Below are 54,656 nucleotides of genomic sequence, written 5' to 3' on the forward strand. Positions count from 1 at the left end.
ACCAAAGCTCGACAATTCCAATGCCCATTCCACAATCCTCCCGGTTGCATCTGGGTTGTGCAAGATCTGTTGCAACTGGAGGCGGGTGACGACGGTGATCTCATGTGCTTGGAAATAATGACGCAACTTCCTCGAGGCCATAAGGAGGCCGAAGAGAAATTTCTGCACACCGGAGTACCTTGATCTAGCCCCCTGCAGGAGGGAGCTAACAAAGTAAACTGGGTGCTGCATCATCTTCTTCTGCACCACTTCATTTGCTTGCGCCGTTTTTGTCCCACCGACGTCAGACTCTGTCGGGGGTCCTGCCTTGCCAGTACTAGACCCTGCCAGGGGGGACTATGGCTCACCATCCGCTAGCTCTGCCGTTGCTACCACTTCCGCATCGACTTCTCTCTGTGCCACTAGTGCAGCACTGACCACTTGATTCGTCGCCGCTAGATATAGTAGTAACGGTTCTTGTAGTTTGGGTGCAACTAGTATTGGCGTAGAGGAGAGGTATCTTTTCAAATCCTGCAGCGCTGCTTCGGCCTCTGGGGTCCATTTCATTGGGCCCGTTGTCGGTGTCAAAACCGGCGAATCTCGGGTAGGGGGTCCCGAACTGTGCGTCTAGGATCGATGGTAACAGGAGACAGGGGACACGATGTTTACCCAGGTTCGGGCCCTCTCTATGGAGGTAATACCCTACTTCCTGCTTGATTGATCTTGATGAATATGTGTATTACAAGAGTTGATCTACCACAAGATCATAATGGCTAAACCCTAAAAGTCTAGCCTGTATGACTATGGTAATGAGTATCTCTCCTCCCCCGGACTAACTCCTCGGTTTATATAGACACCGGGAGGATCTAGGGTTACACAAGGTTGGTTACAAATAAAGGAATCTACATATTTGATCGCCAAGCTTGCCTTCCACGCCAAGGAGAGTCCCATCCGAACATAGGTGTAGTCTTCGGTCTTCGTATCTTCACAGCCCATTAGTCCGGCCCATGGCTAACAAGCCGGACACCCGAGGACCCCTTAGTCCAGGACTCCCTCACCCGCCTTTTTCAGGATTTTGAAAAAGGGGAGGGCGCGCTCAGCAGATTTGGAGATGAACCTACTCAGGGCAGCAACACAGCCAGCAAGCCGACGCACATCCTTGACTCGCCTTGGCGCCTCAATCTGCTCAATTGCTTTGATCTTGTCGGGGTTTGCCTCGATTCCATGTTGTGACACAAAGAACCCGAGAAGCTTGTCGGACGGGACACCGAAGACACACTTCTCAGGGTTCAGCTTGAGGTTGATCTTGCGCAAATTTGCAAATGTTTCTTCTAAGTCTTGTATGAGTGTTGATCTGTCCTTGGTTTTGACCACTATGTCATCCATATAAGCTTCCATATTTTTATGTAGCTGGGGCTCAAAACCAATTTGGACTGCTCTCGCAAATGTTGAACCAACGCTCTTCAACCCGAAAGGCATTCGTATAAAACAATACGTACCACATGGGGTGATGAATGCAGTCTTCTCTTGTCATGAAGATCTGGTGGTATCCTGAGTAGGCGTCAAGGAATGACAGCAAATCACACCCGGTAGTGGAGTCCACAATCTGGTCAATGCGCGGCAAAGGGAAAGGATCCTTTGGACAAGCTTTATTGATGTCTGTGTAATCAATACACAGCCTCCATTTCCCATTTGCCTTGCGCACTACTACCGGATTGGCCTACCACGTTGGGTGAAGCACTCCTCTGACTAAGCCTGTCGCTTCCAACTTCCTAATCTCCTCTGTGATGAAGTCTTGTCGTTCCAAAGCTTGCTTCCTTACCTTCTGCTTGATGGGCCACGCATGAGGACAGACAGCAAGATGGTGCTCAATCACCTCCCTGGGAACGCCGGGGATGTCGGATGCTTGCCATGCAAACACATCGACATTCGCCCGCAAGAAGGTGACGAGCGCGCCTTCCTATTTGTTGTCGAGGGTGGAGCTTATGGTGAAAGCTCCTCCCGTACCATCCTCCTCGACGGACACCTTCTTGGTCTCTGGTGGTGCAGCTCTGGATATCTTGCTCTTGCCGGTGGAGCTCTCTGGCACGTCCTCGACGGTAGCACAGCACTCCGGAGAGGTGCGCTTGCCGGAGTGGGTGCGAGAGGTCTTGCCGGTCTTCTTCCCTCCCGGGGCTTCAGCGGCAGGAGCAAGTGCCTTGGCAGCAGTTGTTGCAACTGCCTCTCGGTAGAGTTGGTCGGCGCAGATCAGCGCATCTTTCTTGCCGGAGGGGACGGTGATGATGCTCATCGGCCCAGGCATCTTCAACGTCTTGTAGGCATAGTGTGATGCCGCCATAAACTTGGCTAGTGCTGGGCGGCCGAGGATCCCATTGTAGGGCAAGGGGATCTCGGCAACATAAAAAACAATCCTCTCTGTTTTATAGTTCAGCTCGCCTCCAAATGTAACGGGCAGTGTTATTTTACCTTTCGGCTGACTCCTTCTCGGATTGACCCCTTGAAACGTGCCCGTCTCTTCGAGGTCTTCATCAGGAATCTGCAGCCTTTTGATCACAACAGGCGAGATCAAGTTCAGACCGGCTCCGCCATCAACTAGCACTTTTGTCACCTTGAGGTTGCGTATTGTTGGTGAAACCAATAATGGCAAACACTCGACCACAGTTGTGCGGTCAGGGTGATTCTCAGTGTCAAAAATGATAGGCGTGCTGGACCACTTCAGTGCTTCTGGGCATCGAACGATGGTTCCGCCGTAGTGATCTCACGCGCCCACTGCTTGAGTTGGCGGTGAGAGGTGTGCAGCGAGGCGCCACCGTCGACGCACATGGCCTCCATAGCTTTCTGGAAGTCATGCTCGCCGGACTCGTCGTCCTCATCATGATCGTCGTCTTCCTGCTTCTTGTCGCGGCCCCGAGCAGGCCTTTCTTTTTTATTATCTTTGCCGCGGCGACCAGCTTGGCCGCAGCGCTTCTTGCCGGATCCCTCAACACCATCCTGGCCCTTCTCCTTGTCCCGCCTCTCATATTCGGCTTTCTGCTTCTCTGCGAGCTGCTCAACCTGTCGGCAGTTCTGTAGGTCATGGCCCTTGGTGCGATGGATCTTGCAGTACTGCTTGTCGGAGCTTCCTGGCTTGTCGGCGGCCGCCAAGGCCCAGCAGGCGGTATACCCGGCAACTTCCTTGCCGGGGTCGTCAGCCTTGGCCTTCTTGGCAGCGCCGGCGTTGTCGGACCCCTCGACGTCAAGCACGGTCTTGCCCTTACGCTTCCTATTGCGGCGTCAGCCCTTCTTTGCCAGGGCGGCAGCATCTTCGTCTGTGGAGTCGGTTTCCGCACCAGCGTCTTCGCCGGAATATCAGAAGAGTTGCATCAAAATTACACTGATCACCATGATCTATCTAGGAAGTTTGAAATGCAAAACAAAATAGTAACTAAGATCTAATGGTCCAAGCATTATGCATAAGCTAAATTGACCAGAACTTCATAACTTCACTTTGTTGCATGTCTTGACGAAAGACATTAGACTCGTCACCCTTCATCACCATCCATAGACACCATCACCCTTGCCATAGATCACAATTCCTCCAGTACTGTTTCCAATTCCTAAGAAATGATTAGATAAGTTGTAAGGGAGATTAAATATATACAATTGAAATTTAATTGTGGATACAGTTAAAAAATTAGATGTTCTAATTGACTGGTTAGCTGCTATCTAACAGTATAACTACGTATTCATCTTTTGATCCTTCACATGCAATTTTCAGGGTAATATGAATCAGCAGGAACACACTCCAAATGATATACAGTACTGCACGTTGCTCTGTGTACAAAAGGAATAATCTACCAATAAACCACACTGATTTCAATTTCATTATAAGTTTGCAGCGGTTCAGATCACATCATGCTTTTCGAATTACTTGTAACATTCATATAATTCAAAGCACATGACATTATTCTAATTCACTGTAACAATCCTATGTCCAGAAACATGTGCTATGGTTAGACCAAGATTGCTATAATGAAACCAAGTTTGTCGTACATTCTCAAAAGCATCAAGGTCTCAAAAGCTGAGGACCCAAAGAGCAAAGCTAGTACAGGGAAAGCCAAAAGCTAGAAAGGAGGACGCCTGGCATATTGTCTAATCATATTGTCTAATGTTGAAGTATTTTTCTCTGTGCAAATGATTTGACTGTAATTAATTATAGCAACATCTCTGCCTGTACGAGTTCAAGCCAATTGCCCCTTAGAAACTCTTATACTAAGAATTAATAATCAAGTACACTGGAAGTACAGAAAATTATCTACAACTCTCGCATTGTCACTATAAATCAACTTTGAAAGTATCTCATCCAGAAACAGATAAACGTAATACTGCAACAAGTAAGTACTGCATGACTGCAGTACTGCTTTGATTAGAACATCTAGTTTTTTTATCAGAATTGAACAAACAAGATACTCTGCAGTCTGCAGATAAAAGAGAAGAAACAAAATACCTTCAGCAGCGACGGGAGGTCATCGTGATTGGAAAAGGTCATCAGGCGAAGGGGCTGCCATTGTGTGGCAAGGTTCACTGTTCCACCCTTCCTCGCCAAGCATAAAACTGGCTCAGTAGACCATCGGATTCTGGGGGCTTGATTCATGTGCCTAAGCTCAAAAGCTTTATATTCTTGCTCTTCAGACAGGCCCGACTTAGACCTGCATGATAGCATAGTGCATTTAAGGTAACAAGAAGCCCCTGCTCTACATATTTGAGAAAGAACACACGGGACATGATGTTAACATGACAGTGGCTGCATCAACCTTAGGCACATGAGCTAAATGTTCCAGAACTACAAAATACTAAGAAAAGCAAAAGCGAGATTGCAAAACTTACAATTACATCTACAAACCAAAATTGAAGGAAAAGTAACCAGGAATGTACGTACTCCATGAATGGAGGGCCTCTTCAATGTTAATTGGTTTGCTTGGCAGGGACATCTAGTTAAGCTATACAGTAGTATGAAATATACATCCCGATCCTGATTACACACGCTGACACAGTGTCTCTTCTCTGCACTATAGTGCCAACTGCTGCAATTAGCTAGCCTTGACCAAACATACATGCATCAACACAAGTCAGCTAGCTCACCTCACTGGCACCAAATGTCCATTCGCTAGTTAATCAAACTATTTTTCAACACATAGGCTTGACTTTATTTTCAAAACTAATATGCTTGGCTTTGTTTTTCAACATCCATATAAAAAATAGACCTAAACAGACATGCAGACAACCATGGCCATTGGCCTCGATGTACAACCTGAATCTCACCACCACAGTAGCCTGCCGTGGCACATCTCCTCCATCTCCCCAGTATTCAACTTGAAACACAAGAGCAAATCCTGCACCCAAACCACCAGAAAAAAGCCCACCATCCATTACAACAGCACACATACGCCACACAGATGACCTGCTCGACGAATTGTGCAAAGGAGGTGGCGACCAAACCAGGTACTGGCGGGCGAAGGCGCGAGTGAGCGTGGTCCACTCGGCAGCATCAGGTGACCACTTGGATGAGGAGGAGCTTCAAGAAAGGGCTGAAGGCCGATACATGGCGCAGGAGGTGGAGGGATAGAGAGCCGACGAAGAATACCGCTACGGTCCCGAGGAGAGGCGTCGAGCACCTATTGGTTGGGGTGACGAGGCCAAGCCGACCAGATCCGGCAGCGTCGTGGCTGAGGGCTGCCAGATCTGAGGGCCACGAAGACCTATACGGGAGTTGAAGGGAGCGGGTGACGTTACTGGACTAGGGAGGGCGACGAGGGTGGAAGTACGCAGCCGGATCGACAGCTGATGGCGGGGTTGGCGCATGGCGGCGAGGAAGCGAGAAGAGAAGATGCGGCGTGGGAGGTTTCATCAGAGGGAAAAGGGGCGAGGGATGGGAGGACGTGGGCACGTGGCCGATAGAAGATGGGCTGTAAAATTTGCAAGGGGCAAGAGTGAAATAATGGCGGGAGGTGAAATGGTTCTTGGTCCTGCCTGAAAAAAAATTATATAAAAAATATTAATACATACCACACGTATTCAGTAAAAAAAGAGTATATCAAAAGTAATTATTTTTAGGTTCCCATAAAATGTAATTGTGGCAACCAGACAACGCAACTCTAAACTTTTTTTTGCGTGAGAAACTGTCAATCCATTCATCTTCAATCAAGATAGTACAAAGAACAACAGAGGTAATAAAAATTACAACTAGGTCTGTGGACCACCTAGCGACGACTACAAACACTGGAGCGAGCCGAAGGCGCGTCGCCATCATTGGCCCTCCTAGCTGGAGCCGGGCAAATCTTGTTCTAGTCGACAGTCGGGAATTCGTCGTGACAAGGCCCATAGGACCAACACACCCGAGCAGCAACTATCACCGATGAAGAAAGTCGTAGATCAGAAGGATCAAATCTGTAAACACGCAAACAAATACGAACGAAGACCGGATCCAAACAGATCCACCAAAGACTATCATTGACTGAATCCCGCGAGATCTGACGGAGATACAGCTTCGCACGCCCGCCGATGATTCTAGACGCAACTCCAAACTTGACGGAGAACTACGAAGGACAAACCAGGCACACCACATGGCCCCGCCGTCGTAACTTTGACTTCAGGGTGAAAAACAAACTGAGGCAATCCCGCGAACACGTCAGAGAAGAGTCGACTACAGCAACAATTGTCGCGTCATTAACATCGCTACCTCCATCATCGTTGCCACATAAGCCTAGACGCCACAACCTTGTCATCCGCCGGTCCCGCTTGCCGATGCCGAACTCCCAAGATGAAGCCCCTGAGAAGAATACGACACCAAGGCATCGCCACAGTCACACAAGATCAAGGGTTTCACACGGATAGGTCGTGACGGCCGGATCCACATGGGAATGGTGCGATAACAAAACAGTTATACCTCCAGGAAGGTCAATGATGGTCACAGCCGCCGCCATCACTGGTCGCAACACAAAAGCCGAGACAGGGTCTTCATCCAAGCTCCCACACCACCTCAGCCGCACATCATCTCGCACAGGCTCCGGCAAGCCCACCAATCACCACCACCATCGAAGCTGCCACCGACAAAGAAGCCCTAAGATCCGCAACAGCCATCAGCACCTCGCAGAGACCACCGGCAGCTAACCTCCATCATGAATAGCCAGATCCACCAACGGCCGTCCAACGCATAGCCACCGAACGCAATGCGAGTCGTTGTGCCCTGTCGAGCGCAAGAAACAATAGAGCGCTGCCCGACGCCAAGAACCAACATAGTATCGAGCCGCAACCATGCATCAGATGCGCCGACCGTGCTCTCCGGAGACCAGAACTGCGACAGTCGTAGCCAGAGGTCTCCACACATCAGGCCACCTCATGGTCCGCCGCGCCACCACATTTGCAGTCTATGGCCGCCGCCATACCTTTTGGACAGCACGCCGGAGCACATCCGAGTGACAACCTACTCAACCTACACCAGATCTGGGCGCTAGGACTCAAATCCCAATTGCACTAGACCGTCCCATGGCCCACTGCTCCCGAGCTGTAGTCCCTCACTGTGCCATCGCATGACCCCTTATGCTCCTGCACCGCCACACGACACTCCATCGCAGCACCACAAGCCACAAAGAAACATCGCGTCAGCCGGTACCAGAAGCACATGCGTTGCATCACATTTGTACCCCATGCATGCACTACTGGAATTAGCTTATTTGCCGTCAGCCAAGTCTTTGCCGTCTGCTGGCTGACGGCAAAGAAGGTATTTGCCATCCGCTTACAGAAAACGGACGGCAAAGAACTGGCTGATGGGAAAGAACGGTCTTTGCCATCAGCCAATTATTTGCCGTCAGCTAGCGGACGGCATAGAATCTTTGCCGTCAGCTAGCAGACGGCAAAGAGAGTGGTGGTCCCCACTAACGAGCTGATTAAAAAAACATAACGGCCCCCCTCTTTGCCGTCAGCTAGCGGACGGCAAAGGTTTGGCGGACGGCAAAGAACTAACCTAACTAACGGCGAGACCCACCCCGCCCCTGATCCATCTCTCTGTTTCTCTCCCTCTCTCCTCCCCGAGCCACCACGCCGCCGCCCCCGCCGCCTGCCGCCGCCTGCCGTCGCCCCCGCCACCCCGGCCGCCGCCCCCGCCACCCCGGCCGTCGCCCCACCACCCCGGCGCCGCCGCCGCCCCCGCCACCCGCCACCGCGGCCCCATCGCCCCCGCCTCCCTGCCGGCTCGGGGCCGCCGCTCACCGCCCCTCCCCCATGATGAGCTCCACCACCCCGGCCGGAGCCCTGCGGCCCCCGTCGCCACCGCCATCCTGCCGCCCCGCCGCCCCGGCCCCCGTCGGCTCCGGTGAGTTATTTTTCTTTTTTATTCTTTTTTTGGCTGTTTAATTATTAGTGTTAGGTTTAGTGCTAGATATATATATGTGTTGGTGTTAGATTTAGTGCATGGGTTTTAGATAATTAGTCATATAATTAAAATAAGTAGAAAAAAGATGAAAAAAGAAGAAGAAGAATATGTAGAAGGGGAAGAAGAAGAAGAAGAAGAAGAGGAGGAGGGGAGAAGAAGAAGAAGAAGAAGAAGAAGAAGAAGAAGAAGAAGAAGAAGAAGAAGAAGAAGAAGAAGAAGAAGAAGAAGAAGAAGAAGAAGAAGAAGAAAATGTAGGAGAAGAAGAGGAGGGGAGAAGAAGAAGAAAGTGTAGGAGAAGAAGAGGAGGGGAGAAGAAGAAGAAGAAGAAGAAGAAGAAAGTGTAGGAGAAGAAGAGGAGGGGAGAAGAAGAAGAAAGTGTAGGAGAAGAAGAGGAGGGGAGAAGAAGAAGAAGAAGAAGAAGAAGAAGAAGAAGAAGAAGAAGAAGAAGAAGAAGAAGAAGAAGAAAGTGTAGGAGAAGAAGAGGAGGGGAGAAGAAGAAGAAGAAGAAGAAGAAGAAGAAGAAGAAGAAGAAGAAGAAGAAGAAGAAGAAGAAGAAGAAGAAAAGAATATGTAGAAGGCGCTCTTTGGCCTTCCAGAGGCCGACGGGGTCATATATTTGTGAATTATGAGTTAGGTCATATATTTTTCGTTTTTGTTATGCAAAACATCATACATATTTGTGTTTATCGGGTGGATTCAAATGTGCAGTTGTTTCGTCGCTGCGAGGGTGTGGTGTTTGACGACCTCCCCGTACATTCGACGAGCTCCGCCCCTGCGTTTGTTGGTGAGCACAAATGACATCTCCTCCTCCCCCCTTCATTTGCTCTGTTCTGGTCTTCATGCCGATGAAACTTGCTAGCTATAGGTGTCAATCATCAGTATGCGTAACCACTATGCGTCTCCCGTTCGAAAGGGTTACATCTATAAATATGCATGCATTTGCATATTTATAACCATGATTCTTTCGAATTGTCCAACGCTATCCATGGACAGCCCGAGTATGTGTAGATTGGGTTCGTTTTCCCATTATGCTTTGCTCCGGATCCGACGCATAAATTTCGTCAGTGCACCCACTTAGATGTTCCTGATGTCTATATTACGGCTCAACAGGCGAGCCAAGTATTCTATCTACCGTGGGCCTGCCAAACTAATCCAAATCTGAAAGGTTGGGATGTCGTTTATGAAGTGTCGCCACGTGCTAGACTATCTCCCCCAAAGGAAGAGGATTATGAACCTCACATTAACCCAGACACATATGAAGGAGAATTCTTCCAAGAGACACGTCTTTCCAAAAAACGTTTCAAGAACCGCTATACTTCACCCCAAAACATTGAAGTAGACAGCGACAGTGAATCCGGCATCACCCCAGAGGAGGAACAAGAAGAGCCGGAACAAGAAGAGATTACTGCTGCGGATGACCTGTCAATGCTTGACCGATTACGTCAAGGTGGCCTTCCACATGTTGATGCCGCTGAACCCTATGAGCACGTCATTGATGATAGTGATGATGATGATTATGCATTTATTGATGATAGTGATCGAGATTATTAGTAGCCCGCTCCTACACCTCCATGATCACGGTAAGTTTCTCTAGTTTTTTGCTTAACAAATGCATAAAGACCTAGACTTAGCTTTATTTCCTCCAAAATGACTTAATAAGCTTACTGACCTCCTAAACCATCCATTTTACCTAAGTTAGCTCTAAAACGATCTATACTTAGCATTGTTTCCTCCAAAATGACCTAAGTTAGCTCTAATATGCTTAGTTAACTAGGTTTGCTCAATAATGACATGTACTTAGCTTACTTATGTCAAAAATGGCATAATTAGCTTAGTTAGCTCATAAATGATCCATTTTACCCAAGTTATCTCTAAAATGATCCATTTTACCTTAGTTAGCTCATAAACGATCCATTTTACCTAAGTTAGCTCTAAAATGACCCATTTTGCCTTAATTAGCTCATAAATGATCCATTTTACCCAAGTTAGCTCTAAAATGACCCATTTTACCTAGTTTAGCTCCAAAATGACCCATCTTACCTAGGTTAGCTCTAAAATGATGCATTTTACCTAAGTTAGCTCATAAACGATCCATTTCACCTAGGTTAGCTCATAAACGATCCATTTCACCTAGGTTAGCTCATAAACGATCCATTTCAACTAAGTTAGCTCATAAATGATCCATTTCACCTTAGTTAGCTCATAAACGATCCATTTCACCTAAGTTAGCTCATAAACGATCCATTTCACCTAAGTTATCTCATAAACGATCCATTTCACCTAAGTTAGCTCATAAACGATCCATTTCAACTAAGTTAGCTCATAAATGATCCATTTCACCTAAGTTAGCTCATAAATGACATATACTTCTTCTTCTAGTCACCTTTTTCTAACTTTCTTATTTGCCATTTTGCAGATCTCATTCACTTCACGGAAGCTAGCTTGCTATGATGGAGTGCTTGTTTTTTATTTCATTCTCTTCTAGTATTATTAGCTTGCCATGATGGAACAATGTGTATGTGCAACTTGCTATGTATGAATGGATGGAACTATATATGTATGTACGATGAAATTTATGTGCTGGATATGTCATATGTTTGTTGTGAAATAACCCTGTGAAATATATCTATATATGTCATATATATTTGCTGTGAAAATTGTTGGATTTAAAAAAAATAGAAAAAAAGAGCCAATGCACGCTCTTTGTCGTCAGCCACCGACGGCAATGGGCTCTTTGCCGTCCGCCGCGGACGGCAAAGAGGCCACATGGCAGCCAACTGTGCTTCCTGGGAACTGACCCATTTGGTCAGTTTGCCTACAGTGGCGGACGGCAAATCCTTTGACGACTGCGGTGGACGGCAAAGCCTTGGTGGGCAGTGACGTCCAACTGACGTCATTAGGCCGACGACAAAGGCCTGATGCTATTTGCCATCAGCCGCGGACGGCAAATACTGCCGTTAGCCACCTAACGGACTAACAGCGAATTTATTGCTGTCAGCCGCTGATGGCAAAGGCCCCTTTGCCGTCCGCTTCAGAAAGCAGACGGCAAAGAAGGTCTTGACCGATCCTTTCTTTGCCGGTGCATTTTGCCGTCCGCCGTCCGTGCCTTTGCTGTCCGCCTTGGCTGACGGCAAATTAGCTGATTCCTGTAGTGATGGTAGTAGTACCAGCTGCCACTACCGGCCACCCGGGACCATCGTCCTGGCTTCTCACACACACGACGAACCTCCTAGCACTGCTCCCCTGCGCCTCCATGCCTCCAATTGGAATCTTCTTATACGGAGTTATATGGAATATAACATCTGTCATTCTACATTTATTGATGTTGTCCATTGAAACATATCATCGAGAGGGAAAGTTAACCGTCGGTTATTACTATACACTGTCGAGTATTTTCTCAAATAACCGAGAGGCACACATGTACCGTCGGCCATTTTCACTCATAGGTGAGAGTTTTCTTTTCACCTTTGGCTATTAAATTTCACCACCGGGCGTTACATCTAATCCCCGTGGGTGTGTCAAAAACCATCAGGCATTACATGTAATCCCTGAGGGGGCCCCAAAAACGGGCGGGTATTACAAATAACCGTCGGGCATTACATGTAATCCCCGTGGGTGTAGGGAAACCCGTCGGTCATTACATGTAATCCCCGTGGGTGTAGGAAAAACCATCGGGCTTTATAATGAACCGTCGGGCATTAAGTTGGATACCCGAGCGGTGGATTTTCACCGTCGGGCATTCTAGTATACCGTCGGGTATTAGTAGTAATACTTGTGAGTTGACACTAACCGTCGGCCATTGCAACTACCGTCGGCTATTACTGTAATAACCGACAGCCCGTCGGCTATTAGGTTTCACCGTCGGAAATATGGGGATTTCTAGTAGTGGGCGGCCGATCCTCTTCTGGCAACAACAAGGGTCGCCGCAGCGGCTCCTCCAGATCGCGTCCAGATGCGCCAAGATGCCAGATCTGTGGCAAGCCTGGCCACACCGCCAAGGACTGCTGGTACAGGTATGATGATGATGAGGACGAGGACAAGGTTGCGGCTGCTGCGGATGGCTCCTACGGCATTGACACCAACTGGTATGTCGATAGCGGCGCCACCAACCACATCACCAACGAACTTGAGAAGGTCACCATGAAGGAAAAGTACCGCAGCAAGGACCAGATACATACTACTAGCGGTGAAGGTATGCGTATAAGTCACATTGGCCACACAATTTTTAATACCCCTCGTCGTAAAATCCATCTTAGGAAAAAAATTGCATGTTCCTAGTGCCAACAAAAATCTTCTTTCCGTTCATAGAATTGCCATTGACAATCATGTGTTCCTTGAATTTCATCCCTTTTTCTTTTTGATCAAGGATTAGGCAACGAAGAGGGTACTCTATCGAGGTAGATGTGTTCGAGGGCTTTATCCGTTGATTCCATTCTCTATCCCTTTTTCTTTTTGATCAAGGATTCAAACTTTCGTCAACACGGTGGCACGATCGATTAGGACATGCTTCTTTTTCTTTAGTTGAAAAATTGCTTAGGAAAAATAAGCTCCTGCATGTTGGTGAGCGCAATATTGAAACTATTTGTGATTCTTGTCAGCGAGCTAAAAGTCATCAATTACCGTATCCCATATCTACTAGTGTCTCTACCAAACCGTTGCAATTAATCTTTTCTTATGTTTGGGGTCCTGCCCCTAGCTCCATTCGTAGACATACCTACTATGTCAGCTTTATTGATGACTACAGCAAATTTTCGTGGATTTATCTTCTTAAGAAAAGATCCGACGTTTTTCAAGTGTTTCAAAACTTTCAAGCACTTGTTGAACGCAAGTTTGACAGTAAAATTATTGATGTACAATCTGATTGGGGAGGGGAGTACAAAAAGTTGAACTCCTTCTTTCAAACACTTTGTATATCTCACCATGTGTCATGTCCTCATGCTCACCAGCAAAACGGTTCAGCAGAACGCAAGCATAGGCGCATAGTTGAGGTTGGCCTTGCACTCCTAGCACATGCCTCCATGCCACTCAAATTCTGGGATGAGGCGTCACTGTCGTTCGTATTGTAATTATGCTTCCGAGTCGTGCTATCAACAATGAAACTCCACTCGAACGCCTCCTTCACACCAAACCAGACTACACCACCATACATGTGTTTGGATGTGCTTGTTGGCCCAACCTCCGTCCCTACAATCATCGTAAGCTCATGTTTCATTCTAAGCAATGTGCTTTTCTTGGGTATAGTGCTCAACATAAAGGTGTTAAATGTCTTGACATCTCCACCGGACGTGTCTATATCTCTCGTGACGTTGTCTTTGATGAGACAAAGTTCCCCTTTGCTGATCGTCATCCCAACGCCGGTGCCTTACTTCAGAAAGAAATCCTTATCTTACCACCTCATCTCCTCGGTCATGATCATGAGGGCATTAATAATTGTGATGATCATATGTTGACTAACCCGCTTACCAGCGTGCACGAGCCTTCTGATGATGCAGGGAAAGATTATGGTGAAAACAGCAGTCAAAACGATGAAGAAAACAGCTCCCATGAGCCATATCTTATGTGCTGGACCCTGGGGAGCATATCCCCCTCGGGATCCAACCTGCAGCAGCGCAGGCAATTAGCACCGGGATCTGTGCCGCAACCAGCCACCAGCGCTGCGCCAGCCGAACCAGAGGAGACAGGCACGGTCGATCACGTGGGCGCAAACGACCCAGCGGCCCAGGTGCAGCCCCGGCCGACTAGGAGCAGTGCGTCTGGCCCGCGCCCGTCAGCAATTGACACGCGGCAGTCTGACACTGGCCTGGACTGCACGCGGCAGTCTGACACTTGGAGGTTTTGCAGTTTTCTTTGGACCCAATCTTATATCATGGTGTGCCAGAAAACGGGCTACTGTTTTCAGGTCAAGTACTGAAGCAGAATACAAGGCATTGGCAAATGCAACGGCAGAAGTCATGTGGGTGCAATCTATTCTGAAGGACCTAGGTGTGAAGAGCACAAAAGCTCCATGCTTATGGTGTGATAATCTAGGTGCTACATACTTGTCTGCAAACCCAATTTTTCATGCCAGAACGAAACATATTGAGATAGACTTCCACTTTGTCAGAGAAACGGTGGCCAGCAAACTCCTAGATTTTCGGTTCATCCATTCAGGACATCAAGTTGCAGAAGGTTTTACAAAAGCATTGCTTACAAAAGGTTTTGAAAATTTCAAGCATAATCTCAATCTCATGAAGTTGTGATTAAGGGAGGGTGTCAAACATACATGCGTGTATATATGGGCGTACGTGACAGGAAGATCCTGCAGGTCGTTTAGGAGATAGTCTAGGCATATCTTTTTTTTCGACCTATCTTATCCCTTATGCTGTTGTAACTAGATTGATCTCCTCCTCTTTTCTTCTCCCGCAAGTTGTACTCCCGATTCTCTCTCTAACTGTATGTATGCGCTATCAGGGATCTGCGCCCCTGCTATATAACACGCAACACGTCCCCTCGTACCGAGGTAAGACGTTTCCCGCATCGCACACGGTCCATGTAGGCGCTTGTGCATTTTGTATATGGCGTTTTTTTGTATGTGCATCAGGGTAAAGATTGGATTATTCAACGGACATTTGGTGCCATGATGTGACGATTCGTTGTAGTGCAGTGGATGGAAGAACTGTGTTGTTTTTGTGCAACATATGTTTTGCCTCGCGTTCTCTGTGAACCGACTTTTCTTGTTCTGGACGAAATTGCGAACAAATATGTTGATGCATTTGTAGATTTTTGCTGGCAGCCACTAATCTGATTTTCAGTTCACCGCAGTTGATTTCTCTTAATAGATTGTAATTCCTTTTGTAAGATTGGATTGCTTTGGTTTTTGTGAGTATTTACTTGTACTCCTCTCTGGACCGTCTTAGTGTTTGCGAACAATTTATTTCACAACAATGCTAGTGCCTTTTGTGTCTTTGGCTCTTTGCAACTCACAACTGTACTTTCATATAATGCTTAATAAAAGATAGTTTGATACATTATAGTGAAAAATACATGATCAGTGTCCAACAATAGAAACCTCCACTTAAAAAAAGACTTTACAATGAGAACACAATAACATAATGAAAGTAAAAAAGAGTGCAAGTCCTATGAAAACCTTAATTTACACATCCTTAATTGAATTGATCTATTTCTATTTGCGTTTGACGACTGCCATGTAAGTAAGCTCGACGGATCCCATGAACAATTTGCCACCTTTCCTCTCCACGACCTCTGTCGGCCTCACGCTCTTGGGTCCTCTCATCTCCTCGATTATATTTCCCTCGGCATCAATCCTCAGGGCGAGTAAGTGGCTATCGACGCCAAAGGGAAGCTCAGCCTTCTCACGGTGTAGCGCGACCCAATATCCTCCTTTCTTGTCGGGCCTCACATTATCGGGATAGCCCGGAAGGTCTGCGAATAGCTCCATCGTTCCGGCCTTTGAGCCCTTGATCCAGTACCTTAATAGCTTACATGGCCCGGTGGATGAGATGATGAGATGTGTTCGATCAGCGCTGATGGCAAAACCATTGGGGTAAGTGATGTCGGCCTGGAGCACGACGGCCTTTCCTGTCCGCGGGTCGTACCTAACAAGGCGGCCCGTCGAGTCTCCGGTTCTTGTGACCATCTCATGCTGAGACCTATTGTAGTTCCTGGAGCTGTCCGTGAAGTAGACCTCGCCAGTGACCTGGTCGATGTCCACCCCGTTGGTGAAACGGAGAGGCACGCCATCAACCTCCGTGACAAGCACAGTCGCCTCCCCGCCGCCCGGCGCGACCCGCATGAGCCCCTTGTAGGCGTCGGCCACGTAGAGGTACCCGGACTTGAGGTGGAACCGCAGACCGAGCGGCCGGCCGCAGTGGCCCTCGGTGGCCGTCTCCGGGCGAAGGAGAGACGCCGTGCACGCCTCGCTGCTGTAGTCGGGGCCGTAGGTGTACGTCGTCCAGCCGAGCGCGTCGCCGTTCCACTTCAGCACGCGGCCGTCGGACACGCCGCTGTACGGGCCGTTGCCTTTGGCGTCGAAGGCGACGCTCTCAGGGCCGCGCAGCAGTCCGTGTCGCAGCGGCAGGTGGCGCGTCCGCGTGGCGTCGATGCTGGGGACGGCGGCGGCGGCGGCGGCGGCGGTGATAGGCAAGAAGAGCACGAGCAGTACGGCTAGCGTGATCGTCGCCGCGGCGAGATCCCTCCTGCCGCTCGCCATCTTGACTTGCTTCGCTAGCTATCCCGTGTTTCGCTGGCTTTTTTCTGATCGATTGGTGTTGGTGTTGCCTCGATGGATTGATTGATGCCCTGGTTCGTTTGGTGCCTCTTTTCTTACTAGATGATTTCCCCGCGCGTTGCTGCGGGACCTTTTAGTCTCTGGCATGATAATGCATAAACCGAATAACTTTGCTCTCACAGTTCATACACGATCTTGAGATGAGAAATTGCAATGGACACTACCTGGAGTACAATTGTAAAGATTGCAAAATGTGAATGATAAGATCATTTTTTTATTAAATAGAGTGATATGACATAAGTAATCTCACATGACTTCCATAAATATTAATGTGTGAAGACACTATAAAGAACAAAGTTTTTGAAATAAAGACCCTATGAAAGGTTATGTACAAATTTCCTTTTTGACATACTTACTGTGCATTATGTACAAATTTCCATAGTTTCATTTTCTTTTGTCACAAAGCATTGTCCTGAAAAGATGCATGATCTAAAAGATCTTATATTTTCTTTATAGAGTATATAGATAAGCTCAAAGATCCATATTATTGCGTTGCAACAGAATTTGCTTGCAAGAGAGTTAAATTATGGATGGAAAATTATAATCTACAATAAGAGAGTGAAAAAAGCTGATTTTTGTGACTAAGGGTCCCAAACGTGTTGAATTTGTTTTGTTCAGACCTTGAACAATAGGCATATTCTAAAAAAATCATTTCATCAAATGAAAACTGAAGAAAAATAGCTTGGAGTCCAGCAATCAGCTGATACTCCACAAGTCCACATAAATAACATGATTTGAACTGACGTGAGTTGTGGTGCTTGATTTCCCATCTCAGGGCCGGGCACATAGTTGTACAAACTGTGCAGCCCGCACAGGGCCCATAGAGTTTGGGGGCCCCAAAAAAATTTATAGGCCTATGTATTTATTTTCCCTGGCATGGGCATTGGGCCGCTCGGCGCTGGCGCGTCAAGCCTCGACCGTCTCCCGTCCCAGGCCGCCTGCTCGATCGGTTATGCCTTCGATGCTTCCGATCGCAGGACGCAGGTTCTGACTCGATGGGATGGGAAAGGAAACCGAACGGCGAACCAGGAGGCAGGGATCGATCGCATCCAGAGGAAAGCGAACAGCACGGGATCTTGGTTTGCATCTAGATCCGGCGACGCCGCGACGGGAGACACGGCAACAGGTACAGGAATTACAGCCCTCATTGGTTCGCATCCATGATCCATCGATTATTCCTCTCGTAGTCTCCTGATCTCGGGTTCTCGGAGAGGAATTTTCGATCATATACTTGTTGCCTGTCTTTTGACGCCTCTTCTACATGTATTGACTATTGAGAAAGTATCTAGTGTTATCTGCTAGCTAGCTATTGTGATCCTATCATTCTAGTTACTGTGATTCGATGATATACCTATTGTGATTCTAGCTATCTACTACTCCCTCCATTCGGAATTACTTGTCTCGGAAATGGATGTATCTAGAACTAAAATACGTCTAGATACATCCATTTCCGCGACAAGTAATTCCGAACGGAGGGAGTAGCTAGCTATTGTGTTATCAATACGGTATATACCTTGTTATTGTGATTCGGGTTCTCGGGGAGCAAAATTGTTTCTTATACACTGTATATACGTTGGATGGCCCTCATTGTACTCCTAATTCTACTCCTATAAATTGTTTCTTATATACTGTATGTACTCCTAATTCTATTCCTATTTCCAAATTACTTTTGGCAGGGATCATTAGAGAGACAGGAAACATGACTAGTTGAGTTAGACGGTTCGTCTAATTGCCAAATATTGACACATAATCTCCAATTGATATCTGTTGCTGTATGAATAGGTATGCTTTTTTGTATAACCAATTGTTATGTAAGACATTATATCATAATTGCTCGTTAGTTCATTTTAGTGAGATAGGGCCCCACATTTTAGTTTCGCACAGGGTCCCCAATTTTGCCGGCCCGGCCCTGTCCCATCTATCCTGACCACTATCTTTATGATCCGTCATTGGTATACCAGGGGAAGGAAATCCCTACAATATAGTAAAGTAACACAATTATAACTGAGTAGCAATGAGCCATATCTATCTATGTGTGGGTGTAGCAGCAAAAGTGTTCACCTGAAACAAATATGGTGTCATTGGAAAGCTCGTTAATAATGCATCTTGAGATAGTACCGTCGTCGAAGCAATGTGTTAATCCCGATGGTGAATCTCTGGTGCTAGATCTTCTTCGTATAAATGTTGAAAATAGACCGTCTCGAAGACATAGACCGGATGAGATGGAGCCTATGATGGAAGCGTTCTCATCCAGTATAAAAAATTAGTCGCTCTCTTGAATAAACTTCATGGATACTATTTCTGAAACGGGAAAGCCAAAAAGCCATATAAACATTTACGTATGCCCCATCAGCAAGGTGGAGAAGCGCATAGTCAGCTAATTAAGAAGTATGCAATGATACAATCCCTGTAGACTTAAAAATCAATAAATGTAAATATCTCACACCTAGAAGATAACCACTAAGTCAGTTCAACATAGGCAAATTGCAGTGCAGTTGAGTACAAAACACAAAAAAACACAAGTTAGCAGGGATTAATTTATTTGGATTCATAACCAAGGAAGACATGCAGATCTACGACCTACCAAGGCTAGTGAACGAAGATGACTTCGTATTACTATTCCACACATTCAGCAAACAATCTGGCCAGAGAAAATTCCTATAAAAAGCTTTCCCTGAAGGTGAGCCTTATCTGAAGGTCACTCAATGTGGCATACATGCAGGTATCTCCTATCACCAATTATCAGTCTATTACATTTACACCTACAGAAGGCATAAAATCTTGAATAAACAGTGGCAGTTAATCAATACTACTACAAAACAGCTACATGTAAACAGCTAAGGCAGTCTGGAGTTCTGAACAAAATGCAGTTTTCCTTTCTTAGTCATTTTGCGTGTGTACAAATTCGTGCAAAAAGGAACTGAATGTGATGAACATACCAAAAATTATACCCACAATCGATGCACCATATTATACCCACAATCGATGCACCATCTGACCCCAAGCACCAACATCACAAAGTGCAGTTGACAAATTTAACTCTGGCCCTGTTTTCCCTATGCAATCAGATAAAAGGGAAGAAACACATGTCAACAAAAAAGAGCGTTTAACATGATAATAATAAGACCTTTAGACACGATTTTTGGGTTAAGGAGAGGAATTTGAGAAAAGATAGGATGCAATTTTATAGGAGGATTTTATTACAGAAAACATTAATAATGCACCAGTTACCAAATTTTGCCCTCACGGGCAATGGAGAAGAAAATACAAACCTTCCTTCTTGTTCTTGTAGAACTCTTCCTTTTACAGTATTGGCACGCAGATTCTTGCGTCCCTCACTGGCAGCAGCAGTACCTGGCCATCACACGCAGACGAGAGAAGGAAATATACAAATCAGTAAACAGATAGATAACAGAACACCAATTTTTGGGGACTCGGGAATCCATCTGGGAGCGGGATGGATAACAGCAGCAGCGGATTTCGGAGGGCGGGGCCAAGAACGGATTTGTGGCGTGGGCGTGCACCGTACGGTGGTGGAGCACCGCGCGGTGGTGCTCGGCTGGTGCTTGACGGCGTCGCGTCGCCCGGTCTGCTGCTAGAGACGTGGAAGAGTAAGAGATGCGAAGAGATTGACTGATGGGCTTCTGATGGGCCTCTCTTTATCAATTATTACACCGACTCGTCGTCTACCACAGAGGGCTCTCTGGTTACCAGCGACTCGCACGATTTTTTTTTTAAGAATTGCTGACGTGGTAAGCTGCACAATGATAAATAAAAGTAATTGCTGAGGTGGCAAAGCTGCTGAGGTGGATAGGCTGCATGTTAAGAGAAATAGGATAGTGGAGATGAACTATTTTTAGTTATTATAGATAGCGTAGCGATGGAGTGTCCGAGTGCCTGCATTAGTCGGCCTGCTTTCTCCGTGTCAACGACACAACTGACGACTTGAGCCCGAGTCCATATTCTTGTCGTCCAGCAATTCCGATTTCTTTTTTGACCAATTTGAATTGTATTCCCTTTTTCTTTTATACTCCATTCGAGTCCGTATTGAAATACATGTAGTCCGTATAAATCTTTTTAAAGATTTCAATACGGAATATAAGTCCTTTTCGGTTACTCATGTTAATTGGGATGCTAATGTCCCGGCTCATCAGTGACAAGTTTTCAACGTGGACAAGCATGTATCTCCCTCGCAAAAAAGAAAAAGAAAAAAAGCATGTCTCTGCAGGAGATTGGATAGGGCCCACCAGAGGAGGCGACCAATCAAATTGATAAATACTAGGACTAGGAAAAAATGTCAAGATATAGAAGGCAAGTTTTGCAAACCAAAGAGAAAGTTTTGTTCAGTCAATTTATTAGGCATGTTTGAGTCAGCTAGCTATACTAGTATCAAACACAATATTGACGAATGCAAGGGCACCCTCTCACTATGTCCACGTTGGCAGAGGCGCATTTTGTGGTGAAGCGAATGGCGAGAGAGGTACATTGTGTGTGTAGTGAACATTGTGTCTTTGTGTGTGTGTGTGTGTGTGTGTGTGTGTGTGTGTGTGTGTGTGTGTGAGAGAGAGAGAGAGAGCACGTGTTTTGTCCTTCCCAATTGGCTAGTCCCTCGTCTTCTCCTCACACACGTAACCTCGTCTCTTTCCGCACCCCAGCACAACCGATCTCAGCGTTGGCAGATCTGGTGAGCGTCGGGAGGAGAAGAACGAGTCTGCGAGGCGACGACTGTGGGGGAATCGACCAGATCCGCCGCGTGCCCGTCTGGAGGACGGGAACACGGTGACGGGGGCTGGTTCGGCGCGCACCTCCGCCACCGAGCCTTGCATCGCCAGCCACCATCCCCTCCTCTCACGCGCCGCCACTGTCAAGATAAATCGGTGCGCCCCTCCTCACCGCCAGGCCGCAGGTCAGGTTCTTCCGCAGAAACCCCCTCCGTGCGCTCCCTCTTTCTAGCCCGCGCCGCCTCTCCGACTCCTTCCTCCTTCCTCGCCACCGCTCCCTCTCTTCACCTGCAGCTCTGGCTTCTCACCATAGCCGCTGCCCCTTCCCCCCTCCCGTGTCGATCTTGGCCGTACCCATCGCCGGGAAGAGCGAGGGTTGTCGCTCCTGCAACTGCTCAACCCGGAGAAGCTTGCCGTCGTAATCGACAGACCGTCTTCCTCGCATCTTCCAGGCTATTCTTGTATAGCCGGAAATTGCTCTGGCCCAACGATCCCCTCCCCATGCTATTTTTTGAAATCTTATTGGCTGATGATGTTCGTATTAAGAGAGGAGACACACCGCTCAATCAATCAAAAGAAATATTCACCCTTTCCATAAATCAGTTTCAGATGCGTAGGTGGTGTTTAGGCCAAGGTTTTCATGTGATCCATTCACTCTGCTTTGACTTGAAGAACTAATTTTTGTATCAGGAGACGCGTGCTGATCCTTTAGTGAAGAACTGTGCTTTGGAATGCCAAGATATGGAAATGTCTGAAGAGTCAGGTTCAGATAAAGCTACCCAAGCCTGCTTATTTTTCATATATGGTAACTGGTCTTCCCAAGTTTTTACTCTATGTGTTCCAAAATTTTCTTTGAAGGTGCCACGAGTAAGTACAACGATGATGGCCAGATAGATGATTTTCTGCAATCAATTCAGAAAATACGGGATGAAATTGTATGTTATATGTCTTTTCTCTTATTTCAGAAAAAATTATGCTTGTTTCCTACAACTTTCTTCTAGTTGAGAATCTGATGTGAACTCTCCTATTCTCTCTTCATTTCAGCTTCGCAAGGAAAGCATACTTCAAGAACGAAGTGCTCAGTGTGATATGGACATCCAGACACTCTTGAGTGGTATTCTACCCATTTCACATTTTAAACATGGTTACATTTACAATCACGTTGTAGAACTGTTACAGTTTTGCCGTCAACACTGTCGGCAAGTATTCCTGGGAGCCATATGTTTTCAAAAGTTATGCGCTAAACTGTGGTGTATCACACTTTTCATTGTGGACAAATCGTCCACCACACTTTGTGATGTACAAATCGTCCGTTGAAACTGTGGCCAATTTTGGCAAGATGTTTTTTGGATTTTTTTAAATGTTTTGGCAAGAAGTTGCTTCTATATTAGTCCTGTATTTCTTGTACTCATCATGTTTTAAAAATTATGCAGAAGGAAAGATGACACCCAAAGTTGTATTAATAATAAGAAAATACAAGGAAACTTGCTCAGATACGACAGAAGTTACCAATTCATCTTGCTCTGGGGATGGTGGCCAATCTATCACTAAGAGGAAGAAATTGAAGAAGGCACTCCTCCGACAATGCAAGGTAAGAAACCTCAAGCTGAACCTATGTATTACAATTTTCAATGCCACTAGTACCCTTGACACTTGTCAATGCAGGAGCTTGATGAGATCTGTCGTGGGGCCCATTGGATACTCCCAAGATACACAGTATTACCTTCAGTATCAGATGGTATGTACAAATGTTTACTTTTATCTCTTAGATATTCTAGATAGGCAAGTATTAGGTCCTTGGACCATGTAGGCATAACAATTAGGAATATCATATGAATGGGTCATGTGCCACGTACTTCCTGATTCTCATTTATCGAATTTAATCCCTATAGGTACTGGTTTGTTTTGTGCATTGAGATGATAACATACATAGTGTGCTGCGCTAACCATGCTTGGACAAAAAGAGTTTTCAAGGTGTCAGATCAATAGTCAGGGCTTGCTGCTCTCTTGATGTCAAAGTAGCAATCCAAATAAGCCACTTGTTTATTTATCACATGTTATGCTCCATTGAAGTGTTAGGTTTGTTTTACATTCGATAAGTTGTTATCTTAGATCAGACTGATTAGGTCCCCAGTTAGCAATAACCAGAATGTATGTTTGATTGACTATCATCTGTGTGTGTGTTGACTTTTGAGCACTTCTTCACCGGTCCTTCTCCTATTTTTCAGGAATGTACCACGCCAGTGTACGTTTGAGATGCCTTGATTTTGAGATGAGCCTCACTGGTGGTCTTCGTGCTACCCCACACGAGGCGAAGTGCTCGGCTGCTGCCAATATGATACTAGAGCTTCACAAGAAAGCGGAAGAGCAAGAACAAGAGGGTATCCGATGCAAAATCACCTTGTTAAACTCCTGAATCTAGGAAACTGCGGGTGGATGGAACCAGTTGCTTGTCATTACAACTTTGAATGAGACTTCTTGAGAAACCTAATTGTGTTGGTACCTTGTTGTTAGCTATTTTACCTTCCGGAGGTTGACTCCTTGTGTTGTTGTTGGTATTATGGCTGTTTATTAAGGTCGTGATAAACTTTAGGCTGCTATTTTCAGAACTCTATGATGCTTCAGTTGCGCTGACTATTTTATTAGAGAAAGAGTTGCTTGTAGTAAAGGGCTCACATTCGTTTGTCAGCCGATGGATTACAAAAATTATATAATTGTGGATAAAGGAGGAAATGACATGATCTGAATAAAACAAACTAAGACCTAAAGATACCGATCAAGCTTAGCATCATACACAAATCCATACAGCTTTGAGTTATTAAGGTGAAAACATCACAATCTGAAAAAAAACAATTAATTGTTCACAAACCCAACTAAGAGACAACAATTACAGTATATTTCTCTTCCTCTCACATTTTTCAGACGCAAGCCCATGAAAGTTATTTAGTACTACCTTCGTTCCTAAATATAAGTCTTTTTAGACATTTCAAATGGACTATAATATACGGATGTATGTAGACATATTTTAGAGTGTAGATTCACTCATTTTGCTCCATATGTAGTCACTTGTTGGAATCTCTAGAAAGACTTATATTTAGGAACGAAGGGAGTACTACTTAGCTTGAGGACGGAGGGAGTATAAAAGGAAACAGTCAACATGTATATTATTAACCAGCGCCAAGCTCATTGTGAATAATACACCGATTCATCCTCTCATGGCGTGGCAAATTGGCAAGTGCACATAATATGAAACTTAAAGAACATGCATATATATTTATACAAAACAAATCGATATTTTTCAAAGCTTTTATATTTAGTCAACAAATTTGTTTATAATATTGATTTGTTCTATATTTAGTCTTGATGAAGCAACTAATTAATTCTCTAAATTCAACGGAAAAGAGGTTAGCTTTCTTTCTTGGTGGAGGATGATGCATGTTTCATCAAAGCTCTAACGCAAATTCCTCAACAAAGAAAACATAAGATAATCAAAATTGCATCCTTACTGCGATGAGCCACAACAGCTAAGTACTTCTGGAAAGCCCTGGTGGAAACTGAGCTGTCCATCTGTAACATCCTTCCTCAATCTGAACGTGTCAAGGTTTAGATTGTTCTTGAAGGCTTGTAGTTATCGAACTTGTAGAGGCTTTGTAAAACCATCATCAACTTGATCTCTTGTCGGAATGAATCTGATTTCTAACAATTTCCTTGCAACTCTTTCTCTAACAAAATGAAAATCAGTTTCTATGTGTTTTGTCCTTGCATGAAACACGGGATTAGCAGAAAGATATGTTGCTCCAAGATTATCACACCAAAGATAGGAGATATGTGGTCTTTCGACGCCCAACTCATCTAATAGGGTTTCTACCCACATTACCTCAGATGTTGCATTTGCAAGAGACTTATATTCCGCTTCAGTGCTAGAATGAGAAACTGTTGCTTGTTTCTTTGCATTCCATGATATGAGGTTAGAACCAAAGAACACAGCAAATCCACCAGTAGATCGCTTTGCTTGTTCTCTTGAAGGAACGGGGAGTTGGCTTGATGTTTTAGCCCTGGGTTTCTTATTCCTTGCATACGGGCTGATTGTAACCAGATGTTAGTTCATTAATAAAGCTCCCAATTCGATGAAAAAAAACATGTAGTCCGTATTGAAATCTTTAAAAAGATTTATATTTAGAAACAGAGGGGTAGTCTTTCTTTTTTTAAATGTTTTTTATTTTTCCTTGTGTTTCACAGATACTTTTTGTACTGTGAACTTATTTTGAAAAATGGTCATGCAACTTTTTGCTAACAAATTACAAAGTTGTTTTGATTGTAAAGAAAAAGGAAGTAAAAATAACAAACTTTATCATCTTTGTTGACAATTTTTTGTACAAGTAAAAAAATGCTAAACCTACCTACGTAACGAGTTACGTAAAACTACATTTCTTTCCTTCATGTTTATTTTGTTTTGATTTGTTCTGCTTTCTTTGTTTTTCTACCAATATTTTCGTTGCTCTTATGGTTTTTATAGTTTTTCTTTTCTTCCTTTATTCTTTGTTTTTTTGTTATTCCACTGCTTTATTGCTTTTCTTTCTTCCTTTCTTCCTTTTTTTTCATTTTCTATTTTTTGTTTATCTTTTTTTGGTTTCTATTGCTTTTCTTTGTTGTCCTCTGTACATTTTTGGTACACATAAGAACACTTTTATGTACATGTTTAATTTTTTAAAATACATGATTAACATTTATTTAAAACTTATGTTGATTTGATGTCTACTCTTTTCCACACACACTGTACTTTTCTTGGCATACATCAGGAACATTTGTTATATACATGTTCAATATTTTGGAAATATATGATTACCATTTTCTAAAATATATTCGAGGTAGTGCGTTAAACCAACTTGGCTGAGCATGCTCATCTGGCACAAGTCGAGCACAACCTCATTGCGCCACAGCAAGCGTTAGCGGACAAGAATCGGCAACATCAGCAGCTGGCTTGATATGTCAGTCGACACGGGCGTGACATCAACAATAACTTTGTAGTCAGAGGACCTAGTGATCTTCGAGTCCTTCAAACCCCGACTGAAAATGTCTCGGATGCGACGAGATTGCCAGAGCCGGTCCAATAACCTGAAGACGGAGTCATAGCTGAAGGAATTCGACAGGTCTCAAACTACCTGAAGGCCGCAGTCGCGCAGAACACGCTAATTTCTCAGGGGTGCATATCTGGTGATACGGCCTAGCATATGCTCCCCTGCTCCAGAACAGTCTGATGCGTTGGATCTGGACTCTAGGGACAAGATGGAGCACGCCCACCTCCTTATGAAAAATATACAAAAAAGACCCTTGGTTATGCTGCAATTCAGGGACTGGTGCACATCTGTTCGTTCTGTATCTCCTTCAATTCCATTTACTGTAGCCACATCAACCTGTCTAGTTCTTGGTAGTAGGAAATATAGGAATTTTTATATTTATGGGAATATAGCAGCTTGTATTTAGGGGAATATAGGAATTTTTGTAGCGCCACACCATTTTTAACCCAAGTTTTGACATGAGGAACAAGCATCTTACGAGGTGCATTCACAAGCAAGAATGACAGTCTCACAGAAATTTATAGGTCTAATTGTTGATTTTGTCATGTAGATGTGTTTTTGTGCCCGGCACTGGATGGTGTGAGAGGAGAGTAATGACTCATCGAGTCGGAAATCCGTTGGTGCTCCCGGGAGCGCGCGCTCGTGCGTGCGAAAATATTTTTTGAAATGTCAAAAAGTTTCAACAAAAATGTATGTGCTCTTTGTCACATCCAAATACTACATACTAACTAGTTGAATGCCCGTGCGAGCCACGGGCCAACAAATGAATCTATGGCGAGCCCTGGGCTACAGCTCTTGGGTCATCACACTGTCCTTTGGTATGTTGTCACCCTGCTCCGAATCTGCCATATTTTCTCCAAGTCCTGCAAACTACCGTTGCTATTCCCAGCCCCGCTAGAAAATTACACGAGTTTTCTCCAAGTATGCCAGATTGCCAAAGTCATTCCCAATGTCACTAACTTCATATGGTTTGCAACTGCACACCACAACATTCGAGTAATTCAACTGATACCCAATTTTGTTTTCTGCAATGTTATACGTCAGAAATCCCAAAGGAGCCTATTTTTTGGGAAACGTTTGCCTCCGGACGACCGGCCGAGCGCTCGGCCGGTCTCCCCTTGCTCGCTGGCTCTTTTCACGCGGGAACATGCCTCGTATGCTAGGTGGGCCTGAAGCGAGACGTCGCTTTCCTTATCTCTTTCTTATATTATCACGTTTTTTTCCTATGCTTCTTCTTCCTCTCGCCTTGTCGCTTCTTTCTCTCACCTTATGCACAGTGAGCTCGCCAGCGCCCTGTAACGCCCCGAGACCGACGCTTCAGAAGACTTCCAGATGCTCTGAGTTTCGTCGTGTGATTTGTTTTGTTTGTTGCATCTCTTGCATTGCATCATGTCATCATGCAACCCTTTTTAAAAACTCAGATAAATAAATTGTATGGATCTTCGATCCATTTAAATCGAGGGAATTCACATGGTGTTTTCTCTTTATAACATATCCTCCCAATATTATTAGGGAGCTATAACAAAGTATTCCATTCTTTGGGAATCACCATAACACACGTGCAAAATAAATCCTATGCCTTTTCTGCTTTGAGTCGATCTCTCTAACCTTGCCAATAATTCTTTTCCCATTTATCGAGGCTCTTCCTAAATTTCCAACATTTTTGGACTCTTCAATACCTTGAACTTATTCAAACCATTTGAATTTAGATCTTTCAATCATGGCCTTTTCTATTTTCTCAGAATAAGCACATTTTTGTGAGTCCGGGAAAATTATCCGCGTGTTCAACTTCTTTCCCTAACCCTCCTCTTTCTTTTTCTTCTCTTTATTTGTTCGGTTAAAGATAAAGAGGAGTGAGGGAGAGAGAGCATAGCCCAGCAGGCCTCTCTAGGCCTAATCCATCCCCGCCGGCCTCTTGGACCTCCACCCAGACCGGCCCAACCTCCCCTAGGCCCAACAGCTCCCTATCTAACCCTAGCCCGCTCAACCTCTCTCTGCCCGATCCCCTCTCCCCCCTTCGTTCTCCTCCTGGCGCCGCCACTCGCAGGGAGAGAGAGGAGCATAGCCCTCGTGCTCGACGCCTTCCCTTCTACGGCTGCTCGCGGCTGCCGCTCGATGCCATCTGTGCCTCGATCCCCTTTCCGCCCACTCGTTCCCCTCCTCGCGCCAGGGAGAGGAGCTCCCTCGTCCTCGCCGTCCTTCGGCTCGTGGTCGCTCCCTTGCCGTCTCCGGCGCCGCGCTGGTGAGCGCCACTGCCGGAGCTGCTCCTTCTGCCGCGCGCTACCCGAGCCGTCAAGCCTCATCCTCGACCTCCTCCCTCGCGCGGTTCCTTCCCTGCCTCCTGCTCGAGGAGACGACCAGCCAGCGCCTCCACCGTCGCTGCCCCACGCCCTCAAGCTCCAGCGCCGCGCCTCTACTCTGCCTTCCGCCCTGCTGCCCCGACGAGCCTCGTCCTCGTCGCCTTGCTGCTGTCGGACCCCGAGTTCGCCTTCCACCCCGATGGCGCCCAAGGCCCCATGTCGCCATGGCCTCTGCTGATGTTGTGCTGTTGCTCCACACACGCCCCTGCTTGCTGCTTCGACTCCGTGCCCGAGCTCCGTTTTTCATCATGGACGTGGGGTAGCTGCTGAACCTCGCCATGGTTCTGTCCAACGCCGCAAGTCCGACGCCAGGAGCACCTCAAGTTCGGCTACATGTAACAGCAAGTACCACTACGGCCGGAGACCTTGGACCCGTCAAGTACCCTGTGGATGCGCCAAGTTCCACGACGCTGCATAAGTGTCTTCTTGAACGTGTACGACTACTTCTACTACGACCCGTGAACGACTACTTCCCTCGACATTTTTGAACCGCCTCGAAACGCATGCTTCAAAGGTATAATGACGAGACGACCGCCGTGGACCGAATGCATGTGCTGTATGAGATGCTCGTGTTTGCACCGTGTCCGAATTGTCACTCGTTTCCATGCCACTAACTCGTGGGAACCCGGTAGTCGGGAGCACCCCACCATCTTTAGCATGTTCCGCACATCCGCACACTTCCTTTTGCACCGGTATCTCCATGAGCTACCGGAACCGATATGTTACCGTGGCATCATTTTCGGAATCGTCGCCGTGACACCCTTTCTTTCCGCCATGATGACAAATGCCTCGTATCTTGCTCAAGTCAATATTTTCATTAAATTGCATAAAACTTGCATATGTCATCCGCATCATGTTAACAACATTTAAAATTGTTGTTTGCTTTAAATTGCTATATGCATATGGGGTTTTTCCGGCATTGTTGTTTGTTATTTCCGGCCTCATTTAAACTTGCCTAAATAGATAGTTTATTTATGCTTCACCCCTTGCCATGTTTAACAACATTTAATATTGTTGGGTACATAAACGAGAGAGAACTAAATAATTAATGTGGTGTTTCTTCAATATGCAACTTATTGCATATTGAGCTTCACTTAATTTGTAGTATTGTTTGTGCACTTTGCCATGCCATGCCTCATTAAATCGGACATGCATCATACTTGATTGTGCATCATGTCATGTTTATGTGATGGTTGTTTACTATGTTGTTTGCTTCTTTCCGGTTTGCTTCTCTCGTTAGCTTCGGTTTCGTTCCGGAGTTGTGAGGATTTGTTCGACTTCGTCCGTTTGTCTTCTTCATGGACTCGTTCTTCTTCCTTGCGGGATCTCAGGCAAGATGACCATACCCTCGAAATCACTTCTATCTTTGCTTGCTAGTTGTTCGCTCTATTGCTATGCCGCCCTACCTACAACTTGCTATATCTTGCCTTCCATATTGCCATGTCAAGCCTCTAACCCACTTTTCCTAGCAAACCATTGTTTTGCTATGTTACCGCTTTTGCTCAGCCCCTCTTATAGCGTTGCTAGTTGCAGGTGAAGATGAAGTTTGCTCCATGTTGGAACATGGATATGTTGGGATATCACAATATCTCTTATTTAATTAATGCATCTATATACTTGGTAAAGGGTGGAAGGCTCGGCCTTATGCCTGGTGTTTTGTTTCACTCTTGCTGCCCTAGTTTCCGTCATACCGGTGTTATGTTCCTTGATTTTGCGTTCCTTACGCGGTTGGGTGATTTATGGGACCCCCTTGACAGTTCGCTTTGAATAAAACTCCTCCAGCAAGGCCCAACCTTGGTTTTAACATTTGCCACCTAAGCCTTTTTCCCTTGGGTTCTGCAGACTCAAGGGTCATCTTATTTTACCCCCCCCCCTCGGGCCAGTGCTCCTCGGAGTGTTGGTCCAAACTAGAGCCACTTGCAGCGCCACCTCGGGGAAACTTGAGGGCTGGTTTTAGTTGTACGTAGTGTTCATCCGGTGTGTCCTGAGAACGAGGTACGTGCGACTCCTATCGGGATTGTCGACACATCGGGCGGCTTTGCTGGTCTTGTTTTACCATTGTCGAAATGTCTTGTAAACCGGGATTCCGAGACTGATCGGGTCTTCCCGGGAGAAGGAATATCCTTCGTTGACCGTGAGAGCTTATAATGGGCTAAGTTGGGACACCCCTGCAGGGTATAAACTTTCGAGAGCCGTGCCCGCGGTTATGTGGCAGATGGGAATTTGTTAATGTCTGGTTGTAGAGAACTTGACACTTGACTTAATTAAAATGCATCAATCGCGTGTGTAGCCGTGATGGTCTCTTCTCGGCGGAGTCCGGGAAGTGAACACGGTTTGGGTTATGTATGAACGTAAGTAGTTTCAGGATCACTTCTTGATCACTTCTAGCTTCTCGACCGATGCGTTGCTTCTCTTCTCGCTCTTATTTGCGTATGTTAGCCACCATATATGCTTAGTGCTTGCTGCAGCTCCACCTCATTACCCCATCCTTCCTATAAGCCTAAATAGTCTTGATCTCGCGGGTGTCAGATTGCTGAGTCCTCGTGACTCACATATTCTACCAAAACAGTTGCAGGTGCCGACGACACCAGTGCAGGTGACGCTACCGAGCTCAAGTGGGAGTTCGACGAGGACCGTGGTCGTTACTATGTTTCGTTTCCCGATGATCAGTAGTGGAGCCCAGTTGGGACGATCGGGGATCTAGCATTTGGGGTTATCTTCTTTTCATTTGGATTTGACCGTAGTCGGTCTGTGTGTGTATTTTGGATGATGTATGTTTAATTTATGTATTCTGTGAAGTGGCGATTGTAAGCCAACTCTCTTTATCCCATTCTTGTTCATTACATGGGATTGTGTGAAGATGACCCTTCTTGCGACAAAACCTACAATGCGGTTATGCCTCTAAGTCGTGCCTCGACACGTGAGAGATATAGCCACATCGTGGGCGTTACACGCCCATGGCGCGACCTCCGGCTCCTTTTGCGAGCGCCTCCTTCCCCGCTGCAAGCATCTCCTCCCCCACACACCTCAAACTGCTGCCCCACCAATGCTACAACCGTAGAGATTTTTGGCTGGAACCGATGATAATTTTTGCTTGAATCAGCATTGCTTTTTGCTTCGTGGGTGCTACAACCAGTTCTGTGCAACCACATAGCTGCAAGCGGCATTCGAAAAAGCTACAACCGGCCATGAAAAAGCTTCAACCCGAGATGGCGCGGAAGTTGGGGCTGGCCAATGCTACAACCGTTGACAGAAAAGCTTCTACTCTTAGATGAAAAAGCTTCAACCGGGCACTATGAAATAAAGAAATCGCAACATTGGACAGAAAAAGCTTCAACGTAGATGCAAAAAGCTTCAATCAGACATTGTGCAATGAATTTTTTGCTGGAAGTGGTTTCAGTTTTTGCTCGAACCGGCGGAATTTTTTGCTTCAAACGGTGACGCTCGCGGAAATTTTGCTGGAAACGGGCATTGGATTTGCTGGAAATCAGTGCAAAATTTGTTGCAACCGGTGAGTACAAGTGAGGCTACAATCACAACACTGCGGCGACGGCGACAGACAGCAATCTGCGGCGATGGCGAGCGACAGCGATCTGCTATGGAAGGCAAGGATGGTGGCCGGGGCAAGGTGCACGCGCTGCGCGTGGGGGTCAGAGACGTGTGCGTGCGATCTGAATCAGACGAGGGGGCAAGGCTACGGCGAGCGGCGGCGATCTGTCCGACGGTGAGCGGCGGCGATCCGCTACGGTAGGCCAGGATGGTGGCCGGGGGACAGTGCCCATGCTCCGCGTGGGGGCGGAGAAGGTGTGCACACGATCTGATTTCGGGGAGATGGCAGGGAGAGACGGTTGACTTTCGAGCTGCAGATCCAACGGCCGCGCGGCGACCGGCCCAACTTTCGGCCGGTCGACCGGCGCCTATCAGTCGCCATTTTTTTCTAAACATTGCATGAGAGCTCATAGTTCCACTTGTACAAACACTCCTACCTCGGGATTAAAATCACCCATATAAAAGAATAACCTAACACACAATTTATTATCCTAACAAAATAATTTATTGCTCTATCACTAAGTCTCTAACAAGGTCAAAGAACGCTCTAGTTACACCAAGGACATCTACACAGCTCATCTTGGCCCTCCCTTCTCCCTAGCACTTAATCCATTCTTTGGATGTCAGTGTGTTTGTGCCACAACAAAGGGTTGGATTTCTATTATGCATATAAAATGTTTATAAGAAGAAAGCTTTATCAAATATTATATGTGGTTGTTTGATCTATTAAGCAGGCCCCATTAGACCTAACAGAAGAACATACGTGCACAGACCAAAATGATCACCTCTGGTTCATCCAGTGCACCTCCATTGCAGTCTGAAATTCAACAATTCACCTATTTTTGTCAGGCTGTAAAAATGATAGCATGCTAATAAGATAATCTCGAGGAAATTACTGCAACACAACAGAGGTCAAGATTTGTAGTAAATTTTACGGTAATCAAGCCATATGGCGAGAATTGTCGACTTTGATCACTTCATTTCCATTTGGAGTATCACTACATCCGGCAATGGCGATAAACAATAGTTGATGAAATGCATATCACTGAACAAGACAAAAAATCACTTGCGTTAATCTGGCTAATCTTTAACTGGCTGTTGGTTTTCTTATGTTCTGGTTTACAAAGTGCAGTCAAAAATGCACGTGTGCTGAGAAGTTAAAGTTACTCTTTTGATATTCCCAAAAGAATGATATTATATTGTATCATAATTTTAACTGTCTATTCGAATTAAGGAATCATGCGCAGAACAACACCAACAAAACTATAAGCAAAGATGAAGTTTCTATTACAAAAAAGACATCAAGTATTACATAAGTCTTCCAATGAAGAAAATAAAACAGTCTAGCAGAAGGTACGACCTATGAATCAAGGAGATGTTGTTAACAATAATGGAAAAGAAAAAATAAATGGTATCAACTCAAACTAAACCAGTTCTCAGGAATAACACATGTCACTTCCATGGTGGAAAGTGTATTTTGTAAAATAGAAAAAAGGGAATATATTGAAATAGACACTTGTGATCTAGGAAGGAGGAGAATGTAATGTAAAACTAAACCTGCAACAATTTGCATCACATTTATAAGACATGGTGTACCAAAGGGAGTAGAAAATTAATGCAAATAGTATTTTTCAGTATTCTTTTGATTAAATTAAAGTTCCAGAAGTTGCCCTTAGTGATGCTTGCAATGAATAAGAGTATACCCCGAAATTTGCATTCACTTCAAAGCAAGGGGGAAATATCACTTCTAAATTAACTGATTGCTACAGAATAAAGTTACTATAGCTCTTAACAAATTTTAGTAAATCAGAAGCCACTTCTTCTATTCAGTAGAACGAATGTAAGTTTCAATTGTAACCCATATCAACTGTCCGCGCACTTAAAATCCCAGGTAAAAAGTTACAGTGTGAACATAGTACGCAAAATATAAAATCATGAAACCACTTCGAAATATATAAATGAAGCCAAATTCTAGGATTAGATTACCACTATGCAGATTGTATTTTTGCTACTGATTTCCATTTAATTGTGCTCCAAGATGAGTGCCAACATGCATGAAAACGTGCAAGCAGTTTAGTGTACAATTTCTAAGGAACACATCTTACAACTCCTTTTGGTCTCAAGTTTAGCATTGCTAAGTGTTGTCAGAGCACTAAAACCAGGCTAGAGATACCAAATAGCAGAAAGGGCCAACAAAAGTTAGCTGACCCAGGTTGCCACCCCACATGTGGTGAACCCGATTCAACCCCTTGAGCCCAGCAGTCCTCACGGTCATCTCAAACCAGTAGACTGCTCGGCGCATGGAAGCAGGGCAGTCGGCCAGCACGACTCCGTCATCATGGCCGTGGTTGTTGACGCCAAGGTACTGTACGGACAACTTGTCAATGAACACGCAAAAGGACTGAGCTATTAGCATTGTCAAGCTCGGATAGCGTGGGCTCCAAGTACAACAATGTTGCGGCAGCCGCTGTCGCCAAGCTCATCGTGTCCACCGTCGTCGTCACTGGCACCGATTTTAACGTCGCCTCTTTCTGGTACCCCACCTCTCGCCAATCTAACATATGGCAAATAAACCATCAGAATAAAGTAACAAGGAAACAGAGATTTTTATGTTCCTCCAGCACAAAACACGGTACAAGCCGCCGAGCGAGTTCATCACCTTCATGCTCTTCCCCAAGTTAAACTTATTCTGGTGTTTTCCTGCTTGGTACTGCCATCAACATAACCAAAATATGATAGACTCAGTAGTAAATATAATTGATGTTCACAGCAGCAACAGGTGAAAACATAATCAAATGAAATGCTTACAGCAGAAGCAGGAACATTCGGCGTCTTGTAGGCTCCGTGCGCCGGGACCAAGAGTATAAATAATTTTACACATACAACGAGCTTCCACAATAAAAAGCAGACTTGAGTGATTTCTACACAACATATACATGAGATTACGACAATAAGTAAACATCAAAAACACAATACTATAAATCTACATTCATAAATTCAGTGCTATATATAAGTATTCATCTAGGTAAAAATAAACATCAAACCATAATACCTTTATGCCGCCATAGCCCTACCTGCTCCTCCCATAGCACTACAACCACCCGTCGTCCTTTACGCCTACATTCATAAATTCACTGCTATAAGTATTCATCTAGGTAAAAAGCAAACATCAAACCATAATACCTTTATGCCGCCACATGCCAGATTTCCACAGGCAACCTCCTCCGTCTACCGGCTCCGCCCATAGCCCTACCACCACCCGTCGTCCTTTACGCCACCAGACGTATGTTCCCACTTGCCAGTCCCTGCCATAGTTACCGGATTCGTAGTCCACTGATTCGGGTTTGGGATTTGCGATTCGGTAGTGCCTACGAATCGAGTTCGGTGGGGTGAATTCGATGAGCAGTTCGTGAATTCGATGATTCTGATTCGTGAATGGTTTTTTCACAAAGAAAAGAAGTTAGTTCTCCAAAAAAGACAGAAGAAAGTTGAATAGTTAAAAGCAGGGAATGAACTTGGAAAATGCCAATGCATTGTTGACTCTTCGTCCATAGAAAGCTCTTCATCAGCACTCAAAATCAATGGCACAAATATCAAAATCTGATTAGAAGATGAATGGAAGGAAAGTTCCCACCACAAATTTCGATTGGAGGCCCACATGACGTACTGATTAGTCTCATCCAAATCAAATTAATTATTCTAAAAAAATCCAAACAAGACCTATGGTCTTCTGAAGGAAGCCCGAGCTATTCCCAAACTCCAGCCCGTGCATTCTCCAAATCCCAGAGCTCCTAAATCCAGACCGCCAACAGAGTACAGAGATACAGCGGTTTACCAGTGACCGAGGTGCTGTGCGCGCGGAAAAGAAGGTGATGCTTTGTAACGCCCCGAGACCGACGCTCCAGACGCCTGCCATGCTTTGCGTGACCGCCGTGTGTTTTATTTGTTTGTTGCATTCATCATCGCATCATCCGCATTGCATCGGCACTCGTTGTCGTCATTGTTTTTAAAACTTGCATTCGTTCGTAGTTGCCGCGTTCCCCCCTTGTCTTCGTTGACCGTTCCGAGACCAACCGTGTTTTCGGTTCCCTCTTGTCAAACCAACTAACCTCTCTCGTCAGCCCGCGATCCCCTCCCGCGCGTCCGAAAGTTGTCCCGTACCCGACCCGGTTTGTTGTCACCGTTGGGTCCGGATCATCCCCTAACATCTACAAAACATCTCCATTTCTTATTTAGACTTTCCTGGCCTATCTATTCTCGACTATCGGATTTGATCGGATGATCCAACTCCCCTCTTTTCCCATATATATAGTCTACTCCTAGTCCATTTTGGACCAAACCCTATTTTCTAGGGATCCTCCTCCCGCCGCCACTCTCTCTGGTTCCCCTCGGGATCACCAGCGAACCAACCAGCGCCTTCCCCTGGTCTCCTCCTCGTTTTCACCATCGACCCAGTCCCCCAGCACCGCCACCTCTCCCTCGGGATCCCTCCCGATCCCCTCGAATCCACCAACCAAAACGCCACCACCCACTCCAGATCGAGAGGAGCTCGATCTCGACCTCTCTCCCGACCAGTGCCTCCCCTCGCGTCCGGCCCATGTCGGAGCTCGTCGTCGCCGGCCACCCAAACAGCAATTGCGGCGCCGCCGCATCAGGCCAGCTCCTCGCGCCCTGCTTCCCTTCCATCTCTTGATGTTCGTCTTCCCCTGCTCTTTCTCATATCTCTCTCTCTCTCTGTTTATGAGCACAGGAGGTGTGGAGCATCGCGTCGTCGTCCTCGGTCGTTGCCGCCCGCCGTTATTCTTCACCGGATCCGGCATCCCCGGCCCCTGATCCGCTCCTTCTCCGCCCTCCCGTGGAGCCCTGTCGCGCCAGGTCCCACCAGTGCATCGCCAGCCGCCGTCCCCTGCCTCACCATCCCCTACCGCGGCCTCTGCTTCCCTGCTCCAAACCGAACGCCTTGCCGCCCTGGCAAGCATGGCCTCGCCTTCGCGCCTCCGACGACTGGCCTCGTCGTCGCCGGCAACCCCAGGCAGGCCCCGTCGCGCCCTGCCATCTCCCTCGCCGTCTCTTTCTTCTTCACTTCCCCGTTTTCTTCTCTGAATTCCCTCTGTCGTCGTTCTTCAGGCAACAGCCGACGCCGTGGACGCTAACCGCCAAGCCGTCGCCTTCCACCACCGCCATGGCCACGGATCCAGCCGGTTCCCGCGGTCCCTCGCCCCGCCAAGTCCCTCTGCTGCTCCCTGCTTCGCGCCGCTGCCTCCCCTGCGTCCAGAGGAGGACGAACGCCTCCGCGCCCTGCTTCTTGTTCTGTCCAGGAACGAGCGACGTACTGCGCCTGTTGACCTGGCCTCGTCCCTGCCCAGCAAGCGCCAAGGCCCAGCTCGCCCTCCATCTCCTCGCGGCCCAGATCCGCCAGCCCAAGCCGGCCAGTTTTGGTCCAATGTGAGCAGCCCCCTCTCCTGTGCACTGTTGGCCCAGCAAGTTTCGGCCCGTGTAGGTTTTTTTCCAGATCTGCGATTTTAGCAATTATCCTAGGATTTCCGTTTTGTAGAAAAGTCCCTAGTCTTCATGCATTTAATAACTCCACAACCGTGCATCGGATTAAAATGTTTTATATATGAAAAGTGCTTAGAATTTTATCTAATTTCATAATATGTCACTCTCATCCATGTTTAAAATTTTTAAAATGCTGTTTGTTTAAATTTGCATAAATGCCATGTTAAAATGATTTATTTCATAACTAATTAACCGTAACTCGGAATTTAATAAACTTTATATGTAAATGGGGTAGAAAAATGCATAGATTAACATGGTGCACTTTATTTTGCTCTTTAACAACATTAAAATTGCGTTTATGGCAGAACAGTACCAAATCTAAAATATGGACATGAGGATTTTCCGGAATTGTTGTTGTTTGTTTCCGGCCTCATTTAACTTGCTTAAATAGTTAGTTTACTTATGCTTCACCTCTTGCCATGTTTAATAATATTTAATATTGTTGGGTACATAAACGAGAGAGAACTAGATAATTGATGTGGTGTTTCTTCAATATGCAACTCGTTGCATATTGAGCTCCATTTAATTTGTATTATTGTTTGTTGCACTTTGCCATGCCATGCATATTTAAACCGGACATGCATCATAATTGTTGGTGCATCATGCCATGTGTATGTGTTGGTTGTTTAGTATGTTGTGTGTTTCTTTCCGGGTTGCTTCTCTCGTTAGCTTCGGTTTTGTTCCGGAGTTGTGAGGATTCGTTCGACTACGTTCGTTTGTCTTCTTCATGGACTCGTTCTTCTTCCTTGCGGAATCTCAGGCAAGATGACCATACCCTCGAAATCACTTCTATCTTTGCTTGCTAGTTGTTCGCTCTATTGCTATGCTGCGCTACCTATTCACTTGCTCTTCAAGCCTCGCAAATTGCCATGAACCTCTAACCTTTGTCACCCTTCCTAGCAAACCGTTGTTTGGCTATGTTACCGCTTTGCTCAGCCCCTCTTATAGCGTTGCTAGCTGCAGGTGAAGGTGAAGATTGATCCATGTTGGATTATGTTTTTGTTGGGATATCATTATATCTCTTATATTATTAATGCATCTATATACTTGGTAAAGGGTGGAAGGCTCGGCCTTATGCCTGGTGTTTTGTTCCACTCTTGCCGCCCTAGTTTTCGTCATACCGGTGTTATGTTCCTTGATTTTGCGTCCCTTACGCGGTTGGGTGATTTATGGGACCCCCTTGACAGTTCGCTTTGAATAAAACTCTTCTAGCAAGGCCCAACCTTGGTTTTACATTTGCCTCACCTAGCTTTTTTCCCTTGGGAGTCGCGCTCCCGAGGGTCATCTTATTTTACCCCCCGAGGCCGGTGCTCCTCGGAGTGTTGGTCCAAACTAGAGCCACTTGCAGCGCCACCTCGGGGAAACTTGAGGGCTGGTTTTAGTTGTACGTAGTGTTCATCCGGTGTGTCCTGAGAACGAGGTACGTGCGACTCCTATCGGGATTGTCGACACATCGGGCGGTTTTGCTGGACTTGTTTTACCATTGTCGAAATGTCTTGTAACCAGGATTCCGAGACTGATCGGGTCTTTCCGGGAGAAGGAATATCCTTCGTTGACCGTGAGAGCTTATAATGGGCTAAGTTGGGACACCCCTGCAGGGTATAAACTTTCGAGAGCCGTGCCCGCGGTTATGTGGCAGATGGGAATTTGTTAATATCCGGTTGTAGAGAACTTGACACTTGACTTAATTAAAACGCATCAACCGCGTGTGTAGCCGTGATGGTCTCTTCTCGGCGGAGTCCGGGAAGTGAACACGGTTTCTGGGTTATGTTTGACGTAAGTAGGAGTTCAGGATCACTTCTTGATCATTACTAGTGGACGACCGTTCCGTTGTTTCTCTTCTCGCTCTTATTTGCGTATGTTAGCCACCATATATGCTTAGTGCTTGCTGCAGCTCCAGCTCACTACCCTTTCCTTCCTATAAGCTTAAATAGTCTTGATCTCGCGGGTGTGAGATTGCTGAGTCCTCGTGACTCACAGATACTTCCAAACAGTTGCAGGTGCCGATGATACCAGTGCAGGTGACGCAACTGAGCTTAAGTGGGAGCTCGATGAAGATCTTGTTCGTTGTGTTGTTTCTTTTCATGTTGATCAGTAGTGGAGCCCAGTTGGGACGATCGGGGATCTAGCAGTTGAGTTGTCTTCTTTTATTTTGGTTCCGTAGTCAGACCTATGTGTGTATCTTGAATGATGTATCTTTTATTTATGTATTGTGTGAAGTGGCGATTGTAAGCCAACTCTTTATCCCATTCTTGTTCATTACATGGGATTGTGTGAAGATGACCCTTCTTGCGACAAAACCACAATGCGGTTATGCCTCTAAGTCGTGCCTCGACACGTGGGAGATATAGCCGCATCGTGGGCGTTATAAGTTGGTAATCAGAGCCATCCCCGACTTAGGAGCCCCCTGCTTGATCGAATCGCTGGCGTTGTTGAGTCTAGAACAAAATGTTTTGAGTCTTAGGATTATATATATCGGAGAGTAGGATTCTTTTTACTCCTCAGTCCCTTCGTCGCTCTGGTGAGGCCTCCTGACGTAGAAGTTTTGACTTTTCTCTCCTCAAATTTCACTAAAAAAAATTTTAGGATCATGCGGGTATCTTGGAATCGTTCCGATGGTTTTGTGACGAGAACATTGTTCTTGGTGCCTCCTGACATTTAGGGGTTGTGGCAGTGTCCCGGGGAGTTGAGCTCCGAGGTGTTGTCGTCACAATTTTATCGTTGCAGTTCTGGAATACCTGAGTTTCGCCAACATCGAAATCTGTTTTATGCAGTTGTTGGTGAGATCACCTCGACGCCACCCAGTACTGGGGCGGGAGTTCGGGAGTATTGCCATAACTCGTATAACGGATGCTTTTCGAAGGTTGAGGTAAATGATTTCCGAAGGTTTATTGGTTATGTGTTGAAGGATGGATACAGCTGGATCTAGGTATTGTTAGTTTGGGTGATATATTTTGTGTCCATGTATCCCCAACACCTGATTGCATAACCAGAAAGTTTCGGGAGTTTATAAGTGGGAATTCAAGTATCTCTTAGGATATCTTTCCGACAGATGCATGATATGAGATTGGGGTTCGACGTCTAGTGGTCCGCCTTTCCACGGTTGGTTTTACAGTGGTCTCGTAGTGTCTTAAAGAGTCCTTGGCTATGTCGACTCGGGGACGCTTCGCATGTCATGTGCACTGCCTTGTACATGATGGTGCTGTACGATCGAGCCCGTGTGGGCCCCACCACGAAAAATCAGACGAAATCTCTATCATATGTTTGTTCCGGCTTATTCTGCAAGCCAATCCTTTGTTTTTGTTTTATTTGTGGTGTTCGAGTTGCTTCGAAGTCAAATGTTGAATCCATACCTTTCCTAAACGGTGTTCTCATATTGCTATGTGAATACTAATCCTTCTTGATCATCGAGGTCGTCATGTTAATTCTTTTCCAACCGGCGTGTTTCTCTTTTAGTGGATCCGATCATTTTCAACATCCGCAAGATCAATTCTAAGCTTTTTCTCAACGGTGTTCATTTCATCCAACCCAAGTTGCCTTTGTTTTTCCCGCCCTCCCACCCTTTTCTTTAAGGACTCAGATTTCTCAATCATGTATCCTTTTATTGATGCGAAGTCTCTTCATTCTTTTCTTTCAATGTTCTTATCCGGTGATTTCCCATGAAGATACTAATGAAGCTTCAAGTTTATCATTCTTCCTTCTTTTTCTTCTTCCGGTGAATTCAATTCAAGCTTTCTAGATCATATCTTTTCCTCGTTTCAAATGCTTTCTCATGCCGGTGTATCTCTTAATCATTCACCTCTCGCTTTCCATGTGTTCCGGAGTGTTGAAGATATCTCATTCAAGTCATTTAATTCAACCGGTGCAATCACCTTTTTCAAGTAATCTTTTCAACGGTGTTTCTTTTGAGTGGGCCCTAACCCACATGTCTTTTTCCAGGATCTTACCTGACTCTTCTAATTTTTCTGGAGTTATTCTCAAATTCATTTCAAAGTTTGACGTGAGAGTGAGTTATCATCAGTCAAATGTCTTTCTCCAAGATCTTTCAAATTCTTTCCATTGTTGGTTCAACATTTCTAAATTTTCTTTCCGGAGTTCCTCAACAATTCATGGTGGTGTTTCTCATCGTCATTCTCAACATTTGAAGACCGAAGAAGAATTTCTCTGGTATCTTATACACTCTCTTGAAGATTCATAGTTCTAGCTTATGCCATCCTCTCATAATTGTTTTCGATTGTGAGAATTCTTCTCATACCCATCCGGAGCAATTCATGAGTCTTTTCAGCTTGATTCTCCGAAGGCCATCATTTCAGAAGATTTATTCGTTCTCAACATTCAACTCTCGTTCTCCAAATCTTACCGGTGAATCGTTCAACTATCCTCTAGTCAGCTCTTGATCTCTGCGTTCACTTGTATCTAAATTTTTTCAAGTATCTTCGTTCATTTTCTAATTCTTCCCGGTGTTTCTTTATCTTTTCTTCATTCATTTTCAATTCTTACGGTGGCTCGTTCAAGAGTTCTCTTACTTGGTTATCATATAAATTTATTCGTTGTTTCAATCCTACCGGTGATTCGTTGAAGACTTTTCTCAAGTTTGAGCAATATCTATCTTAATCCTTTCTACGAGAATAAGTAGTATGCAAAAATCCGTTGCTTGTCATCAATCTAAATTGGTGAAGGATACGCATAACGTAATTCTTATTATTGTTTCATCCAAGTGGTCTAGTTTCTTCTTTCCAGAGTTGTTCATCATGTCATTTTCTTGGTTCGAGACGCTTCATTTTGCTTTTCCGGAGTTCCAAGTTTTCCGCATTATCTCATCGCGAAGCTCCATCTAAATCATCGCAAGGCTTCACCTTGTGTTCTCAACTACTCTTTCTTTTATCATCCTTTCATTACCGGAGTTCTTCACGGAGGCTCTACATGGTGGTTCGTCAAGGATTCTTTTCATTCTTCAATTGTTCTTCAAGATTTCTCTTGGAGTCAAGATCCGTCAAGCTATACCCTAAAATAAACATGGTGCTCAACACATGTGTTGTTTTGAGGAGTTCAAGCATTCTTCATCTTGCATTCCAAAGTGCAATTCTTTCTCTCTTATCTTTTTGAGGTGGTGTTATGCCATTCTTGACAATTTGAGTTCGCGTTTCATGATTCACATGTTGTCAAGAATGAGATATTTTAAATCGACCAATCTCTTTGTTGGATTTATCTTGTGTCATGTTTCACCTAAAGCCTTCCCTAAGGAATGTTGCTATTATGGTGCTTATCAATGATCCAAGTTTTCTCCTATCCTCTTGGTGAAAGAAGTTTTTTTTCATCGCCTTGGTGCTCTCACTCAAACCAATGGCTTCCTTTAGTGGCCGTTTGTCACCTCATAATTTTGAGATGTGTTCCATAAGCCCACTACAAGCTTGTTCTTTTCGTTGTTGATTTCCCAACAACTCCGTTATTACCTTCTTGGAAGGATGCTTTCCAAGCTCATTTGTGGCGGAAGTTGTCATTTTCTTCTCCATTCTTTATCCCAATGATCTATCTTCTATTTTTTTTTCTTTCGGAGGCATGGTGATGTTGCTCCCTTCGCTCATCATCTCGAATTGTGAGGATCGTGTTCTTTTCTTACTTATCCATTTAACCGGAGTGTCGTGCTTTCATTCGAGTTCTCTCATCTTATCAAGTTTCGTCTCCTTCCTCAACCGGAGTGCTGTCTGAAATCTTTCTTACCCCTTGTGCCATTCTTTCGTGAATTACGGAGGAAGTGTGTTGTTAAATTCATCAAGTATCCTCCCATCTTGTCAAGATCATGTTTAATTCCTTCCATTTACAGTCGGAGTGCTGCCCAAATTATATCATTCTCATTCCTTCTTTATATTGTTTTAACCGGAGTGTTGTCGTAATTGTTCCTTATCGTTCCTTGTACATCTTGTTGCAACCAGAGTGCTTGCATGTACTTCTTGTCCATCGTAACCATTTTTGTTTGTCTTTCAACCTACAAGGTTCTCGTAATGTGCCTTGTTTCTCTTTCCTAACGGGGTGTTTTCAACTTTGTTCATCTTCGTTGTATTATTTTCTCGAAATTGTTCAACTTCCAAGGTTCTTTGGTTTCACTCGTTTGTCAAGAAGAAATTTGTTTTACCTCTTCCCCTTCCGTTTCTCTCTGGTGCCATCCTTAGATCTCGGGACGAGATCCTCTCGTAGTGGTGGAGTGTTGTAACGCCCCGAGACCGACGCTCCAGACGCCTGCCATGTTTTGCGTGACCGCCGTGTGTTTTATTTGTTTGTTGCATTCATCATCGCATCATCCGCATTGCATCGGCACTCGTTGTCGTCATTGTTTTTAAAACTTGCATTCGTTCGTAGTTGCCGCGTTCCCCCCTTGTCTTCGTTGACCGTTCCGAGACCAACCGTGTTTTCGGTTCCCTCTTGTCAAACCAACTAACCTCTCTCGTCAGCCCGCGATCCCCTCCTGCGCGTCCGAAAGTTGTCCCGTACCCGACCCGGTTTGTTGTCACCGTTGGGTCCGGATCATCCCCTAACATCTACAAAACATCTCCATTTCTTATTTAGACATTCCTAGCCTATCTATTCGCGACTATCGGATTTGATCGGATGATCCAACTCCCCTCTTTTCCCATGTATATAGTCTACTCCTAGTCCATTTTGGACCAAACCCTATTTTCTAGGGATCCTCCTCCCGCCGCCACTCTCTCTGGTTCCCCTCGGGATCACCAGCGAACCAACTAGCGCCTCCCCTGGTCTCCTCCTCGTTTTCCCCATCGACCCAGTCCCCTAGCGCCACCACCTCTCCCTCGGGATCCCTCCCGATCCCCTCGAATCCACCAACCAAAACGCCACCACCCACTCCAGATCGAGAGGAGCTCGATCTCGACCTCTCTCCCGACCAGTGCCTCCCCTCGCGTCCGGCCCATGTCGGAGCTCGTCGTCGCCGGCCACCCAAACAGCAATTGCAGCGCCGCTGCATCAGGCCAGCTCCTCGTGCCCTGCTTCCCTTCCATCTCCTGATGTTCGTCTTCCCCTGCTCTTTCTCATATCTCTCTCTCTCTCTCTCTCTCTCTCTCTCTCTCTGTGTTTATGAGCACAGGAGTTGTGGAGCATTGCGTCGTCGTCCTCGGTCATTGCCGCCCGCCGTTGTTCTTCACCGGATCCGGCATTCCCGGCCCCTGATCCGCTCCTTCTTCGCCCTCCCATGGAGCCCTGCAGCACCAGGTCCCACCAGTGCATCGCCAGCCGCCGTCCCCTGCCTCGCCATCCCCTACCGCGGCCTCTGCTTCCCTGCTCCAAACCGAACGCCTTGCCGCCCTGGCAAGCATGGCCTCGCCTTCGCGCCTCCGACGACTGGCCTCGTCGTCGCCGGCAACCCCAGGCAGGCCCCGTCGCGCCCTGCCATCTCCCTCGCCGTCTCTTTCTTCTTCACTTCCCCGTTTTCTTCTCTGAATTCCCTCTGTCGTCGTTCTTCAGGCAACAGCCGACGCCGTGGACGCTAACCGCCAAGCCGTCGCCTTCCACCACCGCCATGGCCACGGATCCAGCCGGTTCCCGCGGTCCCTCGCCCCGCCAAGTCCCTCTGCTGCTCCCTGCTTCGCGCCGCTGCCTCCCCTGCGTCCAGAGGAGGACGAACGCCTCCGCGCCCTGCTTCTTGTTCTGTCCAGGAACGAGCGACATACTGCGCCTGTTGACCTGGCCTCGTCCCTGCCCAGCAAGCGCCAAGGCCCAGCTCGCCCTCCATCTCCTCGCGGCCCAGATCCGCCAGCCCAAGCCGGCCATTTTTGGTCCAATGTGAGCAGCCCCCTCTCCTGTGCACTGTTGGCCCAGCAAGTTTCGGCCCGTGTAGGTTTTTTTCCAGATCTGCGATTTTAGCAATTATCCTAGGATTTCCGTTTTGTAGAAAAGTCCCTAGTCTTCATGCATTTAATAACTCCACAACCGTGCATCGGATTAAAATGTTTTATATATGAAAAGTGCTTAGAATTTTATCTAATTTCATAATATGTCACTCTCATCCATGTTTAAATTTTTTAAAATGCTGTTTGTTTAAATTTGCATAAATGCCATGTTAAAATGATTTATTTCATAACTAATTAACCGTAACTCGGAATTTAATAAACTTTATATGTAAATGGGGTAGAAAAATGCATAGATTAACATGGTGCACTTTATTTTGCTCTTTAACAACATTAAAATTGCGTTTATGGCAGAACAGTACCAAATCTAAAATATGGACATGAGGATTTTCCGGAATTGTTGTTGTTTGTTTCCGGCCTCATTTAACTTGCTTAAATAGTTAGTTTACTTATGCTTCACCTCTTGCCATGTTTAATAATATTTAATATTGTTGGGTACATAAACGAGAGAGAACTAGATAATTGATGTGGTGTTTCTTCAATATGCAACTCGTTGCATATTGAGCTCCATTTAATTTGTATTATTGTTTGTTGCACTTTGCCATGCCATGCATATTTAAACCGGACATGCATCATAATTGTTGGTGCATCATGCCATGTGTATGTGTTGGTTGTTTAGTATGTTGTGTGTTTCTTTCCGGGTTGCTTCTCTCGTTAGCTTCGGTTTTGTTCCGGAGTTGTGAGGATTCGTTCGACTACGTTCGTTTGTCTTCTTCATGGACTCGTTCTTCTTCCTTGCGGAATCTCAGGCAAGATGACCATACCCTCGAAATCACTTCTATCTTTGCTTGCTAGTTGTTCGCTCTATTGCTATGCTGCGCTACCTATTCACTTGCTCTTCAAGCCTCGCAAATTGCCATGAACCTCTAACCTTTGTCACCCTTCCTAGCAAACCGTTGTTTGGCTATGTTACCGCTTTGCTCAGCCCCTCTTATAGCGTTGCTAGCTGCAGGTGAAGATGAAGATTGATCCATGTTGGATTATGTTTTTGTTGGGATATCATTATATCTCTTATATTATTAATGCATCTATATACTTGGTAAAGGGTGGAAGGCTCGGCCTTATGCCTGGTGTTTTGTTCCACTCTTGCCGCCCTAGTTTTCGTCATACCGGTGTTATGTTCCTTGATTTTGCGTCCCTTACGCGGTTGGGTGATTTATGGGACCCCCTTGACAGTTCACTTTGAATAAAACTCTTCCAGCAAGGCCCAACCTTGGTTTTACATTTGCCTCACCTAGCTTTTTTTCCCTTGGGAGTCGCGCTCCCGAGGGTCATCTTATTTTACCCCCCGAGGCCGGTGCTCCTCGGAGTGTTGGTCCAAACTAGAGCCACTTGCAGCGCCACCTCGGGGAAACTTGAGGGCTGGTTTTAGTTGTACGTAGTGTTCATCCGGTGTGTCCTGAGAACGAGGTACGTGCGACTCCTATCGGGATTGTCGACACATCGGGCGGTTTTGCTGGACTTGTTTTACCATTGTCGAAATGTCTTGTAACCGGGATTCCGAGACTGATCGGGTCTTCCCGGGAGAAGGAATATCCTTCGTTGACCGTGAGAGCTTATAATGGGCTAAGTTGGGACACCCCTGCAGGGTATAAACTTTCGAGAGCCGTGCCCGCGGTTATGTGGCAGATGGGAATTTGTTAATATCCGGTTGTAGAGAACTTGACACTTGACTTAATTAAAACGCATCAACCGCGTGTGTAGCCGTGATGGTCTCTTCTCGGCGGAGTCCGGGAAGTGAACACGGTTTCTGGGTTATGTTTGACGTAAGTAGGAGTTCAGGATCACTTCTTGATCATTACTAGTTGACGACCGTTCCGTTGTTTCTCTTCTCGCTCTTATTTGCGTATGTTAGCCACCATATATGCTTAGTGCTTGCTGCAGCTCCAGCTCACTACCCTTTCCTTCCTATAAGCTTAAATAGTCTTGATCTCGCGGGTGTGAGATTGCTGAGTCCTCGTGACTCACAGATACTTCCAAACAGTTGCAGGTGCCGATGATACCAGTGCAGGTGACGCAACTGAGCTTAAGTGGGAGCTCGACGAAGATCTTGTTCGTTGTGTTGTTTCTTTTCATGTTGATCAGTAGTGGAGCCCAGTTGGGACGATCGGGGATCTAGCAGTTGAGTTGTCTTCTTTTATTTTGGTTCCGTAGTCGGACCTATGTGTGTATCTTGAATGATGTATCTTTTATTTATTTATTGTGTGAAGTGGCGATTGTAAGCCAACTCTTTATCCCATTCTTGTTCATTACATGGGATTGTGTGAAGATGACCCTTCTTGCGACAAAACCACAATGCGGTTATGCCTCTAAGTCGTGCCTCGACACGTGGGAGATATAGCCGCATCGTGGGCGTTATATGCTTGACGGAGGCGATGCGGAAAAGCAGGGCGCTGTTGAACGGAGGCGAGTCGTCGGAGTCGATATCTTCATGGCCGTCACGCCAGGTCTTGTCAGCCGTCGCCGTTCTCCCGCCACCGCGTCCTAGTCGCGGTCACTGTGCCGTGCATCAGCTACCACGCATGCGCCGCGTCGTGGTCGCTGCTGCTCGGCCACCAAGTTTGGGCCGCAGTTGCATATCCACTGATTGGCGTGAGAAGATGCGGTGGAGCGAGGGTAAGGAGATGGCATTACCTGGGCCGTCGTTCGTCGCTGCTATTGATGCGGCACTCCTGTTCGTCGCCCCTGCCACATCGAGCACCTCATGGACTCGGTGATGAAGAGAAGAGATGCGGATCCACCGCTCCAATCTAGGAGGAGGCCGGCGGCGGTGATTCCTCTCTGCAAGACACGGGATCGATAGCGAGGGGTCTGGTGGAAGGGGGTGGGAGGTGGGAGTTGGGACGTACGTACGTGTGGGTTGTTTTCTTTTCTTTTCTTTTTTTCTATCGTGCACGGAGGGGTTGTGAGGAGGTCTGATTTTTCCTTCACGGGCATAAGTTACGTACGAGGCTGGAGAGGTCGAACCACGAGGGGAGGTCGAACCATCACGACGTTCGATCCCCCTTTAATAGTAGAGATTTGTAGACAAAAAGATTAAAGATTTTGGCCTGTGCAAAAAAAACCCAAATGTCAACCTAAATTTATTTATTTATTCAACCGGTGAAACACCACTACTCCATTTCGCGTGAAAATTTTCAAGGATGCTTGCGACACTAACACGAACATCTACAAAAGAAATCTTAATTTTTGAAAACATTTACTAATATTTTTGTTTACTATTCACGCAGGAGCGGCTCTCCTGGGAGCCAAGACGCTATTCTCCGAATCGGGTGGACTATAGTAAAATTGTTTCGTTTAGCTATGTGAACCTGTGAATTAAATGGTACTCTTGTAAATGTATATATTGTATGATCACCGTACGGTACTCTTGTGAATTACTAATACTAGACAAAGATGTCAGCATGTGCCGCACCTTCATTTGTTGATGTGCTTTTGTTTCCAGTGATCCTTTGGTGCTATGAATGAATTCTCCGTACTTGCCGTATGATCAGATAGTCTCATTACTATTGTATTACTATTGTCTGGCTAAAGTCCTGCTTTCAGGAAAGTGAGCGATGCAAAACGGATGTCAAGACATTTTCTTCTGCTTATACTTCCCGAGCAGCTCATTCTGGAAAAGGATTAGCATGTCCGATCTCTTCTTTGCATTACAGTGAATAAATCTGTTGTAGAAACAAATTCTGTACATGTAGTTGCAATGCCCTCCTAATAATCTGGTGCAAGTTTGCTTAATCTGACCCTTTTGATTTACACTGGTTGTTGGCAGCGACCTAGCAAGATGCTCAGTTCAGTACAAAATCTATGTTCGATTGAGTAGTACTATTGTGGGTTCGCAAGGCCTTTCTGGGGGCAAGATGCGAATGTACCAAGGGGTGTATGTAAAAGGATTAGTGAATTGATCCTGCCCCTTCCATGGAGATCCAACGCACCAGGAGATCTTGTAGCAGCGTATCATGGGATGAACCGTAGCACTGGATACTTTCCCAATTTCTCAGTCTTGTGAACCCCTGTCCCCAACCGATTCTGGATGGATCGGGAATCAGGAAATAGGATGGCAACACAAAGCCTGAAACTTTGCTTGCTGACTATCTAGTGGTCGTGTAGATTGGACGAGGCATTTCCTTAGAGCAACTACACCCGCAAACCCCCCTTATATGCCCGGGCGGACTGCTTGGTCATTGACCAATCAGAAAAATCCGAGTCAGACGGACCCCTCATACCGCCCAAAACGTCCGGGCTCACTAGCATCCCTCATATCCAGTCCAAATCTGGAGCGTATATGGGGTGGCGCAGATGCGTCCGCCAAGTCGGATCTCGCCCACGTCGGACGACCCCGACCCCACATATATTCGTCCCCATCCGTCCCTGGACCAAATCCTGGCCACATCACTCCATCCGTCCCAGCCTCTCTTCCAGCGATCTTTGGCCTTCTCCGGCATGGCGGGCAGCGGATCCCACTCCAACCACTCCCGATCCATCGACTGGAGTGTCATTCCATGCGGTGAGGAGGAGGCTATGGCCATCCGCATGGCTCTGCCGCTCCTGAGAGGAGTGCACCCAACCCAGGTCAAATTTGATCCGACGAGAATCCATTGCCCCGGTGCAACTCGCGCTCAGATCCGTTGGGGCTAGAAGCTCGAGGTCCGTGTGTCATCCCTTCCCCGATCTGAAGGAGTACGAGGGTTATAGGGACCGGTGTGCCCGTCGCAACAAGCAAAGGGGGCGGGAGCATGAGGCCTGCCTCGTTGCCAATGTGGCGGAGGCAGCGGATGCAGATGCGGCGTGGCGTGCTGTCGCGAAAGAGGAAGCCATCCATGCCCACATCCTCCAAAAGCGGCAGAGGAGGAACATGCGCGCCCTTGCCTGAGAGTAAGCTCGGGCGGTCTGTGCCATGCCGGACTCCCCCCATCCCCCCAATGAGAAGGAGGAGGACAATGATGTGGCAGACAGCTAGGGATGCAAGCAGGCATCCCGCATAAACCCGCAAAAACAGGATTTTAGTTTAGACTGAACTAAAGCTAAAACAGGGAGGATTATAAATAACTTGATCTACTTTGAGTACGAAGTGGGGCGGATCGGGCGCCGCTCTGCATCCCTACGGACAGCTCCGTTGAGGAGGAGATCTGGCTTGATCCATATTGCGTCTTCGACTGCTACTTCCGCGACAAATACGCCAAGGGCGCTGAAAAGGGCAAGTGTGGATGATCGTTGTGCATAGCTTAGTATGTATGCAGAACATGCCAAATTCTGATAGTCCGATGACATGTATCTTCTATATCTAAATAGGAGCCCCCACTAGCTGATTTTCCTGACCTGTGGTGAAGCCACGTCACCCCCTATTTTCCCGCTCGCAGTGTCCACATCCTGCGTCGGTCGCTGGTCCCGCTCCCCTTCCTCGGTCACGCCTGCCTCGGTCGCTCGATTCGTTTTGCCTTGCATGTGTCCAAGCCCATTTGTTTGCACGTTATCAGCCCATCGAAAGCCCATACGAAAACAAAACCATGAGAAGTGCATAGTATAGGATATAAGAAAAAAATATAGCCATCCTCATCTCTCCCATCGCCTGCATCTCTCGTTCGGCCGGCCGCCGCCGCCCACCAGGGGCCCTTCCGTCATCTCCCCCGGCAATCCCTGGGCAGCCGCTGCCGCCCATGATGTTCCACGAGCAGCCTCCACCACCCATGCTTCCCTCCATCCAGCCATCGCCCGACGCTGCTAACCCTTCCGCCGTCACCGGCGGCGGTTGTTCCCCTGCCAGCCACCACCGCTAGCTCTTCCGCCGCTGTGCATTAACTCGAGGTCATTCGTTCATCTGCCCGCTGCCGTTTTTTTTTGGCCGCAATCTCTTCCACCACCATGCCACAAATGCGCATGAAACGGCCGCACTCACCACTCCATTGATGAGCCCTCATTATCTCCGCCTCCGTTACCCTTCCTTTCTGGAGAAAACTGTGCTTAAAACCCCCTCTGTACCGCCATCGTCATCGACCATGGACGCTTGCTCGCATCCACATCTGGGAACGACCTTCTGCTATGTGTAGGTGCATACTCCCTATTTTCAATCGTCGTCTCTGAATATTCCTATCCTGAAGATTATGTTCTCCAATTTCTCAAGATGCACTAGGAATCAAAAGGTGCTGAATGTATCGGTCTTTGGCTGCTTGGATTACTTCACAGGTCGTTTGCTGCTACCATTTGTTTCACATTGTTATTTAATCTCACTTTGTCATCTGCATAGATAATATAAGATGCTAATAGGGAAACGTTTGGGGCCGGGGCACCGGCCGAAGCTTCGGCCGGTCCAGTCCACGCGCGCACGCCGCGACCCAGTCGCGAGCAACCACGTGGCGCTGCGGATCTCGCGAATCTCGCCTCATTCCTGTCTCGCAGCTCCGCGGATCTCGCCCCCATCCTCATCTCCTGCAGCGCCGGCGCCCACATCTCGCCGTCGGCCATGGAAGGTCGAATCCCCCGCGCGTCCATGGATGTAGATCTCACCCCGCCATGCTTTACAGCCCGTTTCGCCATTGGATGCAGCCCGTTGACCAATCCCCATCCCCGGCGGTTGCAACTCCCACACGTCTCGTGCTTCTGCCTCGCCGCCGACGAGCCGGGCGGTGATGGTCGACACTGGAGGCTTCTGCAGAATCGTCGCACCCCCTCATGTTGCAACCGTTTAAAAAAAAGCTTCATCCCCTAGATGAAAAGCTTCAACCGGATGTAGAGAAAGCTACAAGCGGTCAGCGCCATCGCCGGAAAGCTACAACCGTTGACATGAAATGCTACATCCTTCGATTAAAAAAGCTTCAACCGAAACGACACAAAAAGCCTTGACCAAGTGCTGCTAAAAAGAAAATAGCTACAACTTTTGGTAGAAAAGCTTCAACGGTTGTTGGAAAAAGCTCCAACCATTGAGAGAGAAAGCTACAACTAGACACTATGAAAATAAGAAAGCTTCAACCAGCGACGGCTGGAGGTGGAAGAAGATGATAAAATGCTGCAGTTTTGCTACATGCTTCAACCGGCATAGATTTTTGCTACAACTGGCATAGCATTTTGCTACAACTAGCGTCACGTTTTGCTACAACACACAGCCGGCGTCGCGGTTTTGCTACAACTAGCATCGTTTTTTGCTACAACCGGCATAATGTTTTGCTACATCCATCACGGCCGAGCTGCGACCCAGCACGGGTTTCTGTGAATTCCGGCGGCAAGATCCAGCACGGGGGGCAGGGGCGGATGCTGCAACCGGTCGCCGGCGAGCTGCTACGGGCTCGCGGCGAGCTGCAACCTCGACCGGCCATAACGGAGCTCGAGCCCAAATCCATGGCGGCAAGGAGGTCATGACGTATGAAGACATGATTGAAGCAATCCCAAGGCGGCTTGATAGGTGGGGGAGCCCCTCGTCGACGTGATTCGGCCGCGGGGAACGAATAACAGGCGGATCTAGCCGCCGCCGCCGCGGATCGGGGACGGGCAGTCGCGGGGGGATCCAGCTCCCCTGTTTTCCTTGCTGTGGCTGTTCGTACACGGTCGTAACAAAACTGTTCTTTTTTGCTGCAATGGTTGCTTCAGTCCGTGTATGCGCGCAGATCTAACGGTCCATGCAAACCGCATCGGACGGCTGGGCCTCGACCGGCCCAACTGTTGGGCCGGTGCGCCGGCGCAGATCGCTGCCCATGCTAATATGACAGTCTAGGATTTGAAGTTTCGAGGTACTTGGCATTAGTTCTTCTAGATACACCTACCTTATCCAAAAAAACACTCTTGGTTACCATACTATTATACCTCAAACAGTGCCTTCGTTTTTTTTGTTTTTTTTAGAAAAGGAGGATGACCCCCAGCCTCTGCATATGGGAGATGCATACGGCCACTTTATTGATTATTTTCGAGGACCTTACAAAGTATTACAAATAATATATCTGAATCCACCATCTTGGCAACATATGCCGCTACTCCTATCCATATGATGAAGGGGTGCTAGCTGGGCCACTACCCAAACCACTCACCTAAGCCTAACATCAAAAGCCGGAAGCCCAGCCGAGCCACATACCGGGTCTGGGGCACAATCCGGTCAGAGCACTCGTGTGTCGTCGCCGCCATCTTCCACAGGTCCGTCTTCAGATCATATTGAGGCTTCTACCTTGTCTAGCCACTGCCATCGACGTCACCATGACGGCAGACAACTACCTCCTCCTGCGCGAGTCCATCTCCGCGCATCGGACGCCGAGCCTCCACAGCGCCATGCCGCCGATCTCCGCCGCCATCAATGTGTGAGATGAAGTACCCCTCCACCATCCCCCCAGCCATCACTAGCTCAAAAACGATGCCCCCAGGAGGGAAAGTGATAAAACGCCATCATCGTCCGATCCGGAAGACCCAGATCTAGGGTTTCCCCCGGAGCATCCCGAGCCTGATGACGCAGACTGCAACGACGATGCCTCGACAAGGGAACGACATCTAAGACGCCGTCATCGTCCGCCATGACCGTAGTCGGCGCGATTTTCATCGGCAGTTGCTCCACCAGACGTGCGCCACCGACGTCGCTGGTCCCTTCAACCGGAGTAAACTCCAAAACCATGCCCTAAAGAGGGACTACGCCGCAAAATCGCCGTCATCGCTCGATCCCAAGGAGATCTAGGGTTTCCCCCGGAGTTGCCCGCGCTGTCAAGGACCAGACAAGGGTAGAATCCCGGCGGATCTGCCCAGCTGCCGACGAGTCGCACCCGCCACCGTGCCGACGGCAGACCAGCGATAAAGGCCCATGCTTGGGCATAGATCCGGCCGCGCC

At 46.7% G+C, this 54,656-nt stretch overlaps 3 protein-coding genes and 3 long non-coding RNA genes across 11 annotated transcripts; 1 reads left to right on the forward strand and 5 right to left on the reverse strand.

The window, feature by feature from the left end:
* Positions 1–3,282: 3,282 nt before the first annotated feature.
* On the reverse strand, positions 3,283–5,902 carry LOC123166890 (uncharacterized). Of its 3 annotated transcripts, XR_006483723.1 has the most exons (4): positions 5,458–5,902; positions 5,270–5,351; positions 4,466–4,667; positions 3,283–3,575 (listed from the first exon to the last, which is right to left on the reverse strand). XR_006483723.1 is itself a non-coding variant. In XM_044584702.1 (3 exons), exons 1-3 carry the CDS (start codon positions 5,401–5,403, stop codon positions 3,530–3,532), a joined length of 369 nt encoding a protein of 122 aa, XP_044440637.1. In that variant the 5' UTR covers positions 5,404–5,902; the 3' UTR covers positions 3,283–3,529. The 3 variants fall into 3 exon arrangements, 2 of the variants coding, with proteins under 2 accessions (XP_044440637.1, XP_044440638.1); XM_044584702.1 differs by having other exon boundaries at positions 3,283–3,562; positions 5,270–5,902; XM_044584703.1 differs by having other exon boundaries at positions 5,270–5,902.
* A 9,649-nt stretch (positions 5,903–15,551) lies between these two features.
* On the reverse strand, positions 15,552–16,598 carry LOC123164706 (protein STRICTOSIDINE SYNTHASE-LIKE 10-like). The gene has a single exon (XM_044582257.1). The coding sequence runs from the start codon at positions 16,596–16,598 to the stop codon at positions 15,552–15,554; it is 1,047 nt and encodes a 348-aa protein (XP_044438192.1).
* A 992-nt stretch (positions 16,599–17,590) lies between these two features.
* Positions 17,591–23,941, forward strand: LOC123166738 (uncharacterized). 4 transcript variants are annotated; one of them, XM_044584538.1, is made up of 8 exons: positions 17,667–17,802; positions 18,353–18,458; positions 22,088–22,160; positions 22,256–22,332; positions 22,442–22,511; positions 22,831–22,988; positions 23,063–23,135; positions 23,626–23,941. In XM_044584538.1, exons 3-8 carry the CDS (start codon positions 22,139–22,141, stop codon positions 23,811–23,813), a joined length of 588 nt encoding a protein of 195 aa, XP_044440473.1. In that variant the 5' UTR covers positions 17,667–17,802; positions 18,353–18,458; positions 22,088–22,138; the 3' UTR covers positions 23,814–23,941. The 4 variants fall into 4 exon arrangements, with proteins under 4 accessions (XP_044440471.1, XP_044440473.1, XP_044440472.1 ...); XM_044584536.1 differs by lacking the exon at positions 18,353–18,458 and having other exon boundaries at positions 17,591–17,802; XM_044584537.1 differs by lacking the exons at positions 17,667–17,802; positions 18,353–18,458 and adding an exon at positions 21,321–21,582.
* LOC123166740 (uncharacterized) lies at positions 17,810–20,322 on the reverse strand. Its single transcript, XR_006483690.1, has 4 exons — positions 19,949–20,322; positions 19,616–19,732; positions 18,738–18,977; positions 17,810–18,650 (listed from the first exon to the last, which is right to left on the reverse strand). It is a non-coding gene; the product is annotated as an uncharacterized lncRNA (long non-coding RNA).
* A 10,434-nt stretch (positions 23,942–34,375) lies between the features above and the next one.
* On the reverse strand, positions 34,376–35,319 carry LOC123167384 (uncharacterized). The gene is made up of 3 exons (XR_006483914.1): positions 35,193–35,319; positions 35,044–35,094; positions 34,376–34,938 (listed from the first exon to the last, which is right to left on the reverse strand). It is a non-coding gene; the product is annotated as an uncharacterized lncRNA (long non-coding RNA).
* A 162-nt stretch (positions 35,320–35,481) lies between these two features.
* On the reverse strand, positions 35,482–36,253 carry LOC123167385 (uncharacterized). The gene is made up of 3 exons (XR_006483915.1): positions 36,220–36,253; positions 35,568–35,808; positions 35,482–35,501 (listed from the first exon to the last, which is right to left on the reverse strand). It is a non-coding gene; the product is annotated as an uncharacterized lncRNA (long non-coding RNA).
* Between the last annotated feature and the right edge of the window lie 18,403 nt (positions 36,254–54,656).

Source organism: Triticum aestivum, chromosome 7D (genome assembly GCF_018294505.1).
Source record: "Triticum aestivum cultivar Chinese Spring chromosome 7D, IWGSC CS RefSeq v2.1, whole genome shotgun sequence".
Taxonomy (NCBI): domain Eukaryota; kingdom Viridiplantae; phylum Streptophyta; class Magnoliopsida; order Poales; family Poaceae; genus Triticum; species Triticum aestivum.

Bases quoted from the DNA above. Each gene is read 5' to 3' on its own strand.
- LOC123166890 (XM_044584702.1), bottom strand. From the start codon at position 5,403: ATGTGTGCTGTTGTAATGGATGGTGGGCTTTTTTCTGGTGGTTTGGGT. The intron at 4,668-5,269 runs GTTGTACATCGA...GCTATCATGCAG, and splicing joins ACTGTGGTGGTGAGATTCAG to GTCTAAGTCGGGCCTGTCTG. The intron at 3,563-4,465 runs GTATTTTGTTTC...AATTGGAAACAG, and splicing joins ACCTCCCGTCGCTGCTGAAG to TACTGGAGGAATTGTGATCT.
- LOC123166738 (XM_044584536.1), top strand. From the start codon at position 17,677: ATGGGAAAGGAAACCGAACGGCGAACCAGGAGGCAGGGATCGATCGCA. The intron at 22,161-22,255 runs GTTCAGATAAAG...TTTTCTTTGAAG, and splicing joins GGAAATGTCTGAAGAGTCAG to GTGCCACGAGTAAGTACAAC. The intron at 22,989-23,062 runs GTAAGAAACCTC...TTGTCAATGCAG, and splicing joins CACTCCTCCGACAATGCAAG to GAGCTTGATGAGATCTGTCG.
- LOC123164706 (XM_044582257.1), bottom strand. From the start codon at position 16,598: ATGGCGAGCGGCAGGAGGGATCTCGCCGCGGCGACGATCACGCTAGCC.